Here is a 60,948-nt window from a genome sequence, read left to right on the forward strand (position 1 = left end):
AAACTAAAAAAAAGAAAAAAAAACTAAAAAAAGTTGGGGGGGGGGGGGTTGGTGGGAGGGAGGAGGTGGAGGAGTTGGAGGGAGGGTGGAGGGATAGGGTTGAGGGATATGGGTAGGACTTGGGGCCCAAAAGCTGTAAAGTAAAGTTGTGGTTGAAAAGGATGGGTACTTCAACTTGTAAAATGGGTTTAGGAAGGACATTACATAAAGAACTTGTTCTGAAAAATATATTCGAGGGGGAGCCAAAAGTTGGGGGATGGGACCCTTTTGTGTCTCAAATCATCTTCTAAAATGCCTCAAACTGTTTCGCCCAAATAATTCCCTAAAATGCCTAAAACAATTTCGCCCAAATAATCCCTAAAATGCCTAAAATGGTTTCGCCCAAATAATCTATAAACGTAATATCAGCGTGTTCCCTATGTTTTGACATCCCTGCGCTGTCACATTTGAAATTTCTAGGGAACCCTTTCCCGCCTTACTCTCCTCATCTCTAAGATCAAAACAGTCACCCAGAGTCAATTCTCCTAGACGAACACTAACAAATCAATCAACCTTGACATCATCCGTCAGACATTAATGAACTTCGCCCGGAAACAATCAACTTTGACATCATCTGTCAGACGTTAATGAACTTCACCCGGAAACAATCAACCTTGACATCATCTGTCAGACGTTAATAAACTTCGCCCGGAAACAATAAACCTTGACATCATCTGTCACACGTTAGTGAACTTCGCCCGGAAACAATCAACCTTGACATCCTCTGTCAGACGTTAATAAACTTCGCCCGTCACGAGCTCATGAGGTTAGGCTAGGTTACGCAATCAATTTCTCGGAAACGTGTTCTCCCTGGGGATTCCGTGCCCATATATGGTGTACTCGTGGGACTGACAACACAGGTGGTCTCCCTAGGGTTATCTATGCCCATATATGGTGTACTTGTTTGACTGACAACACAGGTGTTCTCCCTAGGGATTCTATGCCCATAAATGGACCCCCGTCAGCATTAAACTAAATTGTAGATGGCAGCAGGGGTGACTCGTGGGACTATAAGATAGATTTCTACTGCTAACTGCCCCCCAATATTTTCGTCACTTAAAAAGACGCTAGAAATTTTATTTCCGATCAAATGAGCCCTCTCTCGATCTTCTAAGATCCCTGATTTGATACAATCACCCCTGGAAAAAAAAAGAAAAAAAAAGAATAAACAAATAAGTGCGTATCCGTGAGCTTTCTTCTGGCAAAAAATGCAAAATTCCACATTTATGTATGTAGGAGCTTGTAACCTCTACAGTCGTGTTCTCTAATATGCTAAATCTGATGGGGTGGGATTTTCATTAACATCACTTGATGTTTCGGGGGTGTTAACCCCTTTTTCAAAAATTGGGTAAATTTGTCTAAGGCTCGTAACTTTTGACGAGTAGTATTAAGCTTAATGTATTTTATATATTTTCAACGAGCATCAAAATTCGATTATTTTGATGTATCTATTATTAACAAAACTCTGTTTCTTTGGGTTTTGGTTCACACAATTATATATATATATATTAGTGATATATATTTAACTATTATTTTTATTTTATAGATTCACCAGCAACTGTAGAGCAGGTGCAGCAGCTCTGTCATAGTTCCATTGCACAACTCAGGTTTGCATGAAGCCAATAAAGTATTTAACATATGAAGCTGATTTAGTTATTCTATTATCTATATTGTTGCTCATCTGTTCTTAATAAATTATTAAGGGATCTAAATTTCATCTCTTCTTTGAGGATATCTGTTTGACCTCTTCGTTGGAAGACGTGGTGACAATCATGGGCCCATATTAGTTGACAGGAAGGTCTTCCCTTTTTTGACAGAATGGCCCTAAAATGAAAAGATTTAAAAAGTGTCAAAGCAGAGATTTTAACAAATCGCGACACAATTTCTAACGTGTGCCCATGAGCACAATTAATGTTTATTTCGTTTAGAGTTTAATCTTTGCCTGGGGTGTTGTCAGATAACTTTTCATTTGAGGAGTTACAGGTAGAGCACGCTCTGCTCTATTAAAAAATTCGAGTCAAAATTGAATATTTAATTTAAATTTTTGAACTACGACCGTTATTGAAAAACTGGCGTTGCACATAATTAGTCCTTTAAATCTTATATTTTTGAATATATTTAAACGAAGTGAGAATAGTAGAAAATGATTATTCAAATAAATAACTGATCAGGAATAATTTCAAACGCGATGACTTACTATGCGTCTTTATTACACAGAAATACAGCAATAAGCGATGCCCTCTGAATAAATTTATTGTGATGATGCCATTGGAATACTGAATCACTGAAATTTCATTCTAGTAAACTGTGAAAAATCAGTATAATTTCAAAAAAGTTAGATTTTGGTGCATTTAGAAAATTCTTTCAGGCAAATTTTCAAGGAATAAGTGAGCAGAGCAAGTACGTAAATACAAATCTATTTGGGGATAGGACTTTTCTTAAGGGTCTGTAGAAACCGAATCTTACTAAAAAATGAACGAAGAAATGCAGAACGTCATAAATCTTTTAATATTAGGGAGAAGTTCTACTGAAAGAAGAGAAGGATGGAGAAAAGGATTTGAAGATGGTTCCTTTCATATAATGCAAAGTCTTGAGAAGATACATGGACTAGACCAAAGAGAAGGGGAAATTTACTTACCGGCAATTGTCGCCGGAAAATGGCACGCCAAATTGCCGAATCAATTGCCGATGTTCGTCAATTTAACGTGAGAACATAGAAATTAAAAACAACTAGCCCCAAACATTGCAGCGTCTCACCACTTTATTAAAAGAGTATGATATTTCGAAAAAAAATTGAATAACTTATATAATTAATCTTCTCCAATATAGGATTAAGGCTGAAATTTCTCTATAAGATGTAATTCATTTGCATCTTTCTTGATGTCAAGAATTATTCTTTTGAGTCAAAATCCAGTCTTTAAAATGTAGGTCAAGCTTAGCTTCATAAAATCTCAGCATGTTAAATACGGTAGTTAACTTTAAGCTGGTATGCGAAAAGGTGTTGCTTTCTTTACCCTGCCCTATATTTTAAAGTACCTAAAAAGACAAGTATGTAACGCTTTAGGGTAGGCTAAAAAAGGAAAGCAGTCGCCAAATACAAGATTACGTTGTTTTTTTTTTTTTGTTTTTTTAAAATAGTGTGAGTTTCCACTCTTATAAGCTCTCCATACTCTTTGGACTATATTGTTCATTTGTAAAATATTACTTTTCTAGTTATTTTCAATCATTCTATCAATATACTTCGTGAGAAAGCACCTATGTGGGGTCCAGTGGCGGATCCAGGGGAGGGGCTAGGGGGTGCCCCCCCTCCTTAACATAGTCTAAAGTAGTATAATTTACTTAATTAATGCAAGTTTTTGCTAATTAAACTTGCTCATAAAAGTAAGTTTATCGGATCAACCTATTTTGCCCCCCCCCCCCTAAAAAATCCTGGACCCTTCCTTAGTCGGGTCATTTTGAAAATTTATACTACAACAGAGAAGTTCACTCCCTCCCTCTTAGCAACGTGTTAAAGAATCGGATTTTACCGTGATTGACTAATACAATAAAGTCATCTAGGCTCGAAAGGGAAACTTGTTCTTCTATTTCATTTTTTTCCGTCTAGTTTGTCTATCAAAATAGTTTACCTTGAAAATTGAATGACCTGACATAGGAGAACTAAGAACTATTTTGCTCCTGATTATAAGGCCTGTTATGTGTTGCCCTTAAAAAAGGCTGATTTTTTGTATAACTGGCTTTTCTTTGGTGCTGATTACTTCAGTATCTTTTCATTTTGTATTGTAAATGAATATAAATAACATATTCTTATAAATGAATATATTCTTAAGAGATTAATAAGCAGCCGATTTCCTTAAATCTTTGGCAGATTCTATAAAGTGCTAGTGTAAAGTATTTGGAACATAAATTCGAGAAGGCTTTTTCTGGTCTCTCGTTTCTTAGAGATTTGGCCATGTGTATGTCAACGAGAACAGTCCAGGGGGGGGGGGGCTTTTGGGACTAAGGCTAGTCGCGGGAAAGGATCCGTTCCCAGGCATAGTTTAACAACCAATAGCTGGAACTTCCGTTCCAGGAAAGTTACATTCTTGGCTCATTTCTAAAGGCAGTCCATCTTTCGCCTTCGTCGTAGCTAGTTGTTCTTGTGCTACCTTATTTTCTCTATGTGTATTCTCACGTTATTCAATAAAGACTATGTACCAACGTTTATCGTCTATCTTTTGGAATTTATCTTTGGAAACCATTACATCTGCCAATATAAAAGGGCATATAGAAAGAACTAAATAGAGGTTTACAGAGTGGTGACAGCAGTGGGATGGTACTGATGCCTCGCAGGGAGGTTTTACAGAGTGGTGACAGCAGAGGTTTACTGATGCCTCGCAGGGAGGTTTTTACGCTAAATACTGGCAACATATTAAAGAGGTATTTCACCCGCTACCAAAATTGCTTGTGATATCGAGCCGCGAATACTGCAAAAGACTGGTTAATATGACATTGAAACGTTACGAGCTATTGAACTTTCTTCTATTCGAAGTGCCTTCTTGAGAAAGGCACTTGAGAAAGGCATATATCTTTCGAAATAGGATGTTAAACAGTGGCTAATATGGATTTCCTCACGATAGCTCCTACCTACTAATTCAAATTTCTACAACTGAGAGTCTCCGGTTGATTTCTACCTTCACTTAGCCATTCTACGTTTGGTAAAATTTTTTTTACCTGATTTTATACAGTCGACGTGTGATCTACATTTGACAGTTTCCAACCAAAATTTAACATTTTGAATTCAATAATCGAAAATTAATTCTCAATTGTGACTACATTTGCCGCTGGTGATTTAATTGAGACCAGCTACAATTGGATTTGGAACGGACTGTCTTTCGTCAGTGATTTAGCAAGACTAAACAACCCAGTAAATTTTATTAGACCCTTGTTGTTAAAGGTGAAGTTTAGTGCCAAAAATCTGGCGTCCGTAATTAAAGAACTGTGTTTAAAACAAATATTTAAATTTTTAGAATAATTGCTTTTTCAAATTTTGATCTCAATATGTCAGTTATTATTCCTATATTTGACCCGGCAAAAACTGGATATAACAAAAAGGTTGCTTTTGATTTTGTAAAACAGTGGAGGATAAATGGCATATTTCCACCTCTTTTATTTGACTCCCCTCGATTATAAATTTGTCAAGTTTAAAACCTGGATTACTTGTAGCATATACCCCAGGCAAAATGGTTGCAGAGTTTGTAGGCGTGGCTCAATTTAAGGATGAAAGGGTATATCTATTCTATAGAAGGATGCAAAAATTAGGAAGGTCATGTAGGGTGTCCTTAGAAGCCAGGGAGGATGGTGTAGTCCTTCGAAGATTTGCTCTTAATTTATTCAAGGAGTGGATCAGACCGTCCTACAAACGGTATTTGTTAGAGAACAGTGCAGAATTTTTTTTTTGTTTAGGTGATGCGTACAAGGTTGCAATACAATATGAACAGATAGAACAGATAGTGGGGAAAGGAGACGCGTCTTCTTTTTCCGATGAATTTCTTTCTGCGCTGACGAGGGTGAAATTTGGACTCAGTGATAATGAGAAGGCACTGCGAGATGGTACTGATTCCTCGCAGGGCGGTTTGGCTACCCAGGAAAAGGGAGCTGGTTTTGAGGTCCCGTGGGATGGTACTGATGCCTCACGGGCTGTTTTTTTTTGTTGCACTGCGAGATGGTACTGATGCCTCGCAGGGCGGTTTGGCTACCCAGGAAAAGGGAGCTGGTTTTGAGGTCCCGTGGGATGGTACTGATGCCTCACTGGATGATTTTTTTTGTTGCACTGCAAGATGGTACTGATGCCTCGCAGGGCGGTTTGGCTACCCCGGAAAAGGGAGCTGGTTTTTAGGTCCCTTGGGATGGTACTGATGCCTCACGGGATGTTTTTTTTGTTGCACTGCGAGATTGTCCTTATGCCACGAGGGGCAGTTTGGATACCCAGCAAAAGGGAGCTGGTTTTGAGGTCCCGTGGGATTAGAAAAAAAAGGTGGAAAGGGGGCTGGTTTTGAGGTACAGTGGGATGAGGTTGATTCCTCACAGGATGGTTTTAATGCGTAGCGCTAATAGTTATGTAGAGATATCAACAGTAGTACTGCCATTTGTCGAACCACAAGTTAGTAGAGCAAAACCAAATAGGTCAAAACCGAGGCGTTCCATAGCAATAAAACCTCGAGGATTTTATTGGTAATAATATCTTGACGTCATTGCAGCATGGTAGGCCAATCAAACTGCAATGGTTGACACATCTATTCCATTATTTATAAGTTTATGCTCTTTCTTTTATTTGTCGCTGGTATTTTCAGGATTAAGCAGCCTTTCCCGGTCCTTCCTTTTGCCCTAATCCGAAGTTTATACATAATCCCAACTTTTCTTGTCCTCATCAAATTTCAGGGGTATGGGGAACAAGTCTATTTTAAAGTATAGAGAGAAAAATGAAGTGTTAAAATATCCAGTTTCCGACTACTGTTATTAGTGCGGTTCGTTTATACTATGTAAGTTTTTACTTATGCAAGTATTGTGTAGTGTTTATATTATGTAATTCTTTAGTAGTCTATGCTGGAGAATGTTAGTAGGTGAGAAGTGAATAATTTGGGAAGGGTATTGAATGTTTTGAATTCAATTCAAGTTTGAGGGTTTAATGAGAAGGGGATAAGCCAAATTTGGGAAATTTAACTTAAAACAGGGGGGAGAATCTGTAAAGTATTTGGAACATAAATTCGAGAAGGCTTTTTCTGGTGTCTCGTTACATAGAGATTTGGCCATGTATATGTCAACGAGAACAGTCCAGGGGGGGCTTTTGGGACTAAGGCTAGTCGTGGGAAAGGGTCCGTTCCCAGGCATGGTTGAACAACCAATAGCTGGAACTTCCGTTCCAGGAAAGTTATTTTCTTGGCTCATTTCTAAAGGCAGTCCATCTTTCGCCTTCGTCGTAGCTAGTTGTTCTTGTACTACCTTGGTTTTTCTATGTGTATCCTCACGTTATTTAATAAAAACCATGTACCAACGTGTATCGTCTATCTTCGGAATATACGTAAACCATTACATCTGCCAATATAAAAGGGCATATAGAAAGAACTAAATAGTGGTTTACAAAGTGGTGACAGCAGTGGGATGGTACTGATGCCTCGCAGGGAGGTTTTACACTAGTTCGATCAGGTATGTTACAAACGGAGAGAGGCCCCCCCACGACATGTTTAGCCGGTCGGTACTAAATTGAAGCTGTAAAATAAGAGGCACAAAGTGATGTGACTTTCTTGCTGTTAAACCGATTTACCGTCATTATGCTACAACATTAACTTTAGCACTGCCTCGATATCGGCAGGTAAATATTCCAGCCCCTCTGCCCCACCCCCCCCCACCCCACCGTAAAACTTGGCTGTGGAGTCACGACAAATCATGACACGGAGACTTTCACCACTGATATGGATTATGAATTTTAGTGCTACATAACATTTTTTTATGAGATTTAGTCAGATATATTTGATAGGTGTGCCCGAGAAAAAAAAGGGATATATAGGAAGCTGGATATTCATTAATCAACGTCAGCATTTTTAGACCATTAAAACTTAAAATTGCCGATTAAATGAGCTGCCTCTAAAGCTTTTATGGCAATCCCTTTCATAAGGTGTAGTTAGGAATTAATAATAAAAATAGCAAACAGTTGATACATTACTCCTTAATATACCACCACTATTACCGTAATACCGAATGTATAATCTACCAAGCATGTGTTTAGAATTACTATGCGATAGTGGAAACAGCATTGAATTTACAACCTATTCTGATATTTATTTACTTATCTCAAAATGCGGTAAGCTCTACCAAGTTTATCACCCTAAGGATTATTTTACGAAACATTAACACTATTTTGCGAAATGTCCCATTAAAAACCGGACAAAATCTAGGTTGGATGGCATACAATCTAAAAATTAAATTTATGGGACATAAAAACAATCAAAAATCTAATCATTTCATTTTAGACTTCTATTACGTAACTAGATACACTTGCTGTCCTATGTGAGGGCGCAACAACATGTGTTAAGACGAATAAAGATTGAGCATCTTGCAATGCATACAGACTGATAACTGCGTGTCCAAGAATTGGCATATAGGTTATATTGGCTGATAGACGACATTAGAAAGATCGGTGAATTCTCCAGTTAAAAAGGATTGTATTTAGTAGAAGGGCTTCTAGGTTTACTCCAACTGGATGATCTATTGAAACTAATTGATCTATTGAAGAAAAAGGGAATATCATCTGTTTACGTATTTAGGATGTAAGTTTTCGTCAAATGGTAAGTTTGGAAAGCAGCTGAAGCTAAGTCTTGCTAAAGGAAAATCCTGTGCCTATGCTGTGACTGCTAGCCAACTGGCAAACATAGAGAACCTGAAGATGCATAAGCAGATATCAGAGGCAACGCTGTAGCGTTGCCTATAGTAAAGGCCATACGGCTCCAATGTTTTATTATTTATTTATTATTTATTATTTATTTTTTTTCCAGAAGCACTTCATATGGAAGGGGTTGTCGTAGAAACTTCAAAGGAGGATCATTCGATTGGAAATCAAGAGTTCTGGTGTCCTTTTTAATAGTCGAAAATGATTGGAGGGCAACTAGACCCCCCCCACGCCCACAATTCCCCCAAACACAACCAATCAAAATTTTGAGATATCCATTTTGTTCAGCATAGTTGATTTCCAAATATAAATTATATTTTTGAGGTGGACACTCCCCCAGGGCACTCAAGGCTAGGTTTTCAAGTTATGCCATGGGGGTATATAATGTTTTTATGGAAAGCGTTGTTGTAGAAACTTCAAAACAGGCTCATTTGATTGTAAATAGATTGTTCTAGTGGCATTTTTAGTCTGCGAAAATGTTGGGAGTGGAACGACCCCCCCCACGCTCATCGTTCCCCCAACCACATCTAATCAAAATTTTGAGATAGCAATTTTGGTCAATGTAGTTTATTTCTAGACAGAAAATATATTTTTTAGGAGGATACTCCCCCACAACCTTCAAGGCAAGGGTTTTAAGTTATGCCCTGGGGGCATATAATGTTTTTATAGAAGGCGTTGTCGTAGAAACTTCAAAACAGGCTCATTCGATTGGAAATTAAAGAGCTAGTGACCTTTTTAATAGTCAAAAGCGATAGGAGTGTAACTAGCCCCACCGCCCCCCCCCCCACGCCCATCATTTCCCCAAACACATCCAATCAAAATTTTCAGATAGCCATTTTGTTCACCGTAGTTGATTTTCAGATAGAAAATATATTTTTGAGGAAGACACTCCCCCACAACCCTCAGGGCAAATGTTTTAAGTTATGCCCTGTGGGCAAATAACGTTTTTATAGAAGGCGTTACCGTAGAAAATTAAGATCAGGGTAATTTGATATGAAATTAAAGGACTCTAGCCCTTTGTTTTAGATAAAAGGTTTTGGAGGTACCTTCCCCCCCCACTCCCATCAGTGCCACAAACCCCTCCCATCAAAAGTTTCAGATAGCCATTTTGTTCAGCGTAGTTGATTTCCAGATAGAAAATATATTTTGAGAAGGATGCTCCCCCACAACCCTCAGGGCAAGGGTTTTAAGTTATGCCCTGGGGGCATATAAGGTTTTTATAGAAGGTGTTGTCATAGAAACTTCAAAACAGGCTCATTCGATTTGAAATTAAAGAGCTAGTGCCCTTTTTAATAGTCGAAAATGATTGGATTGTAACTAGCCCCCCTCCACGCCCATCATTTCCACAAACACTTCCAATAAATATTTTCAGGACGCCATTTTATTCATCTAAGATGCCTTCCAGATAGAAAACATACTTTTGAGGAGGACACGTCCCCACAACCACCGGGGTAAAGGATTTAAGCTAAGCCCATAGGGGATATAAGATTTTTATAGAAGGCGTTGTCGTAGAAACTTCAAAAAATGCTCATTCGATTGGACATTAAAGGGTTAGTGCCCTTTTTAATAGTCGAAAGTTATTGGAGTGTAACTAGCCCGCCCCCCCCCCCCCCACGCCGATCATTTCCCCAAACCACTCCAATAAACATGTTGTTCGGCTTAGTGGATGTCCAGATAGAAAATATATTTTTCAGGAGGACACTCCCCAAAAACCCTCAGGGCAAGGGTTTTAAGTTATATCCTGGGGGCATATAAGGTTTTTATAGAAAGCTTTGTCATAGAAACCTAAAAAAAGGTTCGTTCGATTAGAAATGCAAAAAGCTAGTGCCCTTTTTAATAGTCGAAAGTGATTGGAGGGCAACTAGCCCCCCCCCTACGCCCATCATTCCCCCACACACATCCAATAAAAATTTTGAGATAGCCATTTTGTTCAGCATAGTTGATTTCCAGATAGAAAATATATTTTTGAGGAGGAAACTCCCCCACAACCCTCAGGGCAAGGGTTTTAAGTTATACCCTGGAGCATATAAGGTTTTTATAGAAGGCGTTGTCGTAGAAACTTCAAAAAAGGCTCATTCAATTGGAAATTCAAAAAGCTAGTGACCTTTTTAATAGTCGAAAGTGATTGGAGGGCAACTAGCCCCCCCCCCTCACGCCCATTATTCTCCCAAACACATCCAATCAAAATTTTGAGAAAACCATTTTGTTCAGCGTAGTTGATTTCAAGATAGAAAATATATTTTTGAGGGGGACACTCCCCCGCAAGTCTCAGTGTAATGGTTTTCATCTATGTACGTGGGGCATATAAGGTTTTTATAGACGGCGTTGTCATAGGAACTTCAAAAGAGGATCAATCAATTGGAAGTTAAAGGGTTCATGACCTTTTTTATGGTCGACAGTGGGTGAGGGGCCAATGCCCCCCACACCCCATTCTCCCAAACATATCCACTCAAAATTTTGAGAGTTCCATTTTGTTCAGCGTAGTACATTTCCAGATAGAAAATATGTTTTTGAGGAGGAAAATCCCCCGCAACCCTCAGGTCAAGGGTTTTAAGTTATGCCCTGGGGGCATATAAGGTTTTTATAGAAGGCGTTGTTCTAGAAACTTCAAAACAGGCTCATTCGATTGGAAATTAAAGGGCTAGTGCCCTTTTTAATAGTCAAAAGTGATTGGAGTGCAACTAGCCCCCCCCCCCACGCCTATCATTTCCCCAAACACATCCAATCAAAATTTCGAGGTATCCATTTTTTTCAGCGTAGTTGATTTCTAGATAGAAAATACGTTTTTGAGGAGGACACTCCCCCAGAACCCTCAGGGCAAGGGTTTTAAGATATGCCCTGGGGGCTTATAAGGTTTTTATTGAAGGCATTGTCGTAGAAACTTCAAAAAGGCTCATTCGATTGAAAATTTAAAGGGCTAGTGCCCTTTTTAATAGTTGAAAGTGATTGGAGGGGAACTAGCCCCCCCCACACGCCCAGTCGTCCCCCAAACACATCCCATCAAAATTTTTAGATAGCCCTTTTGTTCCGCGTAGTTGATTTTCACATAGAAAACATATTTTTGAGGAGGACAATCCCCCACAACCCTCAGGGCAAGGGTTTTAAGTTATGCCCTGGGGGCATATAAGGTTTTTATAGAAGGTGTTGCCATAGAAACTTCAAAAAAGGCTCATTTGATTTGAAATTCAAAGGGATAGTACCCTTTTTGATTGTCTGCAGTTAGCGGATTAACCCTAGCGCCCCCCCCCCCGCCCATCATTCCCCCAAATTCATCAAATCAAAATTTTGAGATCTATTTTGTTCAGCGTAGTTGATTTCCAGATAGAAAATATGTTTTTCAGGAGGACAATCCCCCAAAACCCTCAGGGCAAGGGTTTTAAGTTATGCCCTGGGGGCATATAAGGTTTTTGTAGAAGGTGTTGTCCGTAGAAACTTCAAAAAAGGCTCATTCGGTCGGAAATTCAAAGGGCTTGTGCCCTGTTTAATAGTTGAAAGTGATCGGAGGGAAACTCGCCCCCCCCCACGCTAATCAGTCCCCCACACACATCCAATCAAAATTTTGAGATAGCCCTTTCGTTCATCATAGTTGATTTCCAGATAGAAAATATATTTTTGAGGAGGACAATCCCCCACAACCCTCAGGGCAAGGGTTTTAAGTAAAGCCCTGGGGGCATATAAGGTTTTTATAGAAGGCGTTGTCGTAGAAACTTCAAAAAGGCTCATTCGATTAGAAATCCAAAGGACTAGTGCCCTTTTTAATAGTCGAAAGTGATGTTATTTGGGCCAAACGAACGAACAGAAATTAAAATTAACTATCTTACAAACGTAAAGATAACCGGTGCAAACATAAATAAATGAATAAATCATATATAGCTTCAATATTTTTTATTACTTTCCCCCCAGAGCTGCCTTATATGCAAGGGTTAAAAATAACATTTTGTTAAAAATAGTTGAAATGTTAAGTAACAAAACTCTGGCGTAGACAAAACCCCCCAGGGCCAGGGGGCAGGAAGGGATTCTCGTATAAATTTCAGAGATGGCTCATTTGATTGGAAATTGGAAGTTCTAGTCCAGCTCTTAAGAGTCAAAATTGATCGAAGGGCAAATAATCCCCCCACACGCCCTTTTTCCCCACCCCTTCCTTTGAACTAATTCTGTTTATACCTGAAGGTTCAAAGTTCAAAGTTCTGATTACAAAAAACTCCGGTGTCAACATAGCCCATCAGGGCCCGGGGGTAGGCGTTTTAAGTTATGCCCTGGGGCAAAACTTATTAAGGGGGGTTTATAACTTATGGGAAGGGGTTTTGTATTGGAATAACACATAGGAAATCTATTATAATTATCCTATTATAAGGTTCAAATACATACTCTGTGATAGATACAAAATTGCTTTGGCACACAAAATCCTATTAAGGTCAATTCCAAACAGTCGTGATCCCTTTGTGTCAGCAAGTGAAATGGTCTAAACCCCCTTATTGAACCTATTTTTTCAATCAATTCATTGTTGTCAAGCTGTCTACAAGTTATGCAAGCTGTCTATTGTTCATATATAACGTTTTTATCATAGAGGTAATCGTACTGACTTTGAGAAAAGCCTCATTCGATGTAAATTGAAAGTTCTAGATCTGTATTTTAAAGTCAAGAATAATCGGACAGTAAGAACCCCTCCCCCCCATGCCATAAAAACTTTAAAATTTTTGCAATCAAAAAAGAACAAACAAAAATATAAAAAAACTTAACTAAAAAAAATTTTTTAAAAGAAAATTAAAGGCAAATTTAAACTTAATCTCAGGATATACAAATACCTGATAAAATTCAAACTCAAAACGACCAGAATTTACTATTAAAAAATAAATGAAACCCAAAACGAACAGAAATCAAATAGACAATCATAGCAAAAAACATACAACAAGTAATAATATAAATGAATAAATAGATCTTAAAGCGATTAATGCTTCGATTGAATATGAAAATCAAGCTTAAAACGAAAACAAATATATTGCTATTAAAGTGTAAATGAAGCTGAAAATGAACAGAAATTAAATAAACAATCAATGCGAACAAACATACAATATATATTAATGTAAATGAATAAATAAATCTTAAAACGAGTGAAACGTAAAAAGAATATGCAAATCAAGTTTGAATCGAATAAAAATAACTACAAACAAGAGTTTGGGTATCGCCTCACTGCAGAAGCTTAAAATCTACTGCGTCATTGGCGCTTTACTGAAAACGAATTATATTACAAATGTTTTCTTTTGTACTTAATATTGAAAGTAAATATTAAAATTACAGTAAAATTTTGAACTGATGAGCTTTTAGCAATTAATATTATTATGCATCAAATATTCAGTTTAATTTATTAGTTCTTTTCAAGATTGGTCAAGACAAATATAGTTTCACTGCAAACAAAATTTGGATACTGCCCCCTTCTTTAACTGTAAAAACCTAAAGCCTTCTGTGTCATTGGTGCTTCACTGAAAACGAATTACTCGTATATTACAAATTTATTATTTTCCAGTTCTTACAGCATTGAAAATGAAAATAAAAATTACAGTGAAAAAAAAGCTTGAACTGATGGATCTTTCAACAATTAATATCATTATATATCTAATATTTAATTTGATTTTTTTTATACTTTCTAAGACTGTTCAAGACTCATATAGTATCGCCATTTTTGTTACTCTTGCCATTTTCTCAAGCTAATTGTTATAGTTTCTTATAAAAAAATTTTATGACTTGTAAGCATTTCTAGTTGAGAGTAAAAATGAATCTCAAACTCTTTGGAACATGCATTTTCTTGCATGAAACACAAAAATACAATAAAATGTCAAGTTTCAGAGTGCTCCATCACTTGTAAGCAAGAGTCATTGGTATTTTTGAATTCGCATGGTCAATTTAGGGAGTGGAGGTTAGGCTAATTCTCTTTGCAGCCCTATTCCGTCCTGCTATGATTCACATTTTCAACACTTGGCGTCCGGACTATCATAGAATCTACAAAGCATACAACTACCCCAAATCAGTATCAATAAATAAATGAAACCCAAAACGAACAAAAATTGAAATAAATATTAGAGTCAAACTCAAAACGAGCACAAATTAATATGAGTAGGGTTCAAAACCCCTATGCTTTCTAAAAGCCAGAATATAATTTGTACTTTACTGAAAAAAATTGAAATGAGTTTACTGAAAAAAAATGTGCATTGTCAATTTAATATACATATGCTGATATTTATTCCCTAAAACCTTAATTAATTTTTGATTTCTTAAAGTTACAAAAGTGAAAACATTTCAAAGAATTGTTTTCGGTTAAGCGCCAATGACGCAGTAGGTTTTAGGCTTCTGCAGTGAGGCGATACCTAAACTCTTGTTTGTAGTTATTTTTATTCGAATCAAACTTGATTTGCATATTCTTTTTCAGTTTCACTCGTTTTAAGATTTATTTATTCATTTACATTAATATATATTGTATGTTTGTTCGCATTGATTGTTTATTTAATTTCTGTTCGTGTTAAGTTTCATTTATACTTTAATACAAAACTATTTTTTTTCATTTTAAGCTTGATTTTCATATTCAATCTAGGCATTACTTGCTTTAAGATCTATTCATTCATTTATGTTATTACTTGTTGTATGCGTTTCTCTATGAGTGTTTATTTAATTTCTGTTCATTTTTGGTTTCATTTATGCTTTTATAGTAATTTCTGGTCGTTTTTAGTCTTTATTTTAAGATGTATTTGAACCTTCTGAGCTTAAGTTTAAAATGGCCTTTACTTTTCTTTGAAAAACTTATTTTTCGGAAAGTTTTTTTAAATTAATTTCAGGTAAAGATTGAATCGGCTATGCATGATGGATCTGAAGTTTGGGGATATATAGCTGGTGAGACAATGGAGGAGATTCAGCTTCAGTATTTTAAGAGAGTTTTAGGTCTACATTTTTCAACGAATAGTTTAGTATTGAGAGGAGACCTAGGTTTATTTTCTTTAAGAAGTGATAGGCTAGTAGGGATGATAAGACTATGGGAGAAAATCCTGAGTATGCCCAGAGTAAGGATAACAAAAACAGCATATTTAGAAGCTCTGAGGATCCCAAAGAGCGATACACGGCCATCTCAAATAAAGAAGATATTGGAAGATTGTGGATTTTCAGAGCTATGGAATGGTGGGCTAGGGATTGGATTAAAGGAAGGAGCAGTTGCAAATAGGGTCAGGGAGAGGTTAAGGGACCAGGAGATCCAGGTGTGGCATGCGCGAGTGAATGAGACCCGATCACTGGAGTTATATGCAAAGGCTAAGGAGCAGTGGGGAGAAGAATTATATTTTAAGGCGGAGCTTCAAAAGAGGCAACAAAGGTTAATCATTTGTGTTAGGTCAAATGAGTTGCCGCTAGGTGAGAGAATGAAGTATCTAGGAAGGTCTAGGCATGCTTATGTTTCTTACTTCTATTTCATGTGTGGGAGAGGGGAAGATCTTGTTTTATTTGTAGGCAAGTCTGGTGAATCAATAGATTTAAGGAAAGAATTGTTTGGGGTTGAGGCCATGGGCGTAGGCAGCATTAGGCAGCATATTGTCTAGGGGGGGGGGGGCAGTCGATAGTGTGATGGAGTTTTATCAACTGCTTTTTCCAAACCATCTGCTTTTTCAGCCATATCTAATGTAAATTTGAAGGTATAGGGGGGCAGCTGCCCCCCTCCTCTCGCTACGCCCATGGCTGAGGCTTGGGAGAGATGAGGGATGAGGGTGATATTTCACTAGCTTAGATTATAGTTTTGTGCCAATTTATGCTTGTATGAAAGTGTCTTTTTTCTTGTGACCACGGCCCTTTGGGCTGTTGTTGTTTGGGGTTTGACGCGTTCAACCAATCGGTCATATGCAAAAGCCTTTGGGCTTTTGTGTCAATAAATTCTGGTCTGTTCTATTTTATAGATGGCAATACGTGAAGACCAAGTGAACCAATAGAAATAAACCTAATAACATTAAGGTTAAAATCTGGTTTGGGATTAACAGAATTAGCCTAGTGTTACAAAATCAAATATTAAAAAGTTTGAATAAACTAGTTACTCATAGTCTAATACATATTGACCATTGATTTTGCGTTAGACAGGTATGTACCCAGTCTTATATTTATAATTGAAACCAAATAGCCTAGCTTAGGCTATTTATGATCAAGTCAAAATTTTACTTTAGGTGCTTCCTGCTGTCCTGGGAAGTAGTTGGGACATCCACCACATGGCTAATATGGGAGTAAAGTTCATGTGATGCAAATGGATGTTATATTTAGATTGAGGATGCAATTCTAGGTAGGCTAGGTTATATATTTGCACATTAGGAGGGTGGGGTATATATTCTGTAAATATATAGCCTAGGTTCTAAGAAATTTATGAATTTCTTAGAAAAACTGGAAAAACAAGGAAAGAAGTGAAGATAAAGGTTCTTCCCCTGCAAAATGTGTTGGTAAATTTCTACCAAATCATATTAGCCTATTGAATTAAGCCTAAAGTGAATATACCACTTGATGCCTTTTTTATGCTGATTACGAATATGATAATCATTTCTATCAGAAATGAATTTCAGCCCCCCACCAAACCTAACCCCCACCCCCATATGTGCAAATATATATCCTGAATTGACAGGCTATATAGAGGGAGGGGGGGCTAAAATTCATTTCCAATAGAAATGATTGTTATATTTGTAATCAGCATAAAAAAAGGCATCGAATGGTATATTCACTTTATTTGAAACTCAATAATATGATTTGGTAAAAATTTACCAAAGTGTTAACTAGGATTAGCCTATTCTGCATATTATGGAGTAAGAATTGTTTTCTTAATATGTTTCCTTATGTCCAGCTGGACTCCTAGCCTAGGCTTAAAACAGAAGGGGGGGTAGAGTAAAAGTAGTTTTGATACTTTTCACTATCTGGGAAAGGGGTTAGGTGGTAAATTTTTTGCAGTTCATATTATTGACTTACAAATAAAGTAAACATAGGCCTAGGCCAATAAATTTTTTGTTGTTTATATTATTGACTTATGAATAAAGTAAACATACCACTCAATGCCTTTTTTATGCTGTTCTCAAATATAATAATCATTTTTGTCAGAAATGAATTTTACCCCTATCCCTATACATACCAATTCAGGGTATATATTTGCACATTAAGGGGGTGGGGAGAAAGTTTAAACTTACCTCTAATTTACATCAGATATAAAATTTAAACCCCCCCCCCCCAAACCCCTAATGTGCAAATATGTACCCTGAAATGGTATATAAAGAGGTGGGGGTAAAACTCTTCCAACAACAATGATTATTAAATTATTAAATTTATTGTATAAAATTATTATTAAATTATTAAGATTATTGATTATTAAATTTATTGACTTGATGCATAAAAAAAGGCATCAAGTGGTATGTTTACTTTATTTGTAAGTCAATAATATGAACCATAAAAAAATAACCAGTTAGTTTAGGAAAATGAATCCAAGGCCAAAAACATAATCTAGGAAGGTATTACCAAGCCTCAATGTTAACCCTCTTATTATTTCTAAGTCTTAAAATTTGCCTACTTGACAGGTCTAGGATACCTTGTAAAATTTTGACAAAAAAACTTTCTACCTTAATTTTTGGTTATCAGTCTCTTTTTCTCTGGTTTTAGTTCTGAAAATTCAATTCCTGTTAATTGAGTAGAATTCTAAGACATATCAGTGAATTTATTTCTAACAGTTCTGACTTCATAATATGGAGAAACACTGTAGTGAACATATTTTGAAGGAGTTTCCACTATACTTTACCCCCAACCCTGGTTAGTGCTGGATCTAGGGGGGAGAAGGCTAGTGCCCTGGATAGCATGGGCAAGGAGTGGCAAAACAAGCTTAAATTGTAATATTTTTGGGCCAAATTTTTAATATTTTACAGTATTGATGGTGCAGCAAAGTCTATATTTCCCCTCTCCCCTTTGAAATTACCTTACTCCAGCTCTGACCCTGGTATAAGCCTAGAATTGGGGCTATTGAGAAAGGAACACTTTAAGAAAACAATTCTTACTTCACACTATAGCCTACAGAAAATTTTAGTTAACATATTTTGAAGATGCTTCCACTGTATTCTCCCTCCCCTAATGTGCAAATATATAGCCCATGAAATCAGGAAACATAAAAATATGAATATATAATTTTGGCTATATATTTGCACATTAGGAAAGTGTTTTCAAAATGTAATAACTGCAATTTTACTGCATATGAAGTAAGAATTGTTTTCTTAACACATTTTTTTCTTAGTTACAATTTGTAACAGTTTCTAGCAATCATAAAGAAATTATACAAATTTTTTTTTGTCAATTTGAAATTGTAAAAACTGTCCAATGTAAACATAAGCTATTCATAATTCCATGCTCCCAGTTGAGTGGAAATCCAATTACAAAGGAAATACTTAAAAAAATATTACTTAAAATTAAATCCAATAAAAAAAATGCAGATAAAATTAAGTTGGCTGCAGGAGTGATATATAAAGCTAATGCATTTTGAACAATGGTATATTTTTTAAAGTGGGTGCTGAAATATTTGTTAAGTATTGTAAACTAAAACTGATGCTCAAGGCTGTACCCAGGGTTTTTTTTTTGGGGGGGGGGATCCACTCAAAGATTTGTTTTTTTGGGGGGGGGGGTGGCTTATACAAAAAAAAATCTAAACAAACTCATAACAAATTTGTTTACATCCATTTTTGTTGTGTTTTTAAAAGTTAAATAAACATTTCAGGAGGGGGCATATATATATATATATATATATATATATATATATATATATATATATATATATATATATATATATATATATATATATATATATATATATATATATATATACCCCCCCAGAAAATACCTCCCCCCTGCAGAAAATATCCCCCCCTCCATGGAAATTAAGGCTTTCCAAATTGGAGAATTTTATTTGATTTTTTTTTTCTGTAGGGGGAACGAGTTTTGGTACTTGTGTATTATGCACCACTCACTCAAGTTTATGCTGTGTAAAATTCGAAAACACACCAGTTTTTTTGTTACTTTATAAATAACTTTGGGTTATATATTTGCAAATTAGTGGGGGGGGGGGTAAAGTATAGCGGGTCTGCATGCAAAATGTGTATGGTACAATTATTCTGCATATTAGATAGATAGACAGAAAAGTGTATTTTAAAGCCAAATATATGGCTGTGAACGTAGTAAAATAACATAAATGAAAGGCACAAATAACATAAACCTAGATTGGCAATCATCATAAAACACTTAAATGAAACACTACATTAACCTAATAATAGTATTATTATTACTTGGAAAATTGGTTGTAAAAAAAAAACACTTAACACTTGGAAAAAAACACTTAAATGAAACATTACATTTACTGTATAGGCCTACTGGAATTTTTTTTTTTTTTTTAGTTAACAAAATTTCCAGATACCTTGCTATTCTTCTGTAATTTTATAGTCACCATACCTAGAAGGAATTGTTTTCTGACTTCAAACTGTCCAAATACTTTACCACCACCCCCCTCCCCCTTATATGCAAATATATAGCCCAAATTATTTATTTCCCGTCTATTCTGTCACTTGTCTTTGCCTTGTCTCATGCTAAGATGAAAGAAACTAATAAAGAAACCAGTTTGTTCTCGAGTTTTACACAGTGTAAACTTCAGTGAGTGGCACATAATACACAAGTACCAAATTTCCTTCCCCCTACAGAAATAAAAAAATAAAACTCAAATAAAATTCTCAAATTTGGAAAGCCTTATTTTCCATGGGGGGCATTTTCCGCAGGGGGGGGGTTAAACGCTAAAAAATGACCAGAAATCATAGGCAGCGCCTTAGCGCTGCCTAAGTAAAGAACGATATGGGCACAATGTGTGTTTTTTTTTTTTTCCATACCCAGGCACTTCATATCAAAGGAGTTGTCGTAGAAAGTTCAAAAAGGGCTCATTCGATTGTCAGTGGAGTGGCTAGTGCCCTTTTTAATAGTCGAAAGTGATTGGAGGGCAACTAGCCCCCCTCCATGCCCATCATTCCCCCAAACACATCCAATCAAAATTGGGAGATAGCCATTTTGTTCAGCCTAGGTGATTTACAAATAGAAAATATCATTTTGAGGAGGACACTCCCCCACAACCCACGGGGCAAGGGTTTTAAGTTATGCCCTGAGGGCATATAAGGTTTTTATAGAAGGCGTTATCGTAGAAACTTCAAAACAGGCTCATTCGATTGGAATTTCAAAGGGCTAGTGCCCTTTGTAATAGTCGAAAGTGACTGGAGGGCAACTAGCCCCCTCCCCTCCCATGCCCATCATTCCCCCAAAAACATCCAATCAAAATTTTGAGATAGCCATTTTGTTCAGCATAGCTGATTTCCAGATGGAAAATATCGTTTTGAGGAGGACACTCCCCCAAAACCCTAAGGGCAAGGGTTTTAAGTTATGCCCAGGGGGCATATAAGGATTTTATAGAAGACATTGTTGTAGAAACTTCAAAAAGTCTCATTCGATTGGAAATTCAAAGGGCTAGTGCATTTTTTAATAGTCGAAAGTGATTGGAGGGCAACTAGCCCACTCCCACACCCATCATTCCCCCAAACACATCCAATCAAAATTTTGATATAGCCATTTTGTTCAGCATAGTTGATTTCCAGATAGAAAATATGTTTTTGAGGAAGACACTACCCGAAAACCCTTAGGGCAAGGGCTTTAAGTTATGCCCTCGGGGCATATAATGTTTTTAAAGAAGGCACTTTCATAGAAACTTAAAAATAAGCCAATTTTATTAGAAATTGAAAGGGCTAGTGTCCGTTTTAATATTCGAAAGTGATTTGAGGGCACCTCGCCCCCCCCCCCGCGCCCATCATTCCCCCAAACCCATCCAATAAAAATTTTGAGATAGCCATCGTTCCCCCAAACACATCCAATCAGAATTTTGATATAGCCTTTTTGTTTAGCATAGATGATTTCCAGATAGAAAATTTGTTTTTGAGGATGACACTCCCCCACAACCCTCAGGGAAAGGTTTTTAAGTTATGCCCTTGGGGCATATAAGGTTTTTATAGAAGGCATTGTCATAGAAACTTCAAAAAAGGCTCATTCGATTGGAAATTCAAAGGGCTAGTGTCCTTTTTAGTAGTCTAGAGTGATTGGAGGGCACCTCGCCCCCCCCCCCGCGCCCATCACTCCCCCAAACCCATCCAATCAAAATTTTGAGATAGCCATTTTGTCCAGCATAGTTGATTTCCAGATAGAAAATATGTTTCTGAGGAGGACACTCCCCTACAAGCCACGGGCAATGGCGTTGGGAAGGCGTTGTTGTAGAAACTTCAAAAAAGGCTCATTTGATTGGAAATTCAAAGGGCAAGTACCCTTTTCTAATAGTCGAAAGTGACTGGAGGGCAACTCGCCCCCACCCCACGCCCATCCTTCCCCCAAACACCTCCTATCAAAATTTTGAGATAGCCATTTTGTTCAGTGTACTTGATGTCCAGATAGAAAATATGTTTTCGAAAAGGACACTCCCCCACAACCCTCAGGGCAAGGGTTTTAAGTTATACCCTGGGGCATATAAGGTTTTTATAGAAGGCATTGTCGTAGAAACTTCAAAACAGGCTCATTTAATTGGAAATTCAAAGGGCTAGTACCCTTTTTAATAGTAGAAAGTGATTGGAGGGCAACTAGCCCCCTCCCCCCATGCCCATCATTCCCCCAAACACATCCAATCAAAATTTTTAGATAGCCATTTCGTTCAGCATAGTTGATTTCCAGATAGAAAATATGTTTTTCAAGAGGACACTTCCCCACAACCCTCAGGGCAAGGGTTTTGTGTTATGCCCTGGGGGCATATGAGGTTTTTATAGAAGGTGTTGTCGTAGAAACTTCAAAACAGGCTCATTTGATTGGAAATTCAAAGCGCTAGTACCCTTTTTAATAGTCGAAAGTGATTGGAGGGCAACTAGCCCCCTCCCCCTTGCCCATCATTCCCCCAAACACATCCAATCAAAATTTTGAGATAGCCATTTTGTTCAGCATAGATGATTTCCAGATAGAAAATTTTTTTTTGAGGTGGACACTCCCCCACAACCCTCAGGGCAAGGGTTTTAAGTTATGCCCTGGGGGCATATAAGGTTTTTATAGAAGGCGTTGTCGTAGAAACTTCAAAACAGGCTCATTCGATTGGAATTTCAAAGGGCTAGTACCCTTCGTAATAGTCAAAAGTGATTTTAGTGTAACTAGTCCCCCCCCTCATGCCCTTCATTCCCCCATACACATCCAATCAAAATTTTGAGCTAGCCAATTTGTTCAGCGTAGTTGATTTCCAGATAGAAAATATGTTTTTGAGGAGGACACTCCCCCACATCCCTCAGGGCAAGGGTTTTAAGTTATGCCCTGGGGTCATATAAGGTTTTTAAAGAAGGCGTTGTTGTAGAAACTTCAATAAAAGCTCATTCGATTGGACATTCAAAGGGCTAGTGCCCTTTTTAATAGTCGAAAGTGATTGGAGGGCAACTCGCCGCCCCCCCCCACACACCCATCATTCCCCCAAACACATCCAATAAAAATTTGAGATAGCCATTTTGTTCAGGGTAGTTGATTTCCAGATAGAAAACATATTTTTAAGGATAACACTCACCCACAACCCTCAGGGCAAGGATTATAAGTTATGCCCTGGGGGTATATAAGGTTTTTATTGAAATCTTTGTCGTAGAAACTTGAAAAAGGGCTCATTCGATTTGAAATTCAAAGGACTAGTACTCTTTTTAATAGTCAAAAGTAATTTGAGGGCAACTAACCCCCCTCTCTTGCCCACCTTTTCCCAAAACACATCCAATCAAAATTTTTAGATAGCCATTTTATTCAACATAGTGAAAAGTTTTGGAAATTAGGTCTTTAAGGATGACAACCCCTCCCCCCACAGCCCTCAGGGCAGGGGTTGTAAGTTATGACCTGGGGGCACATAAAGTTTTATTGAAAGCATTGTTATAGAAACTTCAAAAGGGCTCATTCAATTGGAGATTGAAAGGGCTACTGTTTTTTTTTACAATCGAAACTGATTTAATAGGGACTAACGCCCCTCTCACGCGCACTAATCTTCCAAACCCGTCCAATAAACATATCTAGATATCCGTGTTGATCCATGCAGTTGGATGTACTGGAAATTTGGTCTTTTAGGATGATAAACCCCTCAGAGCCCTCAGTGCAAGGGTTGTAAGTTATGACCTGGGGGCATATAAGGTTTGTATAGAAAGTTGTTTTATATTATTTATAGAATAGATCTTAGTCTTCCTCAAATCCAATTTTTATATGTTTAAAAACTAAATGTTGACTTAAGATTAAATTAAAATGCACTGTGATAATGCTAATTCCCAATAGGGCATCTCAGCTGTATCCCAAGAACGACTGAGGGTATTATGTTCAAACGTTCGGGGCTACTTCTGCTCTTAAAATTTAACCAAATCCAAATAGCATAAGTGTATCCAAGCTATTAAAGAAAGTAAACAGATTTTTTTGCGAATGATATCAAGTTTCCCATTACAGGTCAACTAGAGAAGTTATGAAACTAAATTAAACAGTACTATTTGTGTCCAGATTTTTAAAAGGGTGTATGCTGTTAAAAATTGCTGAAAATTCTTCTCCAGCATACAAATAGCAGGTCAAATTATAAAGTCTTCAAAAACAAAATGATTTAAAGTATTATTTTCTTTTTCCCTGAAAGGACTATGAAAATATAAAACCAGAAAAGAAATTGATTAAAAAAACTTTTTCTAAAAAATGAGTTTTTCAGAGAACAGTAAAGAAATTCATTAAACAAAAAATGAGGAAAAATAAAATGAAATAATCTACCAAGTGTGAACCTACCACAAATCAGCATTGATAAATAAATGAAACCCAAAACGAACAGAAATTACAATAAATAACCAAGTCAAACTCAAAACTAGCAAAAATTAACATAAGTTGGACGCAAAACCCCTATGCCTTCCCAAGGCCCGAACAAAAATTGCGCGTTAAAGGCAAAATAAAAAAGAATGTGCATTGTCAGTTTAGTATACATATAATGATATTTAGTAATCAAAATGTTAGTATTATTTGATTTATTAAAGTTATAAAAGTAAAAAAAATTATATTTTTATTAAATTAGCTTTATAGCTAATTTATTTGATTTATTAAAGTTATAAAAGTAAAAAAAAATTTATTTTTATTAAATTAGCTTTATTAAATTAGCTAAAAATTATATTATTAAAAAGCTGAGTACCTACTGAGTCACCTTCTCAGTGGGGGCCCTCTCCAGGCCACTCAACGCGTCCCCAGGTGGCGGATAGGGGAACGCCCTACAGATATGTAGGGTACCTCCATTGGAGGCACGGACCAAGGGGGGACCCAGTCCCTGGGGTCCTTAATTGAAACTTGGGCACCCTCGCCCGGGGGGCCGTAAATACAGGTGGAGGAGGAAGAAGGTGAATGTACATTCAGCGGGGCCCACCGGCGTGTGGACACGTCCCGTGAGTTACAAACTTTGTACCGGAAATGGGTCAGATTGCATGGTGAAGCAGAACATCATTGTGGGAGGATCCCCTATAGGAGGACAACTGCGAAAGGGCGAAGGATCCAGATGTACGGACAACGGCCTCTGCAAGGTAGGTCCGAGGGGTTCCGGCCCCTCGATCAGGGATTGGAGCCCCTGCACCTAGCCGAGTCGAAGAAACTGGTTGTGTAGTGGTCTCGTATATCACTCCCGTAGAAAAAGAATATGCTAAAGAAAGCTCAGTGAAAAGCCTCGAATTAAATCCCATTATAATGACAACCCATGCATGCCCTTCGACCAGATTTTTCGACGCAAATAAACAAGTACGAATCGGATTTCGGAACGCAAGGACCATGTCGGCCCTTTCAAAAACTGAACAAGTTCTACAAGAGTGCGAAAACTTTCGGCTAGATATCCTCGCAGTGGCCGAAGCACGATGGAAAGGCTGTGGAGAAAAAAAGCTCAAAACAGTAAACAGCAACATGACTTATACAGTTCTGTACAGCGGAAAAACGGACAGACATGCAGCCGGAGTCGCAGCTATATTGAACCCAAATGCAGCAAAGTCTCTGCTCGTGGAAACCGATTAACGAGAGAATCCTGTATACACGATTTGCATCTAAACATGCAAAGCTGTCACTAGTCATATGCTATGCACCAACAAATGATGCCGATGAAACCTCAAAAGACGGTTTTTATGAAACCCTCCAGTCCGTCCTAGACTCCATCCCTCTCCATGACGTCGCTTGCTTGGCAGGTGACCTAAATACGAAAGTTGGTCAGGATATATCTTATTGCTCCGAGGTGTCGGGACATCACGGGCTTGGAGCTATCAACGAAAATGGTGCAAGACTTGTCAGCTTTGCCATGTAGAATGACCTGTTGATAGGAGGTACATTATTCGAGCACAAAGATATACATAAGTATACATGGACATCCCCAGACAAAACTGTCAAAAACCAGATTGACCACTTTCCAATCCGACGACGGAGGAGAACTAGTCTGAAAGACGTGAGGAGTTACAGAAGTGCGGACGTTGGGTCGGATCATGAACTTCTTGTAGCGACACTCAAGTTGAAACTCCGCTCCAACAGATCCCGACAAACAACAAAACTACCAAGCAATTTTGATATGGAGAAGCTCAGAGACAAGAATGATAGGAGACAATTTAACATCAAACTCTCGAACAGATTCGAGGCACTTGCTGATATACCACAAGACGTGGAAGAAGCTTGGACGACTATACAACAGAACTACGCAGAAACTGCTGAAAAACTGCTTGGCTTTAAAAATTCAATAAAAGAACAGTGGATATCCCAGAAAACACGGGATTTGATCGAAGACCGCAAGAAAATGAAACAGAGCACGCTCAGTAATGATCCCTCTGCTGATGTCATGAAAGACATAGCTTATAAAGAAGTGGACAGAGATGTGAAGAAAAGTGCTAGGTCAGACAAACGAAAGCACCTCAATGAGAAAGCAAGAATGGCAGAAGAAGCAGCCCGACGTGGTGACACGAGAGCTGTGTACCGCCTAACTAAAGAAATCGTTGGGAAGACCAACGTACAAGAAGGACCAGTAAAAGGGGAAAACGGAAGACTGCTAACCGATCCAGATGACCAAAAAAATAGATGGGCGGATTACTTCGAAAACCTTCTCAATCGCCCGTCCCCTTCTGTTCCACCAGATATTCCGGACAGCCCATTTTTGGATCTTCTCATTAATGAAAACGAGCCAACGGCGGACGAGATCCTTTCAGCCTCGAAAAAGCCGAAGAATGGAAAATCTCCGGGTAGTGACCGTATATCTGGAGAAATGGTCAAGTCATCGATCCGCAGGTCCCTTTCAGTGTGGCTAGTCTTCTTTTCCCTCCTCTGGCAAAAAGAAAAAGTCCCAAAGGACTGGAGAGCAGGAACCATTATTAAACTGTTCAAAAAAGGAGACGCGACAGTCTGTGGCAATTACAGAGGCATCAACCTCCTCTCGATACCCGGAAAACTCTTCTGCATAATCATCCTGACAAGACTCCGAGCTGCCTTAGACTAGCATTTACGCGAGGAGCAACATGGTTTCCGACCAAAAGGATCTTGCGCCGATCTGATATTCACACTGCGCACCATGCTTGAAGAATCAAATGAGTGGAGACAACGTCTATATCTATTGTTTGTCGATTTTGAAAAAGCGTTCGACTCAACAGACTATTCAATACTATGGAGGATCCTGATCTTCCACGGTATTCATTAAAAGCTGGTTCGCCTTATCCTAGCAATGTACGAAGACACAGAATGCTGCGTGAGAACCTTCGAAGGAAATACAAGATATTTCAAAGTTATGACAGGTGTCAAACAAAGATGCGTACTGTCTCCATTCCTCTTTATTCTCATAGTGGACTACATATTCAGGCAAATTGATGGACACGGGATCAAAATTGCAGGCAGAATAGTCCAAGATCTCGACTTTGCAGACGATGTTAGATTGATGGAGAAAGACAAAAGCAAACTTCAAGACTTTTTATGCAAATTAGCCGAAAGAGCCGAGCAGTTTGGGTTACATATCAACGCCCCCAAAACCAAAGCGATGTCAACCACTAACTCACCGATGAATATGCAGCTAGGGACTGAAAGCATAGAGCAAGTCACTGACTTCCGATATCTTGGCAGCACCGTCTCGTCTAGTGGCGACTCCGAAAAAGAACTGCGAACACGAATAGTCCTGGCAAGCTCGGCATTTCAACGACTTCGACCAGTCTGGAGATCAGCTAAGTACTCACTTCAGCTAAAACTTCGCATTTTCATAAGCAACGTCCTTTCGATCTTGACGTCCGTAATGTAATGTTAAAAACACACCGCTTATCAGGAAAACCGACTCACTACATATGAAAACAACTGTCCTTGATGTATCCTGAAAATTAGCCGGAAGGATATGATAACAAACTTGGAAATACGTCACTACAAAAACCAGACTGATGTCGCTGATGTAGTCAGGCAACAAAGATGGCGCTATCATAGCCATGTTATCCGTATGCCAAGATCAAGACTACCGAATATGATCCTCCAGTGGCAACCAGACGGCAAGCGTCGGGGAGGAAGGCCCAAAAACACGCTTCACAGGACAGGAGAGCCCTTCACGCATCCTTAATCCCAGAGTGGGAGGACATTTACGCCGCAGCTCATTTGCGGGATGATTGGAGGCTGTTAACGGACGCCCTGTGTGCCTCTGGAGGTACAGGAGGAGCTAAGGTAAGGTCTATCTTGTTAACAGTGAAATTGTTTTTACTTTTAAGATCACTTGATGATGGATAAATTTCTAAACATCTTCTTATTTAATATTTTTACCCATGCCTTTATTTTTAGTCTCATAAAATTTCAATCTATCTTGTTAACAATGAAATTGTTTTTTACTTTTAAGATCACTTGATGACGGATAAATTTCTAATCATCTTCTTATTTAATATTTTTACCCATGCCTTTATTTTTAGTCTCATAAAATTTCAATCTATCTTGTTAACAGTGAAATTGTTTTTTACTTTTAAGATCACTTGATGATGGATAAATTTCTAAACATCTTCTTATTTAATATTTTTACCCATGCCTTTATTTTTAGTCTCATAAAATTTCAATCTTTCTTGTTAACAGTGAAATTGTTTTTTACTTTTAAGATCACTTGATGATGGATAAATTTCTAAACATCTTCTTATTTAATATTTTTACCCACGCTGTTATTTTTAGTCTGATGAATTTTATTTTTACCTTCTAACAGCGAATTTGTTTTTTACTTTTAAGAGCACTTGAAGATGAATAGTTTTATAAACATATTTTTATTTAATATTTTTACCTTCATACTTAGATCAAAAGGCTGGAGAAAAAACCAAAATGAACAATTGCCACTTTAGATCCTGTTTCTCACTGGGGTGTTGCCGTTGACAATCAAAAATCACAAGCTACATATGTCCAACTTTTAGTTTTTGTTACAATTACATATTGGGTATAGAGCTTCAAGGGATATAAGGCAGCCATTTCATAGGAAATTAAATACTTTGTAAAAAAATAAAATTGGTCAACTGTGTCGTATCTTCAGCTTACCCTCCCTCCCATAAAAAGCAATTATTCCTTGCCGAAAATTTTGTTTGTTTTTTGTAATGATATTGATGCAAAATATTCGAGGCCTAGTCAATTAGCTATTTAAAATAGTTTTGACTGTGTATCATAGGGTTTCAATTTATAATATAGCTCAGTTTATAATATATACTGTAATATATATATATATATATATATATATATATATATATATATATATATATATATATATATATATATATATATATATATATATATATATATATATATATATATATATATATATATATATATATATATATATATATATATATATATATATATATATATATATATATATATATATATATATATATATTTATATATATATATATATATATATATATATATATATATATATATATATATATATATATATATATATATATATATATATATATATATATATATATATATATATATATATATATATATATATATATATATATATATATATATATATATATATATAGATACTTGTTAGGGTTTTGGTCTCTGTTACATGCGGCTTGTTTGCTACCATTTATTATTCAGAGCAGTTTTATAATGATACTTGTTCATTTGTATATCATTTATATTAGTTGAAGGATTCTCTTGAAGAACTGTAATATGCAAAAATGTATACACATGTCTAAAATTGGAGGGTGGGTGGGAAGAGGTGTATCAGGATCTTTCCATCTTGGGTGAGGGAGCTATCATCCCAAATTGCATTTTCAAACCAGTATTTTGAAATTCTTCTAGGAGGACAAAGCAGTCCTTTTGAATAATCTGAGAGGAGACTGTCTCCTCTCCAGTGTGGCAGGTATGTGAGCAGATATCAGTGCCACATCTGAAATTCGTATGCTATGAAATTTTGAATCGCCAAAAAGCTGGAAATTGTACCTCATTGGGACATGTCAGGGTTTAATTTATATTTTACCTCTATTTCCTTTCAGATCTTTTTTTCCTTTTGGTTTCTGTACAGGGACGGATGGGGGGGAGGGCGAAAAATAGGTTGATCCGATAAAAAATTTTTAGGGGGGAGCGCAAAATAGGTTGATCCAATAAACTTGCGTTAAAAGCAAGTTTAATTAACGCAAACTTGGGTTAGTTAAGTAAATTACACTACTTTAGACTCTGCTAGGGGGGTGCGTGCCCCCCTCGCCTCCTTGGATCCGCCACTGTATCTGTAGTTACGCTAATTGTTGAAGAGATTTTATGTAAATAAGTTCTCCTGAAAACGTGCGTAAAATAGCTAATTATTATTATTATTATTTATTTTTAACCCACACTATACAGAGGTACAATACGTGGAGTATCACGGGGAAAAACACAAAAAATGTTAAACAAGACAATATATAAATCAAAAATTACCAAATTACAGTTTAACACATAATAATTTAAGGGAAACGAGATCAAAAAAAAAATAAAAAATAACGTGAAAGGAGGGGAAAAAGAGGAAAAAAAAAACAAAAAAAAACTGACAAATTGCAAAATCTAATAAGCAGGCATTAATATTATAATTATTGGATTTTTACTCACTATTTACAAATCTAAATTGTAGAATGACCAAACAGGGACTGCTTTAATTACTAAGATATAATTGTCAAAGTGAAGATTTGGCGAAATTACAATATTCAAACTATTATTCAGAGTAATTTTGAGCGTAAAATATCTTGCTTCTAGCTTGCTAGAAGACTCTTTGAAAAATCTTGTCTGTTTTCAGGATGATGAAGTTAACAATTCGCACAGCCAATCAAGAATTTGGGGATTTAGATATAGAGTGTCCTGAGACAATGGTTGTAAGAGAGCTGAAGGCCAAACTACGTGAAGATCATCCTGCACATCCATGCATTAGTGAACAAAGACTCATTTGCTCTGGGCGTCTTTTATCTGACGAATCTCTTTTAAAGGATTGCTTAATTGACTACGGAAACCTGGCATCTTTTATTGTACATCTTGTGTGTAAAAGTAAATTTGATCGCCAAGGCAGCAAAAACTCGGTAATTTTTATTTAATGAGCCATGTTTCAAATTCTAAGAATATATACATACATACATATATATATATATATATATATATATATATATATATATATATATATATATATATATATATATATATATATATATATATATATATATATATATATATATATAATACCTTTCCTTGTACTCCTCCCTCTCCATCTAAAAATTCTCATGTTACTGCTCTGATCCAATTTTCAACGATCGATTTTAAATGTTTGGAATAAGTTCCCATTTTCAGCATATTTTTTGGACAAATTTATTATAAATAATGAAAATCTTTGACAGTACTGGTCAAGAAACAGGCTATCTATTTTTGTATATATTTTATTTTATTTTGTAGATTATGCACTTTATGTTTGAATTCCACTAAATGAGTTATGTTAATTGTCATTACCACTAGTAGAAGCAATAGTGTATACTATTGAAATTTGGAAATTATTACTTGCATTCAGAAGCACTTCAGTCAACAGCAACCGTTTCACCTTTTGTATTAGATTACTTCTCTTACTGGAATATAGTTTGAAGTTTTTCTTTAAATCACCTTGTGCACATCAAGAAGTTGGGGCTAGGGAGCAATTGTCCTCTTAAAAGAATCCAAAATTTTTATGAAAGTACAACATTTATTTGTTTTAAAAATATTTTTAAACATAATTTGATGGGAGTCACTTCATTCTGGAATATTTTCTACTGGAAGTGATCATGTATTATATCAATTTCCAACATTATGCTAGAAAAGTTATGTTAGAACATAAGTGGATTAACATAATATGTTATGTATTTGATTGATTTGAATTTTGTTATTTAGATTTTTGTTTCTTTGTCTGCTGAACAACAATTAATCTAAAATTTGACGGTATCTTATCTTATTTCTTTACATATTTATAATGCAAACACAGGCATGCCTTCAAACAGCAGGCGCCCCCCCCCCCAATATAATGATTACAGAAGGAACATAAGAACTTTTGCTGTTTTTACCCATGAGCGGATGGACATGTAGATGGTGGGTGGGCGCTGGTAGTGAGGATCCCCCTAGACAGGAATTTTAGTCCAAGAAAAGACGTCACACAGAGGAACATTCTATTTCCCCCTCCTCGTCTAGAAAGTTGTCTGATGCCTGTACCCTCAGTCCTTAAAGACAAGATCTTGATTAAACCCTGGGTACTAAACAGTTTTTAGGGAAAAGTATTCAAGAATTGCCTAAAATTGCAAAGACGAATTTAGGACAAAATAGCTGTTAAAAATAGTTTAGTGTTTTGATAACTTTTCACAAAATTGTATGTTTGGTTTCAGACAAAGCCGGGATCTACTCAGCCATTGCCATCATTTTTGCCACAGTCAGCACAATCACTTGGTGCACCTTTTACAATTGGATATCCTTGGTCTATGTCCCAGCCTACTTCTCCGGCAGCTTCAAGTACGAATCCCTCCATTCCACAGACAATGGAGGCTCAGTATGCAGCGTGGATGCAAGCCTACTCTTATTATACTTACACCTATTTCCAAAGGTTTGGATTTGTTTCTTAGTGCTCAGAGTGAATTTATTGAGTGTATAAAAGGAACTGCTGAGTTATAGTAGCCAAAAACTAGATGGTTTGTTAAGATTTCCTGTGCTGTCAACTATACTCAGAATTTTGACAATGTAATCGATCCTTATTACAAGGGATAGTAATTGTGGGATCAAAACACCTAGAAGCTCCCTGAAAATATTCTGCTTAAAGAGATCGAGTTTAAAGAATTTGAAGAGCCTCAAATCCTTACTGAATTTTTACATCATATTACCTAAATACAATCAAATATTTCATAATAGTAATTATATCCTTCTGTTTATTTATTCTGTGTTTGAATGTTCGTTTTTTGAACTGTATTTGGTATTCTATTTTTCCTTTATATATATATATATATATATATATATATATATATATATATATATATATATATATATATAAGTGTATGTTCTGTCTCATTGGGACAAAACAAGTTGATCTCAAAGTTGACTCAGAGCTCCCTCAATCAGCGCGTAGTGAATAGCTATTTGTTGTGACTAATTGCATTCAGCAGAGCAGGGGTTTCTAACATTTGTTTTACCACGCCTCCCCTAGAATTTTCGTTCATAAGGTGGCTCACTTCCATTTTATAAAAGAATACAAACACAGAAATGTTTAGTACTAAAAAATTTATTAAGACAAAAAAACGAATAATAATCTTATAATATTGTCTCTCAATGAGATGGCTGTGTTGCCTATTAGCGCAAAATTTAACGAAACACGGTGTCGATAATGATATAGCTGCAAAAAGCTCCTTTTCTATAACCATATGAACATGATTACATCTCAGCTAATGCACAAAATCCTGTTTTGCAAAAGTGAGATGTTGCGAACGGCAACAATACTTCTAAGATTTATTTGACAAATACTATATTCATTCTTGATATCTAGCTAAAATTGCATTAGAGATACATTTTGTTCTAAAGAAGTATCCCGTGATAATTCAGTTAACTTTATTTTCTCATTACATGTTAATTCAAACTTATCATATTCTTCGTCGATAAATGGACTCTGTATCCTCTCATATTTCGTAAAACTAAAACCATCATAATTTAAAAAATAATAACAAAACATCCATTTATTCAAGAAACAGAGTTCTGTTTACTTGTATAGCCTATTATCTTGGGTGTATAAAGTTAAAAGTGGAAACATGTCAAGCTTATTTTTTTCCAAGTTTGTCTTCCATAGCTCGGATCTTTTTTATGAATGCTTTCACATTATCTTTTTGAATCAAGGGCCTTTGTGGTCCTTGCATCGATTTATTCAAAACGCTTAATTTTTCGTAAATTTCCACCAAAACAGATAAGTTTAATAATAAACTTATTATCCCTAAGCATATTTGAGTCTTCATTGTGATTTTCTTTAAGGAAAATTGCAATTTCTTCTTTGAGTTGAAGTATTTCTCTGAATCACATCTGCCGGTGACAGCCAGTAGTACGAAAATGAAGTGTAAGTAGCTCCCATATCTTCACACAGCTTTGCAATAAACCTAACTTTTAGTGGGCAATTTTTTATGTAGTTTATAACTTTCGTTACTACCGTAAAAACGTACTGAAGTTCTCCACTCATGTATGGAGCATGGATTGCGTCTGGAGAACGTTGGGTATTTTTCCTTTTATTTAGTGCTTGAAGGCCATTTTTGTATCCCGACATTGACTGTACACTGATGTGTAAAGCCCAACGCCCTTATTCCACAATGTCATAGTCATTAAAAGAAATTCTCTGTTATATTAGAAATTTTACTGGATGTGGCTTTGCAGAATAATTTATCTTCAGTTATATTATTCTCTTCAATATAGCAATCATGAAATAAAATGTCATTCTTTAGATACATCAGTTGTTTCATCTATCTGTAAGACAAATTTTAAAGGGGGCATCTGAGAAACTAATTGATGGCAAAGCTCGTCGGATGTATTATCGATTCTTTTGTCACCTGTATTTGTCGCAGCTGCTTTGCATACGATTCGGCAAATATTGTTTTGATCATATCAATAGCTGCCGTCAAAACTAATGTTTCTCCTATTGCGTGTGTATTTTTAAAATTTATAATTAACTTTTAAGTGTTTGAAAATATTTTGCGTGACTGCGTAGTTTAGATTCAATTTAATTTTTTCTGAATCTTTGCTAATATTCGCGCCTCTCTTTAGGCTACTCTGCACTTCCCTAGTGAGGTGCCCTTCCCAGGTTGGAAAACGCTGCAGTAGAGGTTGGTGGAGCTATACATTGGAGTGCGATTGATGCTTCGAAATGAAGCACAAAGAATATCTATCCAGAAGATCCAATTTCAGTTCAGAATACACTGGAATAGATTAAATTTTCAGCAACATTTCAAATTTTTTTCAATCTTTTTGCATCTATCGCTTGTCAATTTTGTTGGCAGGGTCCCAAGCCCGCGTTGAGAAAGGAGGAGGGGACCCGTTGCTTAGTTAAATTCCTATGAAACATCTGTGAAGAAATTAATACTCCCAGAAATGTTGTGCCTACTACAGCGTCCCCGGTAAGCGACGCGATCCTGCTCCCCGGCATGGCGGTTAGATCGACAAGTGTACGAGCTATGCCTACTAAGGTGTCCCCGGTAAGCGACGCGATCCGGCTCCCTGGAATAGAGGTGAGATCAACAAGTGTACGAGCTATTCCATGTGAAATAAATTTACAGAAGGATGAATTCCGAGTTTATAGATGGAATGTGAGATTGACGAAGCGAGAATCAACAAGGCTAGTGATGGCTATGGAAATAACCGTTATCAAGCAAACGTTGTTTGTCTATCAGAGACAAGATTGAACGGAGTGTCTGAAGAAACCATACCAGTCCGTGACTCCGACAACTCGTACTTATTCCTCAACTCTGGTGCGTATATTGGATCTGGTGACCATAGAGTCAGCTTTATGATAGGCCGCCGTGCGCAAAAAGCTCTTCTTGCATGGGATCCAGTGAACCCCAGAATAGCCAGACTACGACTTAAAGGAAGATTATCCAACATCTCTATCATTTCTGTCTATGCACCAACGAGAGTGGCAACGGATGCTTATAATGACTCTTTCTGCACTGATCTGGAGATTACAATGCAGAAATGCCCCAAACGGGACTTCCTAATTTTTGCGGGTGATTGGAACTCCCGTGTTGGCCCGACAGACTCCAATGCTCGCGATATTGTTGGCCCATTCACTCACGGACAGTGGTGCTGTAATGGGAATAGACTACTCCAGTTCACGAGATCTCAAAACCTTACCAACACTATACTCCAACACAAACCCTCTCAAAGAATAACTTGGCGCTCAAACGATGGCTCCACAACTGCCCAAATTGACCATATATTGATCCGTCAGCGTCGGTGCTCCTCAGTCATCGGTTCGCGAGCTTACAGAGGGGCGTGCACGGGGTCAAATTCTGGAAGCGATCATACGCTTGTAGGTGCAAAAAAAAAAACTCCTGAAGTTGAGCGCGAGGAAGAAACAACCTCCAAAAAGGAAGTTAAACGTGGAGAAACTGAAAATCCAAACAGTGAAAAAAGACTTTTGCCTGAAGCTACAGACCCAGTTAGCAAGCCTGACCGACTGTGATGAGGACCCTACCACCTGACGGAAACAATTCCGGAACACCACTGAAAAGGTGGCCGCTGAAGTTATCAGCTGTGCCCCTGCAAAGACGAGGAAAAATTGTGTCTCAGAGAAAACTGTAAAGCTAATCGAGGCTAGGTGACAGGCATCAAACGCATCAATCGCAGTAAAAAAAAAGTCTCTACGTAAACAGGTTGAAAACAAGCTTACTTCAAGACCGCCAACAATTTTGGGATGAGGTCGCTTTAGAGATGGAAAAAGCAGCCAGAAATAATTATACGAGAAGACTGTATAGAACGCTCAAAGAAATAACTGGAATAAAGTCACCTATCGCTGGTCCCTTAAAAGACGCTCAAGGAAGTGTGATCCCTGATGTACAGGGTAAACTTGATCACTGGAAGAATCACTTCAAAGACCTGCTTAATTCAAATACAGATGGGTAAGATGCAACGCCGATACTGTCACCAACAGCTGATATACCCCCATACGAAATCGATATGACACCACCATCAGCTTCAGAGATACTAAACGCAATCAAACGGCTAAAAAACAATAAGTGGCCTGGAGAAGATGGTCTCCCTCCCGAGGTTTACAAGGCTTCACCGCACATTGTAACGGAGCAACTAGAAACCCTCTTCAGTCTGATATGGGAGAAAAAGACTTTCCCGTCTGATTGGAAGGTTCAGTAATAATCCCAGTATTTAAAAAGGGGGACAAATGCGACAGCCGCATCTACCGAGGAATATCACTCATGGATATGGCTACCAAAGTATTTGCGATGATTTTGTCTTAAAAGGTTCTAGGAAGCAAAGGATGAGCGGATACGTGAAAATCAGTGCGGATTTCGAAGAGGGAGATGGTGCACAGACCAGGTCTTCACTCTTTGCCTTATTCTCCAACAGTGCGAACGCTACAATATCCCCATAAGTATCATATTCCTTGATTTTGTGGCTGCTTTCGACTCTGTAACCCGCAAAAACCTTTGGCGAATCATGTTGGAAGATGGCATACCGGTTGAATTCATAGAGCTGTTGAAGGCCTACTACGAGCATTTCAAATCGACAGTAACAGGGCTAGGCGAAGAAACTTAGCCCTTCAATATTGAAAATGGTGTGAAACAGGGGTGCATATTGTCCCCTGTTTTGTTTAATTACTGTATAGACTGGATTCTAGAAAGAGCCCTCTCGAGTTTTGATGGTGTTGTTATGGGATTGGGCATTAACGTGTCTGACCTGGACTACGCGGATGACATCGACGCTATTGCTGCTGATCCAGCAACTGCTCAAACAGTGTTAAATGAAATGGCACATTTATCTCAGTTGCTGGCTATGAAAATCAACACGGTTAAAACCACAGTCATGGACCTAGACACAAAGTCATATTATCAGTTTGTGCTTTACGGACAAGAATTGGAAAACGTTAATAGCTTCACCTATCTTGGCTCAATAATAGACCCTTGTGGAGGCTGTGACCTTGACGTACAGATCAGAATCAACAAAGCCCAAGCCATCTTCTCACTACTCTGCTGCCATTTGAGGATCCGGCGGGAGATCAGCATGAAGACAAAAATTTCTGTCTATAAAGCAGCTGTTAGATTTGTTCTCTTCTATGCAGTTGAGATTTGGCCACTGAAGGCGCTTCATCTCCATGGTATGTCTTTGACCACCGCTGTTTACGAAAAAGCCTGATGATTCAATACGCCGACAGAATCTCAAATGCTGATGTGCGCCACCACTGCTGTAATATCGAACCCGCCGCCATGATTGAAGACCACAAAGAAGACTGCGTTGGCTTGGTCATGTCCTTAGAAGACCCAATGACCGCATCATAAAGCAATTGCTTCTATCTGCCCTGTTAACAGATTGGCGAGGGTGACCTGGCGGTCAATTTAAGAATTAGTGGACAATTGCCAAAAACGACCTCGACCCCATTGGTGGATTTTGAAAGTTTGACAGTTATATTTGGTACACATTTCTGCATTCCCATGTGTCAGAATTTTCTTGGAACCTTTGGACAATTATTGGGAAGGAAATGCCATCTCTATTCTCCTGTGTTTAACTGCAGATAAATTCTTCAATGTTATATTAAATGTTTAGACTATTTTCGTAAATTATTGTGATGCATTTTAAATTTTTGCATATAGGGGCCGCCATCCATGGTCTGTTGAAGTATTCTAGATTATTGTGTTCTTCAAGGAATTGTAACTTTGAATGACGGTTTAAAACACCGTATCTCTGATTTCAAGTATTTTAAAACTGTTCATTAAGCTGTAAAAGGGGTTAGCAGGCATGACTCTCAGGGGAAGAGAGCAGATGATTTTTCTATTGAATGGAGTGCGGGGGAGCCTTTCAGACATCGGATCCTCTGTGTGGAGATGCGTCTATCATGTAGTTACTAATTGTCCAAACAGCTTATTGCAGACTTTTAGAACTCAGGCTAATGAATTATGTGTTAAATAAAGTTTTTTTTTTAGCTTGCAAAATACATCGAATCAAGGAACTAATGCTATTTACCCTCTATTCCCTGGAGTTGTGCCATCTTCAAGTACTATACAAAGTCCACAACCACCTCACCCAGAAATTAATAACGAGAACCGAGAAAACGAGTTCAGACAGAGGCGGGTGGCTGATCAGATCCCAGAAGCTCCACCTCGGCTGCAGAATGCCAATGTTGGCCTAGATGCTGGACTTGTTGGGGCTGCACAGGTATTTCTTTTTCTTTATTTACTGCTTTTTTATTCCCTTTTTTTTTGCTAAAAAAAGTCTGAGCCGTCATATGAACTTCAACTCGTTCTTATTTTTTAATGTATTGAAATCAATATAATCAAATTCAATATATCACGGTGATTTAAGAAGTTTATAAAGAAGAACGAGAAAATGAATTGAAACAACGTACAGGTGGCTGATTAGCTCCCGGAAGCCCCCCTTTGACTATAGAATGCCAATGTTAGCTTAGATGCTGGGTTTGTGAATTCTAAAGAATTTTTTTTTACGTAATAAGCCAATTATGTGCGACCCGTATCATAAGCATCCTTTTAGTTTTATATGTTTTCCCGAGTCTCTATTTTTAAATTGACAGTACTTTAGGCCCTCCCTTCAAGGTTGTTACTAGTCTATAACCCTGATCATGTTTTGTTTTTTTTGTTTTTAGGAAGAAGAACTGAGGTTATTTTATTTTGCTCTTAGGTTTTACTGTTTTCTTCCTTGAATATCATGTAATCTAATCAACTGTTTGTCAAGACGTTGGAATAGATTTCTATGAACGCTGTGGAAATGAGCCATAAAAATATAATCTTGTGTAACTAATTAACCCTTTCAGGACTGAATTATAAAAATGCGAAGGAAAAAAATCATTTGGGTTCGTTTCCACCATCGTAGGGACCCGGTATGAAAGTTCAAAACTTGCTTTAGAGCTCATGAGTTCGTCGAGGTTTCCTAACTTGATTCCGTGTGTTACCATCCGTTTTTAGTCGCCATAACAACAAAGTCAGTTACATGGTATTTGCTAATATGATGTTAAAATTTTTTACGAAAGTGCTTGTTCACTGGCTTTGGATGTTTCGGAATTAGCGCTACTGAGCTGATAGGACGAGGCATAAAGAGATGCCACATCTAGTGAACCTTATTCTTTCGTAGGGTTGGCCCAGCTGGCAGCGCTTATCTGCAACTCTGCAGCCACCTCAGGTCAACGAACTAACCCATCGAAAATAAACTATCATATTGTTTTCACTTGATAGTGTTTGACCTCTTTGGTGTAGAATTATCATCCTCAGCCAAAATGCCAGGCCTACCTCAGTTCCCCAGGAGTAGTTCCATCGCTGCTCGTGAAGTAGTTGGCTATTCCATTTTTGAATCCGATCATGATTTATTTTCCAAGGATCTAGCACCCATTCTAAAAAATGACAGTTCTAGAAAAAAGACAGCGACAATTCTAGAAAATAGATGAACTGTCTCCAAAACCACTTTTCACTTCTGATATCCATAAAATACAATTCAGTAAGCATAAACTTCTGGTTTACCCCCCCCCCCCCATCCCCCCTGAAAGTATTGTACTCCATAGTATAGTAGGGCAGACAATATCCATGCACTGTTTGTGTGTTGAGTCCCATTTTTGGCAATTTGCAGTAGGAAAATACCCAACAAGCGACGATGCAGCTTTGTTGTCGTGCTATTTTGTAATTACGACTACGTATCTGGTTCAATTCTATAGTCGAGGCTTCCTCGCCCTCTCTTATTCAGCTGATGGTAGTTTCTAGGGTACAGTCTTTGATTCTATCTAATTGAATGGTTCCAGCTGATAGGACTCTGAGTAAAAATTTTCTTAAATGAGTGGTAAATCGGTGCAGAAATTAAAAAAAACCTTGAAGTTCCAATACCGAAGTTCGTGGTTGGTAATGCATAGGACTACCCACGCTCCTTGCCGAAGCTCAGTAACTTCTACAGTTCTTTTTCCAGTCTGCACTTCTAAATCCTATACAATTCTGCTTGAACCAGCTCACTTGAATACTCTGATTCCCCAAGCGTGAGACCCTTCAAGTATTTCATGAACAGTAGACGATATTTGAAGGTGTCATTTGCTTGTTTATACTTTGCTTCCTCTCTTGTAGATTGCAATCAAGTTCTGTCTTTGGCTGCCAAAAGGAGGTCTACTTTTGAAGAGAGGATCATGTCCATCTTGGTTCTCTTTATATAACAGCAGTAATGACCAAAAATATTTTTGCTTTTTCCCAGTGGTGGTAGATCTTATGCAGTGTGACAGTCCTCACGAACAATTGGTTCCCCAGATTTGGTCACCTCCAAGTTAGTTCCTTCTTTCTGTATCTCGTGCAGATCGGTCCAAATAATTAAGGAGTCATCAAACATCAGTTTTAATTATTCAAGATTGGTCATCAATTCAGAAGGAGATGGGGGAAGAGATGGCTTCCAATCTGTGTTTTTAGGCTGGAAGTGTGGCTATCTCTATTTGTAGACTCTTTTTAAGGCTTAGAAAACTGACTATGATCATTCGGAACATAATTAGCTCTTAACTGATTATGGGAAGATATATTCATAGATGAGGTAGAAGTCTCTGTGGTCCATCCCTGTTGAAATTTTAAATATGGACCAGTGCTGAAACGGGGCAAGTTGTCTTCGTCGATGCCGAAATCTTCCGTATTCTCTGCATTTTCAGGTGGATTCCATTCTAGTTTTCTATTATGTGTGCCTGCTTCAATATCTAAGATATTTGAAAAATCTAGATCTGACATTTCATCATGAGGTTCAAGGGTGTGCTGAACAGCTTCCTGCTGACTAAACATACCAAACCTGTTGCTAGTGGTCCTACTCTCGAATATGGCTTCCTCTTTGCTTACAAATTATTAAATATTGTATATCCCATACAAATTATTCGTATTTAACTACGTAAACCGTTGCTGGGTAACTCTTGAAGCTTATGGGAAAATTATGGCATTCAAGGTTTGTTGCAATCAAACCCTTCAAGTAAAGACAAGAAAAACTGACACATATTTTTATAAATACTCCTGAAATTAGCCCATAATAAAAGTCAAATTAATAGATGGAAATGACATAAGAATGATTTTTCACATCAAGTGATCAATGGCTAATGATGTCAAATGTTATCAATCACTAAAGCTTTTCCATGGACCCTGAAGGCTATATTTTCCCTGTGGTTTCTCTATCCAAGTCATTCCCCATGTTTATACTCACTAGTAGGTATTTTTTTTCTGTGGTTCCCTCTCGACGTACCACTATACAAATTTGAAAGTTTCTTACCTATAGAAGCAATTAAGTACACCTTTCTGCTCGCAGCAACGAGCTCGTAGAAACCCTAAAGCATCACAGCTACCCGTTGTTTAGGCTTGAAAGCACGATGTCTAAGGTGTCCATAGCGACTAGAATTGCAGCCATCATCTAAACATAGGAAGAACTGCCGACCAGTTTTAATGCCTATTGTAATCCCACACCGCTCTAGGGTTAAAGAACTGTAACCTGGCTGTAATATGGAAAAAAAATATCATATTTGACAGAATATGCGGAAAAATCAGATAAACCTTTTTGCTCTTGGAATGCACATTGTACTGTAGGGAGGGGAAACAAACATAAAAAAGTGACTGAATTCTTATCTAGAGACTATGAAATAATTAACAACCCTTATAAAATGTAGATAATCTAAAAAGGGGCTTACCCAATGCTCTCCAACATTGAAACTACTATACCTATCATAAGAGACCAAATTCTTAACAAAAACACTGTGCTGCTCGATAGTCGTCTAGAAATCTCGTAGACCAAAAAAGGTGGGTTTTCAACTCGTCTCTATCGACTCACCGGCTTGTACTTTTGTGACATAAATTTGTGAAGCTTATAGACCTTTTTTTACCTCTTCTGAATATCCATTTACTTCCAAATTTTACCAGTGTTCGCACCTCCGATGACAGTGCAATAATACAACATCAAAATACTCCTATCTTGTATGCTCTCATTCCCAGCCTTCTTGATATTTTTTATAAATTGCTGCTGACTAAAATTAGAGACCCCCTATATGTTGAAAGCATTGAACAGAAGTAGGAGTTTCAAAAACGCGTGACTAAACTTTTTTTGCTGCTAGATATAGATGAAGTATCAGACTGGTAATGAACCTGGAGTAAGAAACAATATGCTGCTAAATTTGTTTCGCATTGCGGCAGGAAAGTTGCAATAATAATTTGTATTTTGTTTGTTTCTGTGTTTGTCACATATATTCTTTAAATTTGTGAGCCAAATTTTGGCCGCTTCCAAATGTTCAATTACTTCCAGATTTTATCAGTATAAAGACAGAAATTGTCTTAGATGAGATTAAAGACGTTTTTCCTCCTAGTAAAAATTTAAATTAGAGAACAAGTTGGAAATAATAATAATAATAAAAAAGTTAACTTGGTTTTAAAATGGGCTAAAAATTAGATAGTGATGGTTGTCTCGAGAATCTATGAATTAATGGGGATCTATGGGGGTGCAATAAGTTATGTAAAGCCCAATCCGCTTTTGCGCCCCTCGTGTTCACTTGTTTTCATAAATTTTCGAGACAATAATGATTTTTTACTTTTTAGTCCATTTGAAAACAAGTTAAAAAAAATTGTATATTTTCTGCAGCGCGGTAGTTTGTTCCGTGGTAGTTTTAAGGGATTATCTACTCCCTACCCAAAATGTGAAATACTACGCATACATATAAACTTTTTAAATTTAAAATGAATACAAGTACTTTCTCTAATACTAGACCAAGTCCACCCCCCTAACCCCTGGCCTTAAATGCATTGAACCCCTTTAATAAAATATTCACCCTGTGTTCATGAAAATCTGTATTCAAAAAACTCATTTTTTGGTTAATTAATTTTTATTCCTTGGATGCGTAAAACCCCAAATGGAAACGTGGCATAGGCTATAACGGAGCTTTATTCCACTGCCCCTCCAGACCCCAGTTTGCCCCAACCCGATCCCATTTTGCCATCCCCCCCCCCAGCTGGAATTTATTTTATTTAAAAATCTAGTCAAAAACTAAGGTAAGCCTGCATAATTCAAGCATCCAGAGAAACAAGTCAGTTTTTGCTATTATATCTTTGCCTTTATGGTACTATATGGCTCATTAATCCTTTTTCACTGTCATTTTCACTTGTTTTGGGAAAATTGGCTCTAGCTTTGCCCCCCCTCCCCAGGATTTTGACGAAATTACGCCACTGAAGTATGTCTGATCACCAGTATGGCTTCCGACCTAAACTCTCTACTCCATGTGCTCTAGTTGACGTTACAGAATTCGTGCGTGTTTAACATAGACAAGGGTCGTTGTGTTCTAGGACTATTTCTTGATTTTTATAAAGCTTTTGACATAGTAGATCATTTTGTCTTACTGGGAAAACTGTCTCTACTTGGAGTTCGGGGAATTGCCTTTGAACGGTTTAAATCTTACCTGTCTAATAGATCTCAGTTTGTGTGTTACGATGGGAAATATTCCGATCTAGCTTCGGTTTCCAAAAGGGTACCTCAAGGCTCCGTTTTGGGACCACTCCTCTTCCTTATTTATATTAATGACCTTCCTCCATCTCCCAACCTTGATACCCACAGTGTTTTTTTGCAGACGATAGTAATTATTTTGTGATTTCTAATGATCTACCCTCTGCTGGTGCTAAGGCTCAGCTTCTGCTCAACCATGTGCGTGATTGGTGTGAGCAGAACGGGATGCTGTTGAATAGCTCTAAGAGTAGTATTATTCATTTTCGAACCCCATACCACATGTCTGAACCTTCCGCAACAATGTTTGTTTTTTATGGTACTGATATAATTCCCCAGTGCTCTTGTGTTAAACTTCTTGGTGTGCACGTTGATTGTTTTCTTTCTTTCAAAACTCATATTTCATATAAACAATCTATAATTTCTCGTCAAGTGTCTATGCTTCATTGTGCCAATAAATTTCTTCCTCCCTATGTAATGCTTTCTCTTTACTATTCATTTGTCCTTCCTTATCTTTCTTATTGCTGCACTGTATGGGGCAAAACTGTTCTTCCCTTCGGCAACTCGGAACAGCACTGAATAGAGCGGTGAAGGCAACTTTTTGCCTTCCCCGGCTCTATCCTATAGCTGATCTTTACAGTGATACAGGTCTAGATGCCTTAGATGTGATTATCAAGAAGCAGAACCTAAAACTAGCTCATCGATCCTTCAATTCCTCGCTTCCTCCAAACAACTTATCCTACTTTGATCTAGCATCAACACGTAAGTGCCAGACTTTGCTTCGGAGCTCTGTTCACCAATTTCGGTTGCCTAAAAGGGTATCCTCAGCAGCTCAGAGGTCACCAATTTGTGGAGCAACTGCTCTTTGGAACTCTTCTTCCCTTTGCAGAATAAGAAGTTCTCTAAGGTTTTAATTTATTTCGTTTTTTTCTTTACTTCTTTATTCATTTTGCTTTATCTATTTTTTCAGCTTTACTTTATAAAGTTTTTTTTCTTTTCTCCTTTCTTATTACTTTTAATTATATTAAAAACACTTTGTTTAATAATGTTATTAACTGTTTGGAATTTTCATAAATTAAATGACGTTTTAAGTTTTGATAAAATTAATTCAAAGTTTTTTGTGTAGCAGTAGTTTGTTTCTGTTTTTTTATATATATTTCTCACATTGTTTTTATATTTTTGAGATATTGTTTTATTTTTTTTACTTACCTGATTTTTTTTTTGTGGATTTTGTGATTGATACGATGTCCTCTGCAAGCTATACTTCTTGGGACCTCTAGCGCTTAAGTGTATTTATGTATTTATTGTAGTATTTAATAAATTGAAATTGAATTGAATTGAAGGGAATGTTTAAGGCAACGGAATTTTTTGTATCTAAGTTGGAAGGCAATTGCCAAACATTTTAAAAATATTTTAAAAACTTTAAAAACATTTTAAAGCCACGTTTGTTCGTTTGTCCGCGTTTGTTTTAAAGCCGCGTTTGTTCCGCGTTTGTCCGTATTTAAATTTCATATTTACCTCTGATTCCCCTTTTTTTTACGTAAGGATTCTCTTGTTTTTTAAAGATTTCGTCTTTTCCAGAACTTCCCTTTTCGGAGGGAACACTGCAATAACAAAATTTTTACTTTATAACATGCAGATAATTTATGTTTTACGGATTTTCTGGGTTGTTTTCACTCTAGTTTACATTTTTCTAACTGTATATTTGTGTTATTTTCAATATTATTGTTAACTTCTGCATGTATTTGAATAGTGAAATGTTCTGGAAAACCTGACAAACAATTTCTCTAATGGTGTTTATATCACCTCAATAGATGTAAGTAGTATAAAAAACGTCTTTATAAAATTATAATAAAATGATTGCAACAAGAGCTCGTTAATCTTTTTGGACAAGGAAATAGATGGCGTTTAATTTTGTAAGTATTTGAAATACGAGAATACGGCGAAAATTCACATTGAATGACTGTATCGGTTCAAAATAAAGCCAAAAAATAGTAGATAGATGTGTATTAAAGTGGAGGTGACTAAAAAAATCCATGTGATATAAATTTTCTGCATATTATCAAGCAATAATTTAATCATTTTAGTATTTCCATCAGAAAACGGCAAAGACAAGACCGTTACTTATTTTTGTTTATCGAAGGTTTTACAGTTTACCTGGTCACGGAGGGATGTGGGAAAAACTCCCCCCCCCCAAGATTTGTTAGAATCACTCCCTGCCATAAAGGCTGAACAGTTCGCGAGTCTTTTCCGTAATTTTCTTTTTACCATGCAATCCCATTATACTGTATCCCAGCATATGTATTCCAGTACAGAAACCTGGTTTTCCGCTATTTATTTCATATGAAATATTAAAAATTTTGTTCAGTCTATACCAAAGTATGGTTCAAGTTCTACCCTCCAAGATTTAAGTTTGGCTACTATAGTAGCAACCTTCGAATGAGGGGTTGCTTAGGGGCCTGAGCAAACTTGAGCAGTTTCGTCCTAAAAGCACAAATTTTGGTAATTTCAGGCCTACCACCCTTTGAAAAATTTTCCGCTATTCCAGTTCCCCGAACGTTTTGGCTGTGTATATGTATGGTTGGTACCATTGTCAACAACGTGTCTCTTATATGATATTCTCAAGAAATATAGATGCATTAAACATACTTTATTTACTCTAGATTGGTGCTGCTAATAATGATGAAGAAGCTGTCCGAGATTGGTTAGATTGGATGTACACATTGACTCGCCTTGGAATTCTGGTCTGTTTTGCTGCGCTACATTCATCAACACCTCGAATTATGCTTGTTATTCTATTGGGATTGGCCGTTTACTTGTAAGTTCAACTTTATATTTTTGGGGAAAATTGAATCATTTTCTCACTAACGTCATGGAAACATGTAGTTCTAAAATTCTTTAATGTTTTCAGATTCCTATTGGCCCTTGTGATTTGTTTTCGAGGTGGGGGAGGGACAGTAGAAAATAATTTATTTTCCAGACAAATGTCATGCTTTTGAACGGTGCATAATTTTACGCTTTATTTTAGTTCTTCAAGTAGGCGGTAGTATCCGACCTGAACTTGTGATTCTACTGGAACTGGTTGTCAACCTTTAAGTTAAATTTGAAAATATGAGTGTGAAATATCAACCTTGATTTCTAAAAATCTCTGGGTTTCAATTTCTTGTATTCTAAAATTCTTTTTCGTGTTTTGCATCCTTATAGAGTCCTCTGGGGTCATAATTTTGCAATAATTTTTAGCCTTGTAGCTAAGTATGCTTTTTAAAGAGCTTTAAAGTGACCTTGAAGCTCCAACATGTCCAGAAAAGTAAATTTTCAAGTTAATTCTAAGCTTAATTTTTATCTGTTCATTAAACACTGAAAAAAATGGACTCATACGTCTTTTTTTTTCATTTATTTATTTTTCTTTGATAAGCTAAACACTACGTATTACATTGTGATCATTATTGGTACAGAAGGATTTGAACTAAGAACTCTTCATTTGAAAAAGAGTCATTCTTCTTCCTCTTCTTTTTGAATATTTGGAGACGACAATGCATAATCTTCATGTAATTCCATTCCCTGTGGGAGTTGTCATGATTCAAGAGAGGATCAATGTTTCCGTTAAAGAATCTTTGGTGTTAGGAGTAATACATTCTAGGTCTTTCCTGGAGTCTCTTATTTTCCAGTTGGAGTCTAGGATCCCCCCCCCACCTCTGAGAGTTGCCCAGAGACCTCCTCCTGGAAAAATTAAACAACAGGGGCTCGAAATGCAGTTTTCCCTATTTTTACGTCTTTTAAAGGAGGGGGGCTGGGTGTTTAAAACATAGGTTTTATACCAGCCCATAGGAAGTTTATTTGTTAGCTGTCTTTTCCCACTTATCCGGTGTGACTTTTTTTGAAAAGCAATTTTTAGAATGTTTACTCCATTTTTTTTATTTTTTTTAATGAGAAAGGCGTATTTTTGCAGCTATTCTACTAAATAGTTTAAGAACAAGACGAAGCATATCTTGAAATGTGGCTACTAGATTTGGATGTTTTTATACCCAGAGCTCTGAACCTTGTGGAAGGGGGGGGGGGTGTTTGAATGTTTCTGTCTGGTTGGAGGGAGGGTTAAAATAGCGGAAAAGGCTCATTTTAGTCCTCAAATTATCCAATGAGTTTAGAGCAATCTCAAGCAAAATTCTCTCCCTGCTCTCCTTGTAACTGTTTGTCTTTATAAACGAGCAATTTCAAAAGGCTTGTGTTTCAAAAACTTAATTCAGGCTAATTTGGAATCTTGTTTAAAAGTTGATTTTTACCTTCATTTTAAGTGAAAAAAGATCCATTTAATTTGATATAAATGATTTTGATTAGAACTTTATCAACTTTCTGATCATAAAGAAAATAAATCAAGATTTATTCGGACGTTGTTAAATCTTTTTTTTATTCTGGTAATCAAGTTTCGTTTTATATCTTATCTTATCTGAAGTTTGTGTTTGGTCAAGGCTCATATTTTCCTTAAGAATGCTATTTAGCAAATACAATAAAATTCTTTTAAGTGGGGTTAGTCTGAAAGTTTTATGAAGGAGTTAAGATGATATATTTTTGTCAGGCCACTGATATCACAAATTTGCTGGCGTTCTAGGTTCTTAATAGACTCGTAATATAGTACGATTTGTGGAACATGGCCATGACTGCTTTTGCTGCCCTAATAAGATAGTAAATGGTTTTACAACCACTAAAAAGTTATTGTAAATATCGATATTATTATAAGATAACTGAAGCTTGTGCTATGAAGTATAAGGAACTGGTAAGATGGGGAACTCAATTATCTTGCATACCAAGGCCATCAAAATGAAAACATTTTTTGCTCCCCCCGGACCAACTTTTGCTCTATTCATACCAGAAAATAGTGATTTTTTAAGATTTTCAGGTAAAAATTGAGGATTTTCGTTAGGAAAATGTTCAAGTTGGTACAAACAAGGATAGGTTGTTGGCAAGGATAGCTTAGATTAGGCCTATTCCGTGTAGACAAGGATAATAGCGATAGTAAATGATGTATTTTAATCAGTACGGTATTTGGTGGTAAAAGAAACCATAAGTTAACATGGTGTTCGAACGATGGCAAGACGGTTGAAGTTTTTGATTGTGTTCTTGTATGTCAAAGAGTGGCAAGATCAATACAGATCCCAAGTGGATGTATTCCCATTTAAGAGTCTATAGGGCTGATTATAAAAATAAAAGTCCTAATCTTGTAGTACCCAGCTAGTTACAGCTGTAATTTAGGTAATTATCAGGTAGTTATGATAGTGATAAACTCCAGGATGAGAATTTAAGAGACATGTTCAAAGAACAGCTTCATATGATGCTGGACGGCTTAGAATTTGACATCGTAGATGAAGAATGGGATGATTTTAGTAAAATGGTATGCCCAGGGCCAGATTTAAATCTTTGTCGCCCCTAGGCCCAAGAGTTTTGGCGCTCCTAGACCCAAGTAAATTTTTTCGGGGGGATAGAGATTTACGGGTAGATCCCCCAAAATTCGGGGATAGTGGAAGCCCTAAACAGAAGGCAGCTGATGAGTGATGAGCCAAAAGTAATGCAAGAGAGAGGATATACCGAGCTCTCAGCTGTCTTTCTTGGGAGACATCTGACAGTTTATAAGCAGCTATGGATTTCCTGTGCTGTTGTAAAGTCACTTTTCTGTGAATAGTATCAGTCCAGTTTTTGTTAAGGAAAAAATCGCTCAGTGTTTCTTTTTCGCTCCTCGGCATTGTGCGCCCCTAGTCCCAGGCCTATTGGGCCTATGCGTAAATCCTAACCTGAGTATGCCGCGAAATTTTCGAAATTTCGAGAACAATTCTGAATAGAAATTTCTAGGAAAATTATAAAGATAAACGTTAATTGTACGAAATTATTGTTAATTTTGGATACAAATCATAAAAGCAAATTTGGAGACTGAACTTGATGCCCCCTTCTCCCTGGATATGGCACATCTACCTGGAGACCTTGTCAATTGGAAGATCTCTAGGCAAAAACGATCAAAAACGTGACTAGCAATTTCAATAATAAAATCGTCCTAAAAATAGATAATACCATGTTGTTGATTTTGCTTTTTATGGAAAGAGAGGGGGAATGTTATATTGTGGAAACACCAGAGCCCCATTCTTCTTCTAGTATCCTAGTTTCTTCCGCAATAATTTTTAAAATAAAATTGAATTAACGACACTGTCTTGTCTGAAACTTTAAGAATTCCACATCTTTAACCTTGAGCTGTAAATTCAAATATACATTTTGCTTTCTATCATCGCTATTGTAACAAATTGCGGAAGTATAGTTTTACACAAAGGTATTTTCCTACAAGCTTCATCACTTTTAATTAGAGCTGGAATATGTTTTTGTGTAAAGTATATCTTAGTTTGGAGAAGGCTATTATTCACATTTTGACTTTTGCTTTTACTTTCACGACCAAGCTGTTTTTTAGTCTTTTTCTGAAATAATTTCAATATAAGGAACTAAGAATTAAAGAGGTATATTTGATTGGTTTGAATACAAACAATTTTAGATAAAAACCAATTTGTTTTGGTAATGTTCTAGTTTACGTTACCAAAATATGGCAAAATATGGCTCATCCTTAAATACATAATTTCCAGAACTTTTAACTACGTTGAACGAAATGGCTATCTCTAAGCTTTGACTGAATGTTTTTGGGGAAATGTTGGGCGTGAGAGGGGGTTAATTACTCTCCACTCACTTTCGACTATTAAAAAGGGCAATTTCCAATCAAATGAGCCCTTTTTGAAATTTCTACAACAACTTTCAACAACTTTTTTTGGTGGGCGTGAGAAGGCGTTAGTCCCTCTGCAATCACTTTCAACTATTAGAAAAGGCACTAGCCCTTTCAATTTCCAATTGAATGAGCCCTTTTGAAGTTTCTACGGCAACGCTTTCAATAAAAACCTTATTTGCCCCCGGGGCATAACTTACAACCCTTGCCCTGAGGGCTCTGAGGGGGAGGGGTTGTCATCCTCAAAGACCTAAATTCCAAAACTTTCAATTACGTTTAATAAAATGGATATCTCAAAATTTTGATTGGATGTGTTTGGGGAAAAGGTGGGCGTGAGAGGGGGGTCAGTTACTCTCAAATCACTTTCGACAATTCAAAAAGGCACTATCCCTTGGAATTTCCAACCGAATGCGCTCCTTTTAAAGTTTTTATGACACATATATCAATAAAAACCTTATATGCACCTAGGGAATAATTTACAACCCTTGCCCTGAAGACTGTGGGGGGGACTGTCCTGCTCAAAGATATAATTTCCTGAACTTTAAACTGCGTGGAACAAAATGGCTATCTCAAAATTTTGATTGGATGTGTTTGGGGAAATGGTGGGCATGTAAAGGGTGTTAGTTGCCTTCCAATCACTTTCGACTATTAAAATGGCCGTAGCCATTTCAATTTCTAATCCAATGAGCTCTTTCTGAATTTTTCACAACAACGCGTTCTATAAAACCTTATATGCACCCTGGGCATAACTTACACACCTGGCCCTGAGGGCTGTGGGGGGGGGAGGGGCTGTAATCGTCAAGAGCTAATTTCCAGAACTTTAAACTAAGTTGAATAAAATGGCTATTTAAACACTTTGATTTGATGTCTTTTGGGAAAAGGTGGGCGAGAGAGGGGGGTTATTTGCCCTCCAATCACTTTCGACTATTAAAAAGGGCACTAGCCCTTTGAATTTTAAATCGAATGAGCCTTTTTTGAAGTTTCCACGACAACGCATTCTATAAAAATCTTATATGCCCTCTGGGCATAACTTACAACCCTTGCCCTGAGGGCTGTAGGGGAGTGTCCTCCTCAAAGATACGGTTTCTATCTGGAAATCAAATACGTTGAACAAAACGTCTATCTAAAGATTTTAATTGGATATGGTTGGGAAAATGGTGGGCGTGGAGGGGGTGTTAGTTGCCTTCCAATTATTTTCGACTATTAAAAAGGATACTAGCCATTTCAATTTCCAATCGAATGAGCCCTTTTTGAAGTTTCTACGACAACACGTTCTATAGAAACCTTATATGCCCCCAGGGCATAACTCACAACCCGTGCCCGGCGGGCGGGGGGGGGGGGGGCTGTAATCGTCAAGAGCTATTTTCCAGAACTTAAAACTACGTTGAATAAAATGGCTATCTCAAAAATTTTGATTGGATGTGTTTGGGGAAGAGGTGGCCGTGAAAAGTGGGGTACTTGCCTTCTAATAACTTTTGATTGTTCAAAAGGGCACTAGCCCTTTGAATTTTAAATCAAATGAGCCTTTTTAGAAGTTTCCACGACAACGCATTCTATAAAAACCTCCTACGCCCCCAGGATATAACACTCAACCCTTGCTCTGAAAGCTGTAGGAGAGTGACCTCCTCAAAACATAATTTCGATCTGTAAGCCCACTATGTTGAACGCAACGACTAAATCAGAAGCTTGTTTGGATGTATTTGGGAGCCTGGTGGGTGTAAAAGGGGTGTAAGTCATCTGTCGATCGCTTTTAACTACTAAAGAGGACACTAGCCACTTCGATTTCCAATTGAATGAGCCCTTTTCGAAGTTTCGGTGACAACTTCTTCGATACGAAGTGCCCTGCTCTAAAGGAGACAAAATAATAAACAATATATTGTGCCAACATCGTTCTTATATGCCCCCAGGGCATAACTTAAAACCCTTGCCCTGAGGGTTGTGGGGGAGTGTCCTCCCCAAAAACATTTTCTATCTGGAAATCAACTACGCTGAACAAAACGGCTATTTCATAATTTTGATTGGATGTGTTTGGGGGTATGATGGGTGTGGGGGGGAGGGAACTAGCCATTCCAATCGAATGAGCCCTTTTCGAAGTTTCTACGACAACTCCTTCGATACGACGTTCCCTGGTATGGAAAAACAAAAAACAAAAAAAAAACAATATATTGTGCCAACATCGTTCTTTACTTAGGCAGCGCGATTGTGCTGCCTATGATAGGATGATGTGATATAAAGGATAAGTAACGGTTGTTATTCGGGCGTTTACGATAAATTAAAATGAGCTAATTCATTATTGTCTCTATCAATCCTCATATCTTAACATGGTAACTTTTCTTCTGTTCCTTTTTCTATTGTTAAGGCCAATCACCCCCCCCCCCCTCTTAAGTGGTTTAGATATTCCAGCAAACCATCAATTTCGGATTATTCATAGGCCTACTTCACTGTCTTATTAAAAAAAAAAAAATTACTCATTCTCTATATTTTCATTTTGTTTCAATTGGAAGTTTCTAATTCCCGAGACACCCCTATACGTATCCTTAGAAAAAAAGAACTTTTCTATTGGAAACGCAATCTGTGCCATTTTATTCTATGTAATTTAGTAAATTCAAACAGTAATTGTGCAAAACGTTTATCTTTTTTCCAACGAATGTGTTGATAATATTGGACTGTCACCCTATCCCACCAAACTGTTGGGTAGTTTATAATGAAACCTATACAATTAAGCTTCTAAACCGGACTCACTACCATGATTAAGGCTCATAAGCAGGGGGTGGGCTTTTGGGCTAGACTTTTTCGAAATCTTGAATTTGTACAGTTCTTTCTTTAGTTTTTTCCCATATAATTTTCTTTTAAATTGTCCTTTTTACGAAGTGCTCCCCCTCCCCCCTCAAAAAATCCCTGCCTACTTGCATTTCACAATTTCAAGCACAGTTACTTTTTTAGGGATTCTGTAGTAGGTTCTTTTTTTTTACTAAAGTAATGTCATTTGATTTTCTTTGGTATATTATTGAACCAAAAAAACAAAAACAAAAAAAATCAACTGAAAGTTAAGAGCAACATTAAAACTTGGAACGAACAGAAGTTATTCCGTATATGGGGGGAATTCCCCCACCTCAATACCTCGCTATTCACGCCAAAGTTTTTTAGTACTTTAAAGAAGCTTATTATTTTAATTGAACTGCCCTTGCTGTTTCAGGAGTCGTTCTGAAAGAATTGGAACAACGAATCAAACTTTGGCGTAAAAAGCGTGGTATTTAGGGGAGGGCAGCTCCTCTCATATACGTAATAATTTCCGCTCGTTTTAAGTTTTAATCTTGCTCCTTACTTTCAGCAGAAAAAATTTGTTTTTTAAAATTTAATTTCTGATCATTTTCAAATAATGCTAGGAAATCCACCTCTCGCTCTATGAAAAATCTTTCCATGGAAACTTTCTCTCGTGTCTAGTCCCCGTCCCTGGACAATGCCATCCTTGCTTAAAATTACCCCGAAAAATTTCCAGCGAACGACTCCGCCTAGAAAATCCTTCTTAACTTACATTCATTTGAAAAAGACTTGTTTTTATTTAATTCCTGATCATTTTGCAAAATCATGCCGAAAATCTCCCCTCCGTAGAAATTTTTCCTGGAAATCCCCCCCCCCCTGCCCAATGGATAGTTTCTCCCGTCGAAATTTCGCCTCTAGAGAATTTCTCCCGCGGAAAATCTTCTCCCCCCCCCCCCCTCACGGAAAAATCTCCCTGACAGTTTCAACCCGCGGAAAATATCCCCCGGACAATTTCACCGAAACATCTGCACATGTAATGTTGAGTCTCCAACGAAAAGTTAAGGCAAGTAAAAAGAAATTCCTATAGAGATTCTTGCAAATTCCGTTTGTGTAAAATTTCCCCAGGGAGGTTTATCTCCAGAAGCTTCCCTCCCCACGGAAAATTCTCCTCGTGGAAAATACCTGCTGAACCCCTTCTCCCTCCCCCCTCCGAAAATGTAAATGTCTGTATGCTTCCCAACAACAAATACTACATGCAAACAATCAGCAAATTTCATGCGTAACAAAATGGCTGTCTCTAAATTTTGATTAAATGATTTTGGGAGAAAAGGAGGGTGAGAGGGGGGCTAGTTGTCCTTCAATATTTTTGGTCACTTAAGAAGGACACTAGAGCTTCTAATTTCCGTTCAAATGAGCCCTCTCCCAATATTCTAGGACCACTGGGTTGATACGATCAGCCCTGAAAAAAAAACAACAAAAAACACTCATCCATGATCTGTCTTCTGGCAAAAATACAAAATTCCACATTTTTGCAGATGGGAGCTTGAAGCCTATATAGGGTTCTCTGATATGCTGAAACTGATGGTGCAGTTTTTAATTAAGATTCCTTGAGTTTTTGGGTGGGAGAGGGGTCCCTATCAGGCTCGTAGCTTGTAATGGGCAACATTAACAAATTTTATACACTTGGGATCAGCATAAAAAGACAATTATTTTGATGTATCTATTGTTATCAAAATTCCGGTTTTTAGAGTTTTAGTTATTATTGGGCCGAGTCACTCCTTACTTATAGTTTGTTACCAAGAACTGTTTGATATGGCTTGGCTCATTTGTTCTTTTTCGAGTTTATTTTTGTTGACCAAAGTGCTTTTAAAATTTTGAGGAGAGATGTCTGCTAAGCTTCTGCTAAATGGTTTTTGTTTTGAAAATTAAGACAAATAAATCCAAACAAATTAACAAAAATGGCTACTATTGAATTAGGGAGGTCAGATAATACTTTTATCTTTGGGTGCGGTCCAGAAGACAATTATCATTAAGGATAATTCATTGCTTATTAATATTTGGGTTTAATCAAAAACAGATAACAAATTATTAATCATTTATATTATAGAGGCAAAAAGAACTAAAATATTAGATCCGTTTGCGTATTATGATTATAAAAAGGGTTGAATTTGTCTTTATCAGCCATTTTAGGATGATGGTAATAACAAATGGTTACTAATGATAAATGATTATTCGCTTCTGGTGCGCACCTATTATCATACGAGTATATGAAGTATATTGAAACATTTAGTATGCGTAAATGTAGTATACGTATACGTAGTGTAGTAGATATAGTATATGCAGTATAGAAATGTAGTATATGAGTAGCATGAGGAGTAAAAACAAGTCTGTGTATGAAAGCTCCAAAATTAAATTTTCACTCTTCCATTTTTGCTATTTTACTTTATACTATAATCAACTTCACTGTTTAATCTTACTATTTGATTTCAGTGAAGATTGAAAAATACTTTTTGTTAGTCACAGGTTTTAATGTCATGCTGTATGGGACTCTTTCGTCTTTTGGTTATAAATGCATAGATTCTCAGGCATTAGGGTGTTTTTTGTTAAGAACAGTTAAGAACAGTTCCTACGGGTGGAAGGGGGGCTCCTATACTTTTATTAAGGGGATATCTGCTTATTTGAATGCATCTGGAGGGGGGGGGGGTTTCTTCCAATATTGTTCCAAAGAACTTTCCAGGAAAAATAGAAATTGGGCGGGAAAAAGACCTCGTTCTATTACCCCATCCTGGCAAATGCTCGACACTTTGGTAGATTCCTATATTTATTGATCTTATTCCACTCCTGATTCTAGGTATCAGACGCACCGGGCACAAAGACCGAATCGTGTACCTGAACCAAATCCTCGAGTTGAGCCCCCTCCCGCCCCCGAACGAGAAGACGATAACAACAACAGGAATGAACCAAATCCAGATCAAGTAAATAACAATATCCCACAAGGAATGGAAAACAATCCAGAATTGAGACAAGAAGCAGCTGTACCTCCCCCGCACCCCCCTACTGCGCTTGATGTTGTCAAAACAGCCCTAGTTTCATTTGTGACATCTCTTTTTCCAGATCATCAAAACATTTTCAACTGAATTATTTTTTGAAGCTCTTTTTATAGAGACCTGTTCGTTTTACCTTTAGTAGAGGAAAAGAAGTTACTTCCTGAAGTTACTGTATATTGGGCTTGTAGTTGCTTTTATTTTAGAAACGGAATTATTGTTGTTTAGGTTAGAAGTCTCTGAACTGTGACTTACGGGATAGATTTGCTGCATAATGACCCTGAATCCAGTCAATGAAGACCGTTGAATAGTTGAAAAACCGTTGCTTTTCTTATATAGGATATTGCGTGAAATGGAAATGTAACTCAACTGATTCATTCAGTTTCAAAACAGAGAAAAATTTGACTAAAGTTTTTTTTTGTAGATGTAGATACTGGTAAAACTCTGGACTTTTAGCTATCTTATTTATATGACGTCGAATAAGTGTGATTTTCTTTTCATTTTACCTGCAAAAACTTGTATAAATTTCAATGAGATGCGTGGATATATTTTGACCTGTTGATTCCATTGCCAATGCTAATTCCCTTTTTTTGTCAACCGGCGTTCGTCATTCATTGATGCTACTTTGTTTTCCAATATGTAGCCTAGTTTAGTCTGTTTTGGCCCTTTAAAATAAAAACCCATTATTGGCTTTTATTGCTGTCCTAACAGAAACATTTTAGTAACAATTGTACGGACAATTGGGTTCATTGGAGTAAACAGAAAATCGTTTGCAAAATCCTCTACCAATTTGAAAGGTGGTTGGGAAAAATTAATAATAGACTTTGAGCGATAAATTCCAAAACCGTGGAGAGTAAATAACTGCAGACGAATTTTATGTTTCAGTTTTGTGCTACATTCTTGTCCTTGTTTTGAAGTTTGAAAGCCTGATTTAAGTCTTTGTCTTATTTTTAATATCCGAATTATTTTGTTTGCAACATTCCTGTTAGTAACAATTTGGAAGGCGGAGGCTGGCCTTATGTACGTTTTTAGAATATCGTATTTTCCAAAATATCGATTACCTATGGTTATGGCCTCTAGTGAATCGATAAGCGACGTTTGTGAATTTGTTTTTTGATTTGTTCCGATCAAGAATATAACATTTGTAGCCTCCTACTTTGCTGACCTCAAATAGTAGTTTGGTGAAATTGAAATTTGGAATTTGATGTGTTTTTATTTTTGACGGTCGAATGAACCAAATTGCAATGTGGTCCCCCAGATTTTTTTTGCTCGTCCCTAAGTTTTGAAAAATACATTTTCTTCGGTATTTTCATTGAAAAATGTTTTTTTTTTGTATTTTGATTGTAGAAATTAATAAAAACGACAGATTTTTCCTCTCCCCCTAGATTTCGAAAATTGTACTTTGCCCCCCTCTAAATCTTCGTGAATTGACGCCACTGCGTGACGGTATATAAACTTCAAAATTTTCAGTCGTAAAGACGAGCACGGCATACCACCTTATTTCATTAGCTATGATGACTCAAGGATGACATTTGTATTTTATAATGACAGCTTAGGAATGGGGAGAAAGAAAGAGAGAGAACGCTGATTGGTCAAAAGTGGTTATGTCTGCAAGTTGTGTTGACATCCGAGACGATGTATGGCTATGCTTGCCTGAGAATCGGGTTTAATTTACAAAAATGTTTGAATTATAATTAATTAATTAACTCTGAAACGCAATTATTTGCTACAATCTCTGTTAAACTCTGTTCAATAGACACATCTCTAGGGAGAAAATCTAGGCAAATGGTTGTCTAGTGGCACATTTGGCTCTAAAGTATTTAGCGGCCTGGCGCCATGACAATTGTCATAAGGAAGCCATTTTACTAGTAAAATGGCTTTCACAGTACATTAGATCCGAAATATAGTGAATTTGCGTCTCTTAGTCACAAAACTGTTACTGCTATTGTCGCTATTCTTACTCTTAGGGGAAAACGTAGCTAGATATAAACAAAGTTTAGGAATATGATATTTTGTGATTAGTCTAGTCTGTGAGAGGAAAAGTTTGACTTATGTTATGTTGGTTTAGCAGACGTTAATCCTTTATTTTTATTTTGGTGATTTCGGTTTATTGATTCCATTTTAATTTCTTTTTTGCTTACCCGAGTTTATCCTGAAATTTATTTGTCGTTTTGCGATTATACTGTGTATATTGTATGAATAAAAGACGTTATTTTCGTGATAGCGTTGTGTGTTTGGCTAGAATATAAGGCTAATGCGGATTAAAGGGTAAATCCTGGACTTCGTAGTGCGACGCAGGTGTTGCTTGCTTCGCAGAACCGCAGCGGTTAGTATCACCGATTGTAATCTTTTGTAACGTGGTAACACTACAAGTCTTCTACTTAAAAAAAAGTATGTCCATTATTTTTTTTTTTTCAAAGAGTTGAATATTGTCTTGGCTGCTATTATGTCGTCCGTAAAAATGTAACGGATCATTACATGCAGCAGAGCAATTCAAATTAATTTCGATGTATATTTTTGTTTTCCCTATAGTTTTACAGCCTTTTGAATAGTCCTCTGGTAGATATGAGATAGGGTACTGATATATTATTTTGCCCAATCGTGACCAATCTCCCATACCTGCTCTGTTAATTCGATTGAATTAAAAAATACAAAGTTTTTCAGAGAGAAGTTAAGAGAGAAGTTGAAACTTAAAACGAAAAAACGATTATTGTTTCAAAGTCTATCTAACATATATCAATAGAACTAGTGCAAATAAACCAGCGGATAATATTCTCCTATGTTTGTATGACTATAGAAAACTAGTGCTTTATTGAAAACACAAAACAATATAGGTTTTGTTACAGTAAAAGCTAACCGATTAAGGACACTTATTAAAAGCAAAAGCATTTTAGGATTGTTGCTTTTTTTATGTAATTTGGTATCGCTTCTGGACAATGAGCTAAGTCTAATGATTGAATCTCGATTTATCTCTGAAAAGGACATTTCATGATTAGTTTGTTGACAAGTTCGAAGTAAAGGTATCTTAATAGTATTAGGACTATAGACTAGCTTTAGAATTTGTATCATAACTTGAAATTTTCTGTGTATAGAGAGCAATAACCAGATTTTCCGGTGTTCATATTATGGTTACTGGTCTTTGGGTGTTTTCAGAAAAACACTAACTTTCTATAACCATGCAGAAATAGAGGAATATCATCCGTTGACTTATTTGCACTAGTTTTATCGATATATGTTAGATAGACTGTAAAACAATTATTTTTGTTCCTTTTAAGGTTCAACTTCGTTCTTTACTTCCCTCAGAAAAACTTCTTTTTTTCAAATTAATCTTTGACCGTTTTATTTAAGTTTAATGTAGAGCAGACACTTTCATGATCTATTTTAATTTTTTCTTGGGTGGGGGGGGGGGCACCTCATACAGAATAATTTCTGTTCGTTTTAAGTTGTAATGTTACTCCTTACTTCCAGTTGATTTTTATTTTTATTTAACTTGTGACGGTTTTCAAATAACGCTAGTAGTCCCCAGCCCCCTTGTAAAATTTCTCCTGGAAAGTTGCCGCACAAAATTTCCTTCCCATTGTAAACTCTTCCCGTCGAAAATATCCCCCCCCCCCCTGCAAAAATCCCCCCCCCCATAAAAGATGCCTGAATGTTTCCCAATAACAAATAATAGGCTATATGTGAAACCCTTTCGAGACTATAGGAATCAAAAGAAACAACGAGTTGACGATTTCGAATAACTGGATTTTTTTCTGAAATACTAAAAGAGAATATAAAACAAAATTGAAGCCATTTTTTATCCAGAAACTATCAGAAAAATCAAGCTCAAAATTGCTCAAATTTTGGCGGTTAATCATAATGTTTTGGCGCAGTAGGAAAAACAGCACTGGTTAAAAATTTCTCTAGTCAACCTTAACAAATACAAGTTATCGACATCATATAGAAGGCGCAAACCCAAGATTGAAAAAAAAAATACCCGATAAGGAACTGAACCCTTGACATTGTTATTCAAAGTCCACCACTCTACCAACCGAACTACCAGTTCTGGAAATTCAATTTAATCTATTGACTTTTATAGGACCATAATTGGATAACTTACAACCCTTTTTCAGAGACTACCGAGGTTCGGGTCCACCAAAAGTATAGGTATTGAATTTTTCTGAAAAAACTGGTTATCTCGAAATTTTGATCGGATG

At 36.9% G+C, this 60,948-nt stretch overlaps 3 protein-coding genes across 3 annotated transcripts in view; all 3 read left to right on the forward strand.

The window, feature by feature from the left end:
• LOC148947820 (uncharacterized) overlaps positions 1–1,751 on the forward strand; it is a 325,198-nt gene extending 323,447 nt beyond the window's left edge. The window contains exon 27 of the mRNA XM_089095465.1: positions 1,586–1,751. Within this exon, the coding sequence (XP_088951591.1) occupies positions 1,586–1,656 (71 nt within the window). The 3' untranslated portion in view covers positions 1,657–1,751. The remainder of the gene's footprint in view (positions 1–1,585) is intronic.
• Positions 1,752–16,433: 14,682 nt separating this feature from the next.
• Herp (Homocysteine-induced endoplasmic reticulum protein) lies at positions 16,434–58,967 on the forward strand. Its single transcript, XM_089095466.1, has 6 exons — positions 16,434–16,567; positions 30,816–31,092; positions 32,410–32,624; positions 38,695–38,926; positions 46,861–47,015; positions 56,560–58,967. Exons 2-6 carry the CDS (start codon positions 30,817–30,819, stop codon positions 56,843–56,845), a joined length of 1,164 nt encoding a protein of 387 aa, XP_088951592.1. The 5' UTR covers positions 16,434–16,567; position 30,816; the 3' UTR covers positions 56,846–58,967.
• Positions 26,127–27,041, forward strand: LOC148947824 (uncharacterized). Its single transcript, XM_089096020.1, has one exon. It carries the CDS (start codon positions 26,127–26,129, stop codon positions 27,039–27,041), a length of 915 nt encoding a protein of 304 aa, XP_088952146.1.
• Positions 58,968–60,948: the final 1,981 nt, after the last annotated feature.

Source organism: Artemia sp. Qi Xiang Cuo, chromosome 10 (genome assembly GCF_049724085.1).
Source record: "Artemia sp. Qi Xiang Cuo chromosome 10, ASM4972408v1, whole genome shotgun sequence".
In the NCBI taxonomy this organism is placed as follows: domain Eukaryota; kingdom Metazoa; phylum Arthropoda; class Branchiopoda; order Anostraca; family Artemiidae; genus Artemia; species Artemia sp. Qi Xiang Cuo.

What these genes read in the sequence shown, in the direction of transcription:
- LOC148947824 (XM_089096020.1), top strand. Translation starts at nt 26,127, where the DNA reads ATGGAGAAGCTCAGAGACAAGAATGATAGGAGACAATTTAACATCAAA.
- Herp (XM_089095466.1), top strand. Translation starts at nt 30,817, where the DNA reads ATGATGAAGTTAACAATTCGCACAGCCAATCAAGAATTTGGGGATTTA. An exon ending in GCCAAGGCAGCAAAAACTCG is followed by an intron (nt 31,093 to 32,409) that starts GTAATTTTTATT and finishes GTTTGGTTTCAG; the next exon opens with ACAAAGCCGGGATCTACTCA. An exon ending in TTGGGATTGGCCGTTTACTT is followed by an intron (nt 47,016 to 56,559) that starts GTAAGTTCAACT and finishes TCCTGATTCTAG; the next exon opens with GTATCAGACGCACCGGGCAC.